Genomic DNA, 72,089 nt, shown 5'->3' with positions numbered 1-72,089 from the left:
CTCCATCTTCAAAGCTAACAACAGTGGAGCAAGACCCTGTCATACTTTGAATTTCTCCTGCCTCTTCTTTCACTGTATCACTCTGACTCTTTTGCCCTCCTTGTCCACGTTTAAGGTCCCATGTGATTACATTGGACCCACCTAGAAAAGCTTCAGTCCATCTACAAAGTCCCTTTTGCTATATAAGGTAACTTATAGGCTCCAGGGATTAGAGTGCAGAAATCTTCAGTGGGCCATTATTCTGCTCCATCTCTGAAAAACCATAAGCTGTTCTCATTGTAATAACCTTAACTTAAAAAAATATATATCTTTTAAGTTATGGTTCCTATGTACAATGGAATGTTACTCAGCCATTAAAACAGTGAAATCCTACCATTCACAATGACATGGATGGACCTAGAGGTTATCATGCTAAGTGAAATAAGTCAGACAGAGAAAGATAAATACCATATGATTTCACTTATATGTGGGATCTAAGGAACAAAAAGAACAAACTAATGAAAAACAGACTCACAAATATAGAGGACAATCTGGTGACAGACAGAGGAGAGGATGGTTGAGGGGCTAGGAGAATGGGGTGAACGGTTAAAGAAGTACAAATTAGTAGTTGATAGATGGTCATGGAGATGAACATGACATAGGGAATGCAGTTAGCATTAATATATTGGCTAGGTAGAGAGCCAGAGGAGAGAAAGAGCAATTAGGGGAATCATTACATAAACTATATAAATGTCTAACCAATGTACTATATACTTGAAACTAATAAAATAAAAATTTTAAAAATTAGTACTAAATGTAATATATGTATCTTTTAATGATAATAATGGAATGAAATCTAACCCTGCCCAGAAATCATTATTCTTTAGTTCTAGAAAAATCATTTTGAAAATAAGACCCTTTGCCACTCCCTGAGTTCTTTAATCTGCTTTCTTTTTCATTACATCCATCACCATGTATGTATCTGTCTGTCTGCCTCCCCTTCTGGAAATGTGCTCAAGGAGCAGGTGCTGGATCTCATTCCTCTTTGTGTTTCCAGTACCCAGCATGCTGCCTGGCATGCAGTAAGTGTTTAATGGACGCAGAAGAAATAGACACTAATTGTTGTATGCTCAAAAAATGGTGATAAGCAGAGTTGGTGGAATTTTTTTTTTCTTGAAGAGGATTCTCTATTAATAATGTCAGTAAAAAGTTTAAAAATCCTTCATGTAACTCATAAGAACAGAAAGTAGAATGTTGATTACCAGGGGCTGGGTATGGGGGAAATAGGGAGATGTTTAAGGGTACAAACTTTCAAACTAGTAGTTAAAAAAAGTTCTGGAGATGTAATGCACAGCATAGAGATTATAGTCAACAATGCTGTATTATAAATTACAAAGTTACTAAGACATTAGATCCTAATTGTTCTCACCACAAACGAGAAATGATAATTATGTGACGTAATAGAGGTGTTAGCTAACGCTAAGATGGTAATCGCATTGCAATATATAAATATATTAAATCAACACATTGTACACCTTAAACTTATACAATGTTATGTAGCAATTATATCTCAATTTAAACTTGCCCATAGTCACACAGCAAGGTAATGGCACAGTTCAACAGACAACTTGAACTCAAGTAGTCTGTTGAGAAAGCCTGTGATGTTCACACCTATACCTCTTGGAGTACTCTGTTACCTTTGAACCATTTCTCAGAGAAGCCGACCTTGTACACACATTTGAAAGATGAATAGGATTAGCCAGGTAGGTGGTGTGGGTGGGAGAAGGTGAGAGTATAATAGGGTGTTCCAGATTCTAGAAGCAGCTGGAGCTAAATATATGGGTAATGTGAAGCCTCTTGGTGGGAATGCAGGTTTTGAGGAGGGGTATGGTGACAAAGCAAGTCCCTGCTTTTTGTGTGGGCAGCACATGAATGGCAATCTAAGTCTGTAAGTGCAGCTGGGAAAGGGGGCCCTACCAATTACAGGATCAACCTGAACCTACTGCGTGCTGCTCCAAGCCCACAGGAACAGCTCTACTGGCTTGTCTGTGATAGATAGCAGCCAAAATCAAGTTGTGAAGCAGTTGGTTGTTTTCTGGGTCAGCTTACAAAATTAGTCCTGTCCCACACACCCTCCCTGATTTCCCCAAAGGTACTCTGTGTGGATTAATCTAACCTTTTCCTGTAATCATGCTTCTGGTACCATCTCTTGGGATAAAAAGTTGTTTAACACCTCTGTTACAAAGTTGTACTTTTTATTTATTTACCCTAAATTTACCCCCTTGTATCCATTCAGGGCTGTCTCTTAGTTTCTTACATTTCTGAGGTCTCTTGATCTTATTTTGGACTGCAGGCAAATCTCTTTGTAGCCTGAGAAAACCTTTTGTTAGTTTGCCTTCAAAAAGAAGACTTTCTTTTGCTTTACCCATTTCAATTGTCCCTCTTGGGCCTATATGCGTCTCCTGCAGCTTCTTTGACATGAGATGGCAAGAATTTAAGTGTTCCAGGTGATGACAATGCATTGTGATTTTGCAGAGTTTAGGATGACAGAGTAGGGAGTTGTCATTTTTATTGTTGTTTTAGGTGAGGAGCAGATGAAACTGACTTTGGGGGACTTGTCTTACGCCTGATGATTTACAGTATGCTTCCTGATGGTGTTTATCATCTTGTTGGTTTTTTCTTCAGTAAGATTCTAGAACTGAGAGCTTGGAAGCTGTCACTCGAAAAAGAACCATTTTTTAAAATTAAGATATTTGTCTCTCAGAATGGTCATCTACCACTTTTCCACTTAGTCATGTGGCATTTTGAACTTTCCCTAGAGTTGTTATTGGGCTAACAATTAATTACCTGAAGGAAAGAAGTAATATCTGCAAATGGAGACATTTCCGTGCCCTCTTTCTTCCATATGAATTATAAAAAATTTGAAATAAAGTTAGTCTCTGGGATCTCTCATTTTTTTATTCACTCATCCACAGAAAGGCTCATTTAACTAAGCCATTTCCATATCTGTCACTAAACATTCCTCATATACCCTGGGGACTTCATTTTTAAAAATAATCTTTGCCTTTGGAAACATTTGGAATTTAAATAGTGCTTCCTAATATCCCTTCCTCTATTTGCCTATGTCTTTACCTTTTTGGAGGTCTCCAACGAATCCTTGCTATTTCTATTACAGGTGGAATTTACATTCACTGAGATTTAGAAATACTTGTAACTGTGGCTAAACTTTTATTTGGTTATTGACGATTGTCCCTCACTTGTAGAGTTGCCTCTCCATGTAACTTTCAAGATGATAATGATAAAAATGACTGCTTCCCAAGCAGTCTGTATTTTCAGAGCTTGTCATATAGCAATGCCCTCAAATTGCTTCAGTCAGTCCACTTTTTAATATTAATTTTGCTGCTTATAATATACAAAACAAATTTCCTAAACCTCAAATGAATGTTTGATCTTGCCAATTATGTTGAAAGTTAAATTATGGGAGTGTTTGAGTTGGAAAGGCATGAGAGGAGCAGTAAAGGAACTTACTACTTGAGAGTAGACAAAAGAACAGAAATGGTAGTTCTGGCTCCATTTCCCCTGCCCACTGCCCCCACCTTCCTAAAGCTGGTAGGACAACAAGTTACTGCACCACCTGGAACACAATGCAAGTCCCTGGATCAGGACCACCAAGAGCCCTGGGCTTGTTTGTCAGGAAACAACCAAGCATAGTTTCCCCAGGCCAGCTTTGAGGGGGGGGTCTGGAAATTTGTATTTGCAGAAGCTTCTTTAATATTCTTTATAAATCAATTTTGACCTGTTAGGATCTAGACTACCTTAGGGTAATTAATCTGCTGAAAGGAACTTTGAGAAAAATTACAGTAAGAATGCCAAAAGAAATTTTGTACTGTGTTGAGTTGATCTACCCACAGACATAACCAAGCTGTTTCACTTTGGGGATTGATTTGCCTGCCTTTTGGATTTATTCAATTTCTTTAAAAAAAATATTACCTCCCAATACATCTTTGATATTTTAGTGATATGGGATGTTTGATTCTGAGCTCAAAATAATTAAAAATTATGGTTAAAGAAAGCTTTCCCCCCTATATGAATCCCTTTTCTAAAACTCAGCATTTGTCTTCTTGTTTGTTCCTAGGATGGTCCAGATTCTGCTGGAGGAAACCGGACAAAGCAGGAGAGTGCATGGCTGTTCAGGCTATGGTACAGCTTTGACCACAAGTATCCTTTTAAGTGGCTTCCCTGAAACATTGATGATAAAATCCTCTTGTTGAGTTGTCAGTGAATGATTTCTGATAAGTAAGGAAAGATGTGTGGTCAGTCCTCTCTTGAGACTCATGCAATGCTCATTCAACCACAGGTAGTTCTGGTGAGCATCTCTCTGGCCAAGAGAAATGTTTGCACATCATTAGGTTAGACAATTCATAGCCTGGTAGACTCATGTGGCCCTTCAGAGCTTTGTTTCCAAGGGGAATATGCCTGTGTAGGTGAATTAGTTAAAATTACACAGTGAACCATGCTGTGGTCAAGAAAGTAAGTGGAGCTCGGCCAATTAATCTGTGGGGGAGGCTAATTCCTAATGGCTGAATCAATCCTGGCCAAGTCTGATCCAGGCCTTAACTGGGACACATGCAGGGCAGACTCTGTTCTAGTAGATCTGTTTGGTCCCAGGTGAAAATTAAAAACCAAAAAGTTAAACTCTCGTGGTTTCTTAAGTTATAATAGTGAACAAATTGGCAGATAGCTAGCTTATATATAGTCTTTGGAGACTTGTAAAATATTTAAAATTTTTTATTGAAGTATAAATACATATAGAAAAGTATACATATCATGAGTGCTCAGTGAATTATTGCAAAATAAACACACTCGTTTAACCCCAAACAGGTCAAGAAACACAAAATTAACCAGGCCACCTCATGCCATAACCCAATTACTACCCCTTTCTCTTCCCCAAATGTAGCTACTCTCCTGACTTCTAGCAACACTTAATAGTTTTTACCTGTTTTTGAACTTTGCGTAAATGAGATTAGAGACAGACAGACGGAAAATATCAGTGTCCGATTTATTTAAATTGACATTATTTGTGTGATTCATCCATTGTGTAGCTCTACTTCATATATTCTCATTGCTATACAGTATTTCATTGTATGAATATACCATAATTTATTTATGAATCTATTGTTGATGAACATGTAGATTATAATTTGGAGCTATTATGAAAAATACTCCTATGAACATTCTTGTGCATGTCTTTGGTTCAATTTTACATACATTTTTGTTGAGAATATACCCAGGACTGAAATTTCTGGATCATAGGACATGCATAAGTTCAACTCTAGAAGAAAGTGCCAAAAAAATTTCTACAAAATAGTGGTACCACTTTACACAAGCACCTCTAGTATATCAGAGTTCCAGTTGCTCCATGTCCTCACCATTGTATTGTCAGTCTTGTTAATTTTAATCATTGTAGTGGGTTTGTAGTGGTTTTAATTTGCAATTATCTGATGATTAATAAGGTTGACCACCTTTTCATATATTTACTGGCCACTTGGTATGTTCCTTTATGAAGCATCTGTTCAAGTCTCTTGCTCATTTTTCTATTGGTTTGCCTGTCTGTTTCTTACTGATTCATAAGAGTTCCTTATATATTCTGGATATATATATAATGCATATTACTAGGCTTAGTATTTTGTAATTATATGTGATAAAAATATCTTCTCTACTTGTGACTTGCCTTTTCACTTTTAAATAGAATCTTTTGATAAACAAAAGATCTTCATCAAATTTATTTATTGATGTTTTCTGTTCTGGTTAGTGCTTTATGTGTCCTATTTTAGAAATCTTTGTCTGCCTCAAAGTCATGAAGCCAATTTCCTATGTTATCTTTTGGAAACTTTATTGGTTTTCTTCTGTGCATCTGTTTTTTTTTAATTGAGTAACAGATAATGGCAATGAAAAAGTATAGAAATAATTTGAGATACTCTAGATGAGGTTATCATCCTTCAGAGATGATTTAACTTTCATTGAATTAGTGACTAGGCTAGGGGCATTAGTAATTCCAGATCACTTTAGTCCAATCAGGAATAAAGGTAATTTGAAGCTGGGCTTCAGTTCTTGTGAAGGTTAGTCTGTTTTCCACTTGACCTTTTTTCTAGGGTTCTAACCTAGAGCCTAGGGTGTTTATATAGTATTCCTCAGAAGGCCCTGAGCATGGGTTTTTGTCAGATACACTCTATCTTTTTGAGTCTGTCAGATGCTCTCTTCAGCTTCTGAAGTGCTTCTGGGGAAAAGGTGTACACCAAATGCTAGGCTCACTTCTTGGGTTTCCTTCTCCAGATTCTCGCTCTCTTCACTGCCATGGTAGGTTTCCGATGCCATTAAAGCAGAAGATTTTGTTGTGTTTCATCTTGTTTTATTTTGCCCAGCCATTTTAGTTGTTTTCAGTGGAAAGGATGGTTTAAATTACTGTTTGTACTATTGTTTGTTACTAAGTGAAATAGAGCCCCCAGGGATATTTTAAAGCCATACAAATTTGGCTACATTGTAATTCAGAATGCATGATACTCACTGGGCTTAGAAAGGATGTAGAGAAAATTGGAGAGAGTTCACAGGAGAGTGACAAAATACTAAAGGGATGAGACATTGATTCTTCTTAGCATTTAATGCTCCACTTTCAACAATGAGCAGATCATCTAGATCAATAAGAAAACATTAGACTTGAATTACATTTTAGACCTAATGATTCTAACAAACATATACGGAACATTCCATCCAACAGCAGCAAAATATACATGCTTCTCAAGTACACCTGGAACATTCTCCAGGACAGATCTATATGTTAGACCACAAAACAATTCTTAATAAATTCAAGAAGATTGAAATCATATCAAATATCTTTTCCAAACACAATATTATGAAACTAGAAATCAGTAACAGGAAAATTGGACAGTTCACAAGTATGTGTACATTACACAACACACTCTTGAATAACCAATGGGCTAATGAAGAAATCGGAAGGGAAATCAAAAAAATATCTTGAGATAAATTAAAATGGAAATACAACATACCAAAACTTATGTGATGCAGCAAAAGCAGTTCTAAGAGAGAAGTTTATAGTGATAAATACCTACGTTAAAAAAGAAAGACCTCAAATAAACAACCTAACTTTACATCTCAAGAAACTAGACAAAGAACAAATTAAGCCCAAAGTTAGCAGAAGGAAGGAAATAGCAAAGGTCAGAGCAGAAATAAAATAAAGACTAGAAAAACAATAGAAAAGACCAATATAAGAGTTGGTTTTTTAAAAAGATAAACAAAATTGACAAACCTTTAGTTAGACTAAGGAAAAAAGTGAGAAGACTCAAATAAATAAAATATTGAAGTGAAAGAAGAAACATTACAGCTGATACTACAGAAATACAAGGGGTCATAAGAGACTGCTGTGAATAATTATACACCAAAAACTGGACAACCTAGAAAAAAATGGATAAATTCCTAGAAACATATAACTTACCAAGACTGAATCATGAAGAAATAGAAAATCTGAGCAGACCAATAACAAGTAAGGAGATTGATCCAGGAATCAAAAACTTCTCAACAAAGAAAAGCCCAGAACAAGATGGTTTCACTGGTGAATTGCACCAAACATCTAATTAATAATTAATATCTTTTCAAACTCTTCCCCAAAAAATAAAGAGGAGGGAATACCCCCAAACTCATTTTATGAGGACAATTACCCTGATATCAAAGCACAACAAGGACACTACCAAGAAAATTACAGGCCAATATCCCCAACGAACATAAATGTAAAAATTCTCAACAAAATACTAACAAACTGAATTCAACAGCACATTAAAAGTATCATACACAATGATTAAGTGTGATTTATCCCTGGGATGTAAGGATGGTCTAACATAAACAAATCAATAAATGTGATACACTACATTTAAAAAAATGAAAAATAAAAATCATGTGATCATCTCAATAGATGCAGAAAAACTACTTGACAAAATCCAACATCCTTTCATGATAAAAACTCTCAACAAATTAGATATAGATAGAATGTACGTCAACGTCATAAAGACCATATACAACAAGCCCACAGATAACATCATACTCAATAGCAAAAAAGCCAGAAGCTTTTTCTCTAAGATCTGGGTCAAAGCAAGGATGTACACTCTTACCACTTTTGTTCAACACAGCACTGGAAGTCCTAGCCAGAGCAGTTGGGCAAGAAAAAGTAACAAAAGGCATCCAAATCAGATAGGAAGAAGTAAAATAGTAAAATTGTCTTTGCAGATGACATGACCTTATATATAGAAAACCCTAAAGACTCTACCAAAAATTTTTTTTAAATAAATTCACTAAAGTTGCAGGATATAAAATTAACATACAAAATCCAGTTGCATTTCTATATACCAACAACAAACTAGCCAAAAAAATTTAAGAAAACAATCCCATTATAATAGCATTAAGAACAGTAAAATACTTAGGAATAAACTTAAGAAGGTGAAGATCTGTACACTGAAAACTAAAAAAAAAAAAACATTGATGAAAGAAATCGAAGAAGATACAAGTAAATGGAAAGGTATCTGTGTTCATGGACTAGAAGAATTAATATTGTTAAAATGTCTGTACTGCTGAAGATGGTGTACAGATTCAGGGCAATCTCTATCATAATTCCAATGATATTTTTCACAGAAAAAGAAAAAAAATCCTAAAATTCGTATGGGACTTAAGCGATCTTGAACAAAAAGGACAAAGCTGGAGGCATCACATTTCCTGATTTCAGATTATATTGCAAAGGTGTAGTCATCAAAATAGTATGGTATTGGCATAAAAACAGACATACACTCCACTGGAACAGAATAGGGACCCTAGAAATAAACCCTTGCACATAGAGTCAACTAATCTCCGACCAAGGTGCCAAGAAAACACAATGGGGAAAGGACAGTCTCTTTAATAAATGGTGTTGAGAAAACTCAATATCCACATAAAAAAATGAAACTGGACCCCGTCTTACGCCACTCACAAAAATTAGCTCTAAATGGATTAAAGATTTAAATGTAAGACCTGAAACCATAAAACTCCTAGAAGAATACAGAAGAAAGCTCCTTGACAATGGAAAGCTCTTGACAATGATTTTTTGAATTTGATAGCAAAAGCACAGGCAACAAAAGTAAAAATAATATAAGTGGGAATACGTCAAAATAAAAATTTCTGCACAGCAAAGGACATCTTCAACAAAATGAAAAGGCAACCTATAGAATGGGAAAAATATTTGCAAACCATATATCTGATAAGGAATTAATATCAAAAATGTATAACTCCTACAACTCATTAGCAGAAAAACAACCCAATTAAAATATGGGAAAAATACCTGAACAGACAGTTTTTCAAACAAGACACACATGGCCAACAGGTACATGGAAAGATACGCAACATCACTAATCACCAGGGAAATGCAAATGGAAACCACAATGAGATACCACCTAACACCTATTAGTATGGTTATTATCAAAGTCAAAAGATAACAAGTGTTAGGAGGATGTAGAGAAAAAGGAACCCTTATATAATGTTGGTGGGATTGCAAATTGGTAGAGCCATTATGGAAGACAATATGGAGGTTCCTCAAAAAATTAAAAATAGAACTACCATACAATCTGGCAATCCCACCTCTGGGTATATATCCAAAGGAAATAATATCACTATCTCAGAAAGATATCTGCACTCCCATGTTCATAGCAGCATTACTCACAGTAGTGAAGATATGGAAACAACTTAAGTATCAGTCAATGCATGAATGGATAAAGAAAATGAGTGTGTGTGTGCGTGCGTGTGTGTGTATGTGTGTGTGTATAATGGAATATTAGTCAGCCTTAAAAATGAAGGAAATTCTGCTATTCGGGGCAACACGGATGAACCTGGAGGACATTACGCTAAATGGAAAAGCCAGATACAGAATGACAAATACTGCATAATCTCACTTATATGTGGAATCTATGAAAGTCAAACTCATGGTAACAGAGAGTAGAATGGTGGTTGTGCCAGGGGCTGGGGTGTGGGGGAAATGGAGAGATGTTGATTAAAGGACAGACTTTCAGTTATAAGATGACTAAGTTCTGGAAATCTAATGTACAATATGGTAATTATAGTTAATTATACTCTATTGTATACAGGACATTTTCTAATAGAGTAAATCTCAAGTGTTCTCAACACACATACATAATGCTAACCATGTGAGGTGATGGAGTTGTTAATTAGCTTGATTATGGTAATTATTTTACAATTCATACATGTATCTAAACATTTCATTGTATACCTTAAATATATACAATTTTTATTTGTCAATTATACTTCAGTAAAGCTGGGGGGAGAAATTGATTCATTGAAGAGTAACAGGAGTGATCTCTAAAGTCTCATCTGAATGTAAATTTTAGTGACTTTGAGATTTTCACTTTTTTAGTTTGGAGCAGAAAAACTAAGAAGAATGTAACCAGGTATAACATGTCTGAAGAATTAGATGAGGAAGGTGCCCATGATTCTATAGCTCTATAGATGATCGAACAAGAAAAAGTGGGCTTTCGCTACATCAGAGGAGTTCAGCTGGACATGAATAACACCGACAGGCTGGCAAGAGGGAGTGTGGTACCTCCTTCCCTGAACTAGCCTGGAAATAGGATAGATGGACTTCCAATTTAAGATGAGAGGCTCAGCATACACATATACCTCTCTTCTCCCCCACCCCCACCCCCCCGGCTCATTGAAATCATATAGGAGATATTTTTGACTACTTGAAAGACCAAAGGTAGAGGGAATTATAACAAATTATAGTTCAAGACAAAAGTGAGTCTTCATCCAGTTTATCCAGTTGATTTATTAAAGAATGTTGTTAGAACAGCTAAAACAGGTACTTCCTGTATCAACAGATCAGCTGGTAGCTGTTAATTTTCTCTTCAGGCCATAGCTCTCTAAAGAAAGTAGAGATGCTGACTGGGGAGGGCTTAGTAGAGAAACACATCTTGAGGCCACCAAAAATTTTCACCCTAGAGTAAACCACCTCTCCACTTTGGCATGGTAGAAATCCCCACCTGCCTGGTGAACTGAGAAACTGAGTAAAGACATGAGGGTGTGGGTGCCAAAGTAATTAAACAATTCCAAATATTTTTAAATTTTTCTAATAAGATTATTAGAGTTGAGACGCTTTTCAAGTCATGATTTAAGAACAGGTTATTAGAAAAAAAGGAGCAATCAAACAAGAAGAAACTCTTGGAAATTAAAAATAAAGTTTCTGAAATTAACCAAAACCCATAATACATGATTTAATTACATGGTAAAGCCCAAATTGTTGATCTGGAAGATAAAGTTGAGAGAAAAAAATCTCTAAGAATTTGAGCAAAAGTTAGAGATGTGTAAGAGAAGAGTTTCAAGATATGTAGGTTAGACCCAGATGATCCATAATTATTTAGTAAGATCCAAAAGGAGAAGATAGAGACAATGGAGGAAAAGTAGTACGAAAGAAATAATAGAAGAAAAAAATCTCTTAACTAAGGAAATCTCAACTTGTCTACAGAGGGTAAGGGTCTATCTAGTGTGACCAGGATGAATGGATATATTATAATATTCCATAATTATAGGAGGAAAAATAGGACTCTTCAAGGCTTACAAAGAGAAAAACTGGAAGCCTGCAAACGACAAGAATCAGACATGGCATCAACAAAATTGAATATTAAAATACCATATGCATTTTCAGAGGTGTAGGTTGAAAAAAGAAAATCTGAGCCTAGAATTCTACACCCAAACTGTTAATCAAAAATGAGCAAAAATATAAAAAAAAAGGAGGGTGGCTTTCGGGCATGCAAGAATTCAGAAAGTGCAGGCTAGAACAAGGGGAAAAAGCAGCATAAGGATTAAACAAAACAAAATCCAACTAAGTGGCTAATGTTGAAGAAACAGTGATTTTTTATAACTCAGAAGAAGTGAACAAGATCAAAAAGAGATTAAAAATAGACCCTTTATTTAGCAAGACACTCAATGTTCTGAATAACGAAGTTTAAATGACATTGTATTACATTTCCTTTAATAGTGTTCTAACCACTCTACTTGGTTACAGTAAATAATATTCATATAATAAGATTATTACAAATGCTGCTTATTGGTTTTTAACATTTAGACTCAAACAATAGATGAAGCATAGAATATTTACTTATAGTTATAAAACAGAATGCAAATTTTATATATCTGCTGTATAAAATTAATTATAATAAAAATTAGATAAGCAAAATTGAAAAGAAGAGGGAAGAGTATAAATTAATTAAATTTGCCATCCTTCATAGGAGGAAGTTAAAAATCCTCCTCTGACTAAAGTTTATAAATCAAGAAATAGGAGAAATATGTATTCTATAGAGTTGTAATGGTAATTACCAGAACTACTGAGTGGGAGACAGACTTGATGTTTCATTTTTGCCCTTCCAACACTCTGAATATTTAAAAATCTATATATGAATGCTTTTCCTCTTTTAAAGAAGTTGTTAGGAACCCTTCTGTATTTGGGGTAGAATACCGTCATGCATTTTCAGAGTTGTAGGTTGAAAAAAGAAAATCTGAGCCTAGAATTCTACACCCAAATTGTTAATCAAAAATGAGCAAAAAGAAAAAAAAGGAGGGTGGCTTTCTGGCATGCAAGAATTCAGAAAGAAAGATCTTGTCTTTGAACTGCCTGAGGCAGCAAACTGAAAGGTAGCCTCTGGGTTCCCATGTGACTCTTGTATTAGTCATTCTACAAATCCAGTTGTCAGCTTCTGAGTTAAAAACACATATAACTGATAGACCTGTAGGGGCTGTTCCCAGGAACAGTGTTAGAGGACAGCAGTCAATGAGGGCTCATTCTGTTTGTAAAGACTTCCAGCAGAGCCCACACATCCTACTTTGTTGAGTAATTCCCATCTAGAAGTATGCCCCAGTGTCTCCCTTTCATCCCCTCCTTCCTATAGAGAAGCTTTTCCTTTCTTGTGATTCTCTAAATGAAGACAGGAAGTGATGGTGTTTGGAGTAGTCATCTTCTTGGGTACAGATGTCTGTGACATATTCTCACCTTCCTTCAAAGTCTCTTGGCCGTTCCTGCATTTGAGGTAGCCATGGGAGTCCACCTTTTCCATATTGCTTAGGCTATGGATATCAGAAATGGTCCTGGCTCTATTTTAATGTGACATGTGCTTCATGGTGCTTCCAACACAGGGCTATACATTTGGCAGCACAAATAACCACATACTGACAAACCCTGAGCTCTCCACATAACAGTTGACCTTTATGTTAGAGTAGTGGTCTCAACCGATGGTGAGTTTGCTTCTAAGGACATTTGGCAATATCTAGAGACATTTTTTTTGGTCACACCTGGGGGAGGATTGGGGGTGCTACTGGCATTTAGTGGGTAGAGGCCAGGGATACTGCTTCAATATAGAGGAGTCCCCTACAACAAAGAATGATCTGGCCCAAAATGTTAATAATGTCAAGGTTGGGAAACTTTGTGTTGGAGAGTCTGGGAGAGAGGCAGCAGGTAGTGAAGAATAGTCCTGTGTGAAAAGTTGGGAGATTTAAGTCTGAGTGAATTTAGTGAAATCATTTCACCTCATCAAGTCTCAGTTTCCTTTTTTTGTAGCAGCCCCAGGTTACCCCTGAGGTCCTGTCCAATTCGACCATTTTCTATAATGTGATCTCTGAACAAGAGTAGTTTAACAAGAACCCTTACAAAGAACCCAGGGTGAAGGGGACCCAGGGGCTGCAACGTCTCCACTCTAGGTAAACTATTTCCTGTTTCCAAGACATGAGCTGATTGTGTGTCAAGAGCTGGAATGCCGATTGAAACCAAAATTCTCATTCAACGTAACAAAGGAGAAGGGTGTTCTAATTAATTATTCTTTGTAACTGAAAATTGAGAATCGCCAACCTGAGAGTTAACAGTTAACACTTAAGGCTGATGGGGGCCTAGTTTAATATTTGATTTAGACTGTTGCAGACTACAAATACAGGCATAACTTGGAGATATTGTGGGTTCGGTTCAAGACTACCACAGCAAAACAAGTTATTTCAATAAAGTGACTTGTAATCTTTTTGTTGGTGGAGGGCCTGGCCTTCAGTTTGTAAAAAATGCAACATCTGTGAAGTACACTAAGCGAAGCACAGCAAAATTAGATATGCCTGTGTTTTCTGTATTTTACTGGTAAATGGGGTAAGAGACCTTTTGTGGGTAGAATGTCAGGTGATTTACTCGTTGGAATTTCTAAACACAATTTGTCAGGTGTGTATTTTCTTTGCAGATATTTTTCCTTAACTCTCTTTTTAAAGTTACTTGAAGCCCATCCTCACACACAGTGGCCCCCCATTAACCACCACTCTCCCAGCCTGGTGTGGCTTGCTCGCTCACTGTCTGACCAGTCCCCAGGTGTATGACGTAAGTAAAGCATATCAGGGCTACGTTCCTGTTCAGCCTCCAAATTAACAGATTTCACTTCTCCAATAAAATCATTACAAATGGCCAACTTACATATGCTTAATACATTTTGCACAGCAACAGAGAAACCTTTTATTAGAGTTATAGGGTTCCCAAACATCAGCAGCTATGGTGTAGTAGAAAGAACAATGGATTTGGAATCAGTACAACTAGATCGATAGATTAAAAAGTTAGTTTTATAATTTCCCATCCTGCTAATAGTTTATTTAATAAAAACTGTCACTTTTCTGAATGTTGAATAGTTTGCTCAGTTTGGACCTCTGTCTAAAGTGACAGATTGAGCCATTTGGATATTTTTTTTTTTTTATAATTAGAGACAAAGGGCACTGACCTGGCATTGCCACTTGTCCCACTATTGAAGCTCCGACTGATTGCACCCTTCAGTCTTATGTTTCATTGGGTTTATGTGTTTCTTTGCCTTCTAGCTCTAGTCTTTTAAACAGTTTCTAAAAGTTTTCATCTTAATTAGATTTTATAAGTGTCACTTTTCATGTTTATGTAGTAGTAAAAGAACTAACCCACTATTAAAACTATAAAAACCTTATCTAATCTGAAGCTTACCAACTATTCTCTTGCTCAGTGATTAAGGGCATCTGGACTAGTTGAATTCAGCATAAACTCAATAAACTTCCAGGCACTTAAGTTGAAAGTCCCTCACCAGTTCGAGAGTCTACTCAAGGTTTGCTTCCTGGGGTAATGTTTGGGCTATGGACTTCCCACAGCCGTACAAGATGGGGTGACTTGGGCTACAAGCAAAAATCACTCTCCATACTGCTGCTGCTGCTTTGGGACTGGGGTCCTGACCAGGGTCTCAGTCAGCTCCAGATATAGTGAGGTCTGCTGCTGAGAGAGTGGGAGCAAAGAGTCTTTGAAACTTAACTGAGGAACCCAAAGGTGAGAGTGTAAGGGCTCCCTGTGGAGTTAAGTTTTGGGTGAGAGTCTCAGGCTGGTTCACTCTCATGGCTGTTTGACACACTGTTGTGTGGTCCTCACTTATCAGGTATAGGGCATCTGAACTTCACTAAGTTTATCTGGGAAATATCTAAGATGTTCATTTTTTACCATTTCCATGAACTCCAAACCACTTAGGTTTAATAACAACTTAGAAAACAGTATTCTTCCACTTATGAAAATAACCCTGGTTATTTAAAATGCACATGTTCCCACAACACACTTCTTTGCAGGGTTATTTTGCTGCATTTTCATAGCCTGCAATGAACAGCTAGTTATATAATTATACAAACATTTAGCTTAACCAAACTTTTGTTGATCTTGTCATCTACAGTTTGAGGGAGTGGATTGCTTTCATCATTTGTATATAACATTCATTAAGCTATGACTTAGAAATCCCTCTCCACTGGATTTTACTATATCCTTGTTTCTGAATGACTTTTCCTTGGGTACTATTTGTTTGGGCTCATGAATTTCATAATGAAATGGGTCAACAGCCAGTCTTGTTTTCTCCTGTCAGTGAATTTTGGTCCCGCTTCCCACTATGAGGGAGCAGAGTGGGCCACACCGGGGCTCCCGTTTAGGGTTCCTCTGTGCTACTGTGTGTGCGTGTTGGGGTGGGGGGATTGGTTACATTTGCACAATTACCCTCATATGCAATTGTTTCAGATTCCTCTCTGTCCCTCCCAGGCTTCAAACCTTGGAAGAGTGAAATACGTGCCAGGAGAGTCTCCCCCTGAAATTTGGGAACTAAGAGCCCTGGGAGAGGTATTTTGACAGAGATGAACAAAATCATTACTTAGCACATGTATAAATGAGAGAAATGGAACGTGCTAAAACAGGGAACATGATGTCATTTGTTGTTAAGAAAACTATTCACAGGGCAGATAATGTTTCAGGACTTTCTCAACACTGATGTAGAGGAGGAAATTGGGGAGTTTGGAGTGAGTTTTAGAATTACACTCTGCCTGACTAAAAGATTCTTGTTTAATTGTACATTTGTACCCTGCCTCATTCCAGTGAGGATTTGAGGCAGCAAGCAAGCAGAGTTGCATATTTGCCTGTCAAAAAAGCCAGAGCATTAGTTAAACGGAGTCACATTATGGAGTTTGGAGAAGTCGATATCACTGACAAATAATGCAGAAAACAAGCATGTGCTTGTTACCGGTAAGGGCACAGAGATGGGCTGGGACAGGAGAAGCAATGCAAGCAGAACCTAGGAGTCCTCCCTAGGTCGGTGCATTTAACAGGCATTCATTTAGCACCTACTGTGATTTAAGTATCCAAGGAAGGGTGCCAAGAAGAGAAGAAGGAAGTCACTGCCCTCCAGTGGTTCCTCATCTAGATGAGGAGTCCAGGCATGGATGCAGGAGAATCTGCCTGTGGTTTTGAGCAGTGTGACTGAGAGGGAACCATGAGGCTGTAAGAGAGGCATGTTTGGGTCCTGCACTGAGGAGTCCCTGTCGTGTAGAGGACAGGATGCAGGACTTCAGATATGCTTTGAAGAGTATATGGGAAATAGGAGAGAAAGCAGTTTTAAAACTGTTTGCTGTTCAAGAAGTTCACACTGTTTGGCAGCCCTACAGTGGTGGAGCAGGGGAGCATACCACCCCTTGTTTTGCTTGTCGAACCCACTGGAGAGTGAAAAGTTCTGACCTCATGCTGCTTCCTGACACTCTCCCTGCTGTCTTTTAGTTTCAAGTAGCTGCCACTTAGCTGGTGCTTGCCTTGTTCAGCTTTGTCTGTTGCTTAGCTTGAGATGGCATGCCAGTTTTCTTCCCAACAGAGTGACTTTTCACATCCTTCGTATGGGTAAAACCAGTCTGGAGGCAGCATAAGTCCATACATGCTTCTAGATGGACAACTTCCGGCAAATTTCACAGAGAACTCCTAGCTCAGATTTTCTGCTCTGTGACATGAGTGTTTGCACCCATCATAGGAGAGGAATGAGGACCAAATGAAAGCTTATGTGATCTTGCTGGCAGGCATGTAACAGATGCTAAAGAAAATGTAACCTCCTTCTCTATCACTTGCTTCATCTACCTGAGGGCTTCGCATCAGGGTTTTTCTGTGTGGCCAGGAAGGAAATCCTAATAATGGGTTGTCTTCTTTCTGTTGCTGACTAGGACAATCAGTAGTTCAAATGTAAACTACGTGGGTTTAGGATGGTTTGTGTAGGTCAGGAAGCGCACCCAGAAGACCTTCCCAGAGAAGAGAGGACTTGAAACCTATTTGCAGGTTTACCCCGTGACCTTACCCCTTCCTTTGTGAGTTGGGAAGCTGAAAATCCAGGTTGATCTCCCTTTCTTCCCTTTTGTCACTAACCTCAAGATGTCAGGCATTTAAAATCAGAGCTGCTTTCTGCTGTTCCAAGTCCTAGCTCAGACAACAGTGCCATACATTGACTTGTACTCTACAGTTCACATCCAGTTAGTACGCTAGAGGCTCAATGTAGGCAAGTTTCATTATCCCCAGTTTCAGATGAGGAGTTGAGGTTGGGGTTGGCTGGAAGTCCAGAAGATTCTAGTCTCCCATTTGTTGTTGTTTGTTGCATTTTTCAGAACCAAGAGCCACTGAGAGAGGAAGACTCTGATTTCATCCTGACTGAGGGTGACCTCACCTTGACCTATGGAGACAGCACAGTGACTGCCAATGGCTCCTCAGGCTCCCACACAGCCTCCACAAGCCTCGAGGGTGGTCGGAAAACAAAGAGCAGCTCTGAGGAAGTACTGGAACAAGATCTAGGAGTGGGAGACCAGAAGATTTCAAGCCGAGGCACTCGCCTAGTGTTCCCCCTGGAAGATAATGCATGACTTCCTCCCAAAACCCTGAAGCAATGGGGTAGGCCCACCAGTGGGGTGAGGCTGGCTGCATGCTCCAGTTGTTTGAAGTGGGACGGTGACTGAATGGAACTAACACTTCTATTTTATTGAGATCTGAAGATATCTTAACATTTAAAATCTAACCTGAGATGCAGATGGTGGGGCTCAAGTGTCTCTAAATCAAGACAAATGCAGACCTATTCCCACTTTTTCACATAGTAGTATGCTGTTTAGATTTAAACAAACAAACAAAAAATAGCATGCTTAGGTGGTCTCTTAATTCATTCATCTGCAGTATCTGAACAAGGTGTGACAGGTGCCGGGGATCCCTCCCAGTAGAGGCTTCATGTCCATACACAGCAGTGCAACTCTTTCCGGCTGTAGTAATATCAAGTGAGGGAGAACAGGCTAGAAGAAAGATCATAAAGTAAGGCAAGTGAAATTGGACCTCCAAGGATTAGGAGAAGCTGGTGTGTTAAATGGGATGGAAAATATGAAAAAATCAATTTGAGTGGAGGCTCCAGCAATGAGGGTTGTGTGGCATCACTTCATCTCAGGATTCCTGACTACTTTTGCTACCTGTGTTTTCTCTAGACTGAAGATTGGAAAATATATCCATGAACATTTTAACATGGGGAAAGAATTTTAATTTCTTCTCTGGCAATCTCCATAAAGAAGTTACTGAAACGTTTAAAACCAAAGGCAAAATAGTGTTATACTGTTGTTTTTTAATTAATGTGAAGGCAGGAGAAACTGTTTGAAAACTGGTGATGATATCACTGCAAAATTCAGTGAGTTCTTAAGGGCTGCCATATGAACTAACTGCCTTGGAAGTGATGAACAGGACTGAGATATCTACTGTGGGTTTAGAAATAACACCAAAATTTGTGGGGTACTTTGATCTAGGGAAGAGAAGGCAGCAAGAAGCCTAAGAGGTAATAGGCTAGTATTCAGAGGGAAGCAATCTCACAGCAATAATAATGATAATAACTGCAAAGAAAACACAAGATAGTGTTTAAAGACTGAATAGAATTCCAAACTTCAGGCTAAGAAATACACGAGATTTTGGTGGCCACCTGAGGAATCAGAGGCAAATCAGTAGAAAGTAAAGCATTATTCAGTCCAGTGGAAGGTTCTGTTTAATATAAGATTAAGAATCCAGATATTTTGACACTGCCATATAGAGAAGGGTCATTTTCTTGGTATCTAAGGAGGCTTGCACCAATGCAATGCATGAGTGTAGTCTGAAAGATAGGTCTTTAGTTTGGGTTCTTTGTGGATGAGCTATTCTACCTGACTACACCTTAGTAGGCAAAATACTGAGTTATGTGGAATGAACTCTTGGAAACCAAGTTTGAGATTCCTCCCGTGTCTCTATGCTTCAGTGCTAGTATATTTGAAAACACAATTTCTAAACAATGCTTTCATTAAATTATGGCAGACAAAATAGTGGCCTGCTCTAGTACACCCAGAATGAAATCAGCCATTTTAACTCACAATTTTAATGGTTAATTTTTAAATAAGACATTTTCTTTTTCAATTAATAATTTGTGTAAACCAGGAAAAATGTATTATTAGGTTGAGCCATATGAACTTGCTGGTATTTGACCATTTAAAAGAAACAAATGACAATTTTATGTGGTTCAATGTAATAGAATTGAATGATTTTTTTCCCCTCTCTATCTATATTTAAGTTCTTTTTTTTTTTTTTTTATGGTCATCCATGGGCTTCGTAAGTTTGGGGGAAACAAGCTAAAAAACTTACCTAACTCCATGAGATTTGGGGTACCAAAGCTACTGAAGAACTTAAGAAAACCTATAATTCACACCTAGAGAAACAGTTTTATTAAAAAGCCCCTGGACAGGAGGTCAGACTGCAGTAGAGAGCAGCAGCTAGGCTTGGCAGAAGGCCAAGACCAAAATTTAGCTAGGGTTGTAGTTATTTGGCTGGATGTTTTTTTATTCAGTGGATCAAAGTAAGTCACTGACCTATGGTAATAATTTTTGATTGCAAGATGTGGAGAATAATGCTGACTTTATCAGAGGTCCTGGAGTATGAAGCCATTCACTGAAATGTTTCCACTCTAGAAGCATTATGCCTATGCTGAGTAGTGAAGTAGGGTGCCACGAAGCCCAACAATCATCAAACTCAAGGCTGACTATCTGTTGCCAATCTGGCATAAACCACGTTGAAACTGCCAAGCGATGGTACATCTAACTAAACAAAGTTCCTTTGAGAGGGTAATCCAAGCCATTTTATAAACATATTTGTTTTGGGTTGGGGATGGGGAATGACAGTTCAGCAGAGTGGGATGTGCTAGAAGAGAGGTTCTCAACCCTGGCTGTATATTAGGATTACCTGGCCCATTTTTAAAAAAATATAAAAACAAGGCCGAACCCTCAGATATCCAGATTGGGTAGATTTGGAGTGGGGCCTGGCTTCCATGCTGTATTTTTGATCCTCAGGGATTCTAATCTGCAGCTAGGGCTGAGAGCATTTAGTCTAGAACTTGCAGTGGACCTTATTTGGAACCTTAAAGAACAGCCTAGCAAATTAAGTTTTTAAAAATTTGTTAGTTATGTGGAATGAACTGAGTATTGATCAATAATGCAGACTGGGTAGCTGTGAGTGAGTTTCGTACTAATAATCTTTGCAGAACTCAAGAATGTACTCCATAAAGTACAACTGCACACAGAAAAGGTCATGTTTGGAAACCTTAGAGCATGAGAAGGATGACTTGAGTGTATGTATGGGGGTGGGATTAAAAACCTGTTATCTTTGCCCCCATTTGTGGAAAAGAGGGTTTTGTCTCAATTGAGCTGCTGACAAATGTGAAGGTTAGTGAGAAGCTCTCTTTTCTATTTAATCTGGGATTAAATTAATAGTCTCCTTTGCAGTCAATTGAACTTTCCCTTCACACTTCTCTTGTCCCCATGCCTGAATCCACACTGGACTCCTCAGAATAAGAATGGGCCATTTACTGCCAGAGCAGAGGCCACATGTTAAGTGGAAGGTTGTGATTACTTTGCTTTCCCACAGTGATGTTGTTGGTAGCTGGTAATTAAGGAGATGCAAACTTCTGTGTAGCACTGACAAGAAAGAAGATATAAACTCCTGCCCATTCCCTTTTAATATTCTTTTGGGGGACTACAAGGAGACTTCAACTCTCCTAGAGAAGGAAATTTGGAATTTAAATAAGGCTGTATTTCTTCCTAGGAAATAAGTATAGGAACAGCATATATGATTAAATGGACTCTGATCATCCAGGGTACTTACTGGGGTGACCAGACTAATAAACACTGGTGCCTTGCAGCCAAATATCACACTGTGACATCAAATGTTTCATCAAGCAAACAGCAAGGAGCTCTTTAGGCTGTGACCCCTAGACCTGAAAAAAGTTTTCTGTGGTTTGGTTGACAAATGAAATTTTAGAAAACACCAAAAATATTATTTTAGCTATCCATGAATACTTCAGTCTAGGGCGAAGAGGTTCCTTCCAAAAGAGGTCTGTTTCACATTCTCTCCTCCCATCATATGTCTTCCTTTCTCTGTCTGTAGTGGAAATTAATGTAATCATGTGAGATATTTAATGTAAACAAAATGATTTCTAAATGTAGAAACACCACTGGTGCACTTAGAGGAGGTCGGTGGCAGGGCAACTGAGCAACTCATCAGAAGGGAAATCATCTGGTTGGAAACCAACCTTGGTACCCATTGTTGAGTTCTAAGAGGTGCATCTGAAAGCCGATTTTATCATCTGTTGTCAAGTGTAATCTGGAATGAGGCTGCTAGAAAGTCAGCTTGCTCATTCAATAAGCATATGACTTTTTATTCTACTTCAGAAATGGGGAACTTGACAAGTTTTATGCCTGTCTTTGGTGTTGATTCTAATAGATGAATTAGAGTAGGAGCTAGTCTGTCAGATATTTTAAACTAAGATCATTGAGTTCTGATCTCTTCTGTTGTTTTTTAAAGGAGAATCTGGCTTGCCAGTGTCAGTTGCTATGTTCTGACACAAGAAATTGAAGGAATCCAGTGGCCAAGAGTTATAGAAACAACCCATCTGAATGCTGCTTTCATCACTTTGATACCTGAAAAAGACCTTCCCCCTTTCTAAAGCCTAATAAGAAAAACATACATATAGAAAAATACTCTAGAAACCATTGTGAGTGTCTAACTAGAAAAAGCAAGTAGGCTATTTTGATAGTCCTTTCAAAACAAGACTTAGAAATAAACCATTTTTTCCAGTTTCAATTTTCATAAGTAGAGTCTTTTTTTTTAAATTAAATCTCATCACCCAGTGCTAGCAGAAATTGTAAAGAGCAAAACCAAAGTTTTTTATGTCAGTTTTATTTTTGTAAGCAGGATATACTATAACCATGGCCCACATGGAACATGCAGGCAGCCAGTTTTCTGCTATCTGAGCCTTGGAGAAGATGAGAAGGAATGTCCGCCTATTCTGCCTTTTGAAAAGGTCTGAAACAGACACAGAGCGCTTGGGAGAGGTCACCTTCTCATTCTGATGGCTACCTTTTAAAAAGGGTTAACGGAATTGCCAAATGCCATGGTCAGCTCAACCACTGGCCAGCAGAAAATAATCTAGGCTTGTATATGTTGGAGGAGCCCAAATAGAAAGGACTTGTAAACAGCATGAGGAACTCTACATCTGCTGTCTAAAACACTTAAAAAAGTTAAGATCCCAGCGTTACTGGGTGGTTATATAACTGCATGGACACTTGGGGGTTAACTTTTGTTGATTATTCAAGTTATGGGCTTTGGAGAAGCCTAGGAACAATTTTCAGTCGTGTGGGTGTTAAGTCTATGGATTTGGAATTTATCACTGAAATCAGTCATTCAAAGTGTGACTTCATAGTAGAGTCACTTCATCTTAGGTTGTCTTTTAATTTTTTATATAAAATGCATATGGTACTTCTTACTTAGGAAGTTTTACTATGTTCATTAAACTTATTAAAAGGGAAGGCCACCAAGATTCATTTAATAGCTGAACAGCAATTTTTAAAATAGAATAGGATGAATTTAACATGGGATGATGTAACCTTCTAGGGAACTTTTTATAGAGAGCTTACATACTGTAATTGGGGAGAATTTTGTCTTCTATTCAACAGTGGCAAACTGGTGGTTTTATAAAATTAACTATATTATGTTATATAAACATGTTATATAAAATAATGTTAAAATATATATACCTGTGAAAAAGCAAAAGTCTTGGCATTATCAGCAACCCTTATGTACAATAAGGAAAACTGCAGTTAGGCCCCAAAGTGCTACCTTTCCCTAGCATCCTACTTAATGTTTGCCTTTGTGTCTATGTTTAGATTGATATTGTAAAGCTAGCCACATGTTTTCCTGCCCTTGCTGATATTTAACACATTTTTCTCAAAGCTTTTTTTTTTTTTTTTTTTCAAAACTCAAAATAAAAAGATTAACTGGCTGAGCTAATCTTGTTTTGTATTTTAAAAGTATTGTCTATTCGTAGAAGGGTACAGTATGACCCTATTCTTAGTCTCTTTCCCTCACTGAGAGGTTCTTTGTTGGGTGGAAGCTATTCCTCTCCAGCTTCATTTAGACCAGGAGTTAAAAAATTACAACCAGCCACTGGACCAATCTGGCCCAATGCCTGTGTCTGTAAATAAAGTTTTGTTGGCATACAATATGCCCATTCATTTGCATATTGTCTATGACTACTTTCATGCAGAACTGAAGAGTTGTGACAGAAGTGAGCAACTATTTGCTTGTAAGGCCTGAACTATTTACTATCTGGCTCTTTACAGAAAAGGTTTTTGCCAACCCCTGATTTAGGTGCTTGAAAAACTTCAGTTTTAAAATGGGGTCTAAAAATCATGGCAACAGATTTTTGAGATTTTTAAAATGTGCCTTAGGGTTAAAAGAAACACTTTAAACTTGGTCTCTGCTTGTGACTTCTCCTGACCTGCAATAGTCTTTAAAAGGCTTTGAGTGTTGGATAATTGCTAAGATTCTTGAACCCAACATACAGTTTCCTTCATAGTCTTCATATTCCTGTGTATCCCTGAACCATGCCATTGAACTATATCATAAAATTTGCTTCTTAGCAAAACAAAACAAAACACATCATTAGCATGACTCCAGAGTAATTTAATAGTATCATTATAAAAACAGAACAATTTAAAACAAAAATTTGTTTCAGTTCATTTGGGTTCTCCCACCCCAGGGAGAGAGATTACTTTTTAAAAATTGGTTCAGGGGCAGGGACAAGGGAAGCTATTTGAAGAGCTGGATGAGTCAGGTTTAAAAGAATACCACCCAGACCTTTTATTTAATAGTAATTTAATCAAGATACACAGGGCTTCACTTGGCCCTTAGTCACATTGATGTTTTGTCCAAACACCTGCTGATGGGAAATGGCACCAAATCATGTCTCTTCTTTATTGTGAGGATGCTTTATTGAAATGGCTCCAGCAGAGGCAGGTTCAGGCTGGGAACTAAAGCTCTTCCTATTTTATTGCCATAATTATCCACATTGTACTGTCATTTCCTTACTGGAAACTTTGTTTCAATAAATGTGTTGGTCATTATTTAATAAGCTCATGATATTCCTGCTCTGCAGAACTGCACAGCACTTGGTACCAAATCAAGTCCCAGTCTCTGGTAGCGAGATAGATTGCCTCCACAGCATGACTTTTCCAGTGCTGGGGCAACATGCTGAGTGCTCCAGTTCATGGTGACTGACCTAGGAGGGAAGGAACAAAAGATGTTTGAACTACAGAACACAGAAATCCACAGAAATCCTGTTGAACCCAGACAATGTAAAGCCTCTAAAATATAAAGCCTTTAATCATCCTTATCTAAGCTGCATTAGACAATGCTGTAAATCCATACCAAACCAGTATCTATCATTTCTGCTTTATGAAGACAGACCAGGAGAAAATGTGACCCAGGAGGTGTTTGGTGAGAATAAAGACAGGAAAAAGATGGAGGCACCCCTGTCAGTAGGACTGTGCTTTCTCCAGCTGCTGCTGTTGGGTGCCTGTTGAGAATAGAACTTTTTGAGATCTGCTGGATAGAGTGGGAGTAAGAGCTGGGCTTGAAGCTGTACCTTTAGGCACAGACCATGAAACCATCCTTCACAAGTGTACTAGTTCACATGTGTAAAATAAATCTTGCCAACAACTGGCTATTCTGTACAACTAAGACTACATATAAGCAATGAGTCCTGCCTCCTCTGAACTTTTTTATTCTTTCATTAAAACATTGCTTATGTCACTGGGAGCAGCAGAGAGTGAGCTGACTTTGGGGATGTTTGTACCAGTTCTGCTACTAGTTTCTTGTGATCCTTCCTCTGAACCTGGATGTGTACCAAAGTCGACATTGTTTTCTAATATGGTCCATCACCTTAATAGAAATACTGGTACAGAATTTGGGAAAGAAGCACTTTCAACATGATTTAAAAGGTGTGATAAAGATTCATATTTAGCTAATTAAACCAAGGAAAAGCTAAATTCATAAAGGCCTTTCTATAAACCTTTAATATTCTATTGGTACAGGTTATTTACATAAAAAGAGCCACCATGTCAAATTTCAATATAATTTAATAAAAAACAATTTCCAGATGAGCTAACTCTGGTTCCAGATAAAGTAGAATAAAAACATTTCTCCTTATTCCTCCCACCCAGTGTAAATGAAATCCCCAAATACGACACATAAAACAAAGATAAGAATCTGAAAGGTGGGGAAAAAAAGATAGACTGACTAAAGACCTTGGGAAATTAGGAAAAACAGAGTTGTGAGTTCCCTGTGTTTTCCTTTTGCCTCCTCTGTATCCTGGAATGGGTTTTAAAGAAGCCAGCAGGCCAGAAATATCAATGGTCACAAATCAAAAAGGCTCAAGAAAAACCTGTTATCTCTAGCCAAAAGGCAGGGAAGGGCCAGCATAGAAAGACAGAAACCAAGCACCACAGAAATATTCCCCTCTCATATCAGCAGAGGTGTAGTAGGAAGTCAGGGCTTCTGGACTACCCTCTCCACCTGGCAGTAACTAGGTGATGCACCCCTTTTAGTGCAGTGTCAGGGATGGCCTCCTAAAATTAAAGATTTAAATAGAATTCAGAGATTCATAACACATGTTCAAATGTTCAAGATCCAATGGAAAAAATTACCTGTGAAGCCAAGAACCAGGGAAATTTTAACTTGAATGAGAAAAGACAATTGAAATGACACAGATACTGAAGTTACCTGAAAAGGATTTTAAGCCAATATCATAAAAATGCTTCAACTAGCAATTATGAACACATTTGTAACAAACAAAAAAATTATTGGAAAATAAATATAAAAAAGAACCAAGTGGAGATTTTAGAACTGTAAAATACAATGACCAAAATTTAAAAAGCTCACTGTATGGGCTCAACGGCAGGACAGAGATGACAGAGTAAGGAACTAGTGAATCTGAAAATAGAACTATAGAAATTACACAATCTGAGCAACAGAGAGAAAATAGAGTAAAAAAAGATGAACAGAGCCTCAGAGACCTATGGTACTACAATAAATGATCCATTGTTCATGAGTTCCAGAAAGAAGGGGAAAACAGATTGAAGCTGAAAAAGTACCTGAAAAAATATGGCTGAAAATTTCTCAAATTTGGAAAAAGACATAAACCTACAGGTTCAAGAAGCTGCGTGAACCACAAACAAACCACAAAGAAATCTGCACAAACATACAGGGTTCATTAAAACATATTGCTGTGTCACTGTATGGAAGATGTCTCATAAATTCTGATATGATGCATTACTTATGGAAGTGACTTGAATGTCAGTGGATTTTATATCTGAAACCATGGCGGCCAGAAGGAAATGACACAATATTTTTCAAGTGCTGAAAGAAAATGACTGTCATCTTGGTCTTATATATTCCATGATAATATCCTTCAAGAATGAAGGCGATATAAAGACATTCTCAGATGAAGGAAAACTAAGAATTTGTTAACAGAACTGCTGTAAAAGAATTGCTAAAGGAAGTTCTTCCAACAGAAAGGAAAAGATAAAAGAAGGAAACTTGAAGCATCACAAATGAAGAAAGAACAAGAGAAAGGATAAAGTAAGAATAAATTTAATAACTATATATTTCCAGGTGGATACTAGACTAATTGGGAGAAGGGTACTAGACTAATTGGGGAGATCACTTCATAAATTAGATAAATGTCTAACCACAATGCTGTACACCTTAAATTAATAGAAAGTAATATTGAATGTCAACTAATTGGAAAAAAAACTGCAAATAAATCAAAATGAAATTCTAAAAAATGTTCAAATAAACTACAAGAAGGCACAAAAAGGGAAATAGGGGAAAAAAACAGGGACCAAATAGACATCATGTTTTAAAATGGCAAAATTAAACCCTGTAATATCAATAATTATAAAATATAATTAAATATAAATGGTCTCAATATACAAATATACAAAAAGAGATTGCCAGAATAGTTTTAAAAATATGACCCAACTGTATGCTGCCTACAAAAAAATAATTTCAAATATGATATAGGTAGGTTGAAAGTAAAAGGATAAAAAGGATATACCATACAAACATTAATCAAAATAAAGGAAGAATGGTTATATTAATTAGTATCAGATAAAATAGGAAATTACCAGGGACAATGAAGTACTGTACATAATGGTAAAAGATTCAACTCATCAATAAGACAGAAATCCTAAATGTGTATGTATGTGGCAAACAACAGAACTTGAAATTTCTTAAAGCAAAAACTGAAAGAACAGAAAGGAGAAATAGACATATCCACGTTTATAGTTCGAAACTTAAATACCTCTTTCAACAATTGATAGAATACTAGACAGAAAATCAACTGATATAGAACTAAACAATATCATCAACCAAACGAGATTGAATTGATATGTATAGAACACTCCATCTAAATAACAGTAGAAACACATTCTTTCAATGCATACATGGAACATTCACGACATAGATCATATCCCGGTTCACTGAACAAACCTGAACAAATTTAGAAGAATTGTGACATAGATCATATCCCGGTTCATTGAACAAACCTGAACAAATTTAGAAGAATTGTGACATAGATCATATCCCGGTTCATTGAACAAACCTGAACAAATTTAGAAGAATTGAAATAATAATAGAGTATGTTCTCTAAACATGATAGAATCAAACTACATGTCTATAACAGAAAGACAGGAGGAAATTCTCCAGAATCCTGGAAATTAAACAACACATTTCTAAATAATCCATGGGAAATTAAAAAAAAAACAATATATTGAATTAAAATGCAACATATCAAAATTTGTGAGACAGTCAAAACAGTCTGAGAGGGAAATTTATAGTATATTAGATGCTTAAGTTAGAAAAAAGAAAAGGTCTCAAATCAATAATCTAAGCATCCGCCTCAAGAAACTGAAAGATCAAAATAAACACAAGTCAAGCAAAAGGACATAAGAAGAGCATAAATCAGTAAAATCGAAACAGGAAGGCAATAAAATCAATGAAACAAGAAGCTGGTTCTTTGAAAAGATTAAAATTTTGATAAACCTCTATCAAGACTAATTATAAAAAAGGGAATATACAAATTACTAATACCAGAAATGAAGTAGGAGCTCACTGCAGACCCCACAGACATTAAAAGGATAAAAAATAATAATGAAAATACAATTCTATTTAAATAAATATGACAGCTTAGATCAAATAGACCAATTCCTCAAAAAGCACAAACTACCACAATTCAACCAATGTAAAATAGATAATTTGAAAAGTCATATAACTACTAAAAATTGAATTAATCAGTGACTTCCAAAAATCTCTAGGCCCAGATACTTTCAATGGAGAATTCTACCAAACATTTAAAGTAGAATTAACACCAATTCTACACAATCTCGTCTATAAAATTGTGAGGCTATTATTACCCTGATACCAAGACCAAACAAAGTACAGAAAAAGAAAACTACTGACCAATATTTCTCATGAACTTAGGTACAAAAATCTTCAACAAAATATTAGCAAATTAAATTCAACAATATATGAAAAGATTTTTTTAATTTTTATTTTTCAATTAGAGTTGACATTCAATATTATTTTATATTAGTTGCAGGTGTACAGCATAGTGGTTAGACATTTACATAATTTATGAAGTGATCCCCCCAATTAGTCTAGTACCCACGTGGCACTATAGTTATTACAATATTATTGACTATATTCCCTATGCTGTACTTTACATCCCTGTGACTATTTTGTAACTACCAATTTGTCCTTAATCCCTTCACCTTTTCACCCACTCCCCAACCCCCTCCCATCTGGCAATTACCAGTTTGTTTTCTGTATCTATGAGTCTCTTTTCATTTTGTTTGTTCATTTATTTCATTCCTTAGATTCCACATGTAAGTGAAATCATATGGTATTTGTCTTTCTCTGACTTACTTCACTTAGCTTAATACTCTCTAGATCCATCATGTTGTTGCAAATGGTAAGATTTTTTTATGGTTGAGTAGTATTCCATTGTATATATGTACCACTTCTTTATCCAATTGTCTATTAATGGGCACTTCGGTTGCTTCTGTATCTTGGCTATTGTGAATAGCTCTGCAGTGAACATAAGGGTGCATATATCTTTTTGAATTAATGTTTTGGTTTTCTTTGGATAAATACTCAGAAGTGGAATTGCTGGGACATAAGGCTGTTCTATTTTTAATCTTTTGAGGAATCTCCAAACTGTTTTCCATAGTGCCTGTAGCAATTTGCAATCCCACCAACAGTGTCCGAGGGTTCCCTTTTTTCCACATCTTGGCCAACACTTGTTTTTTAATTTATTGATGATGGCTGTTCTGGCAAGTGTGAGATGATATCTCACTGTGGTTTTAATTTGCATTTCTCTGATGATTAGTGATATTGAGCATCTTTTCATATGTCTATTAGCCATTTGCATGTCATCTTTGGAGAAATGCCTATTCAGGTCCTTTGCCCATTTTTTTAATTGGATATTTTTTTATTGTTGTTGTTGAGTTGTATGAGTTCTTTATAAATTTTGGAAATGAACTTTTATTAGATGTATCATTAGCAAATATTTTCTCCCATTCAGTAGGTTGTCTTTTCATCTTGTTGATAGTTTCCTTTGCTATGCAAAAACTTTTTAGTTTAGTTTGAGTCCCATTTGTTTACTTTTTCTTTTGTTTCTTTTGACTGAGGCGACATATCAGAAAAAAATATTACTAAGCACAATGTCAGAGTTTGCTGCCTATGTTTACTTCTAGGAGTTTCATGGTTTCGGGTCTTACATTTAAGTCTTCAGTCTATTTTGAGTTTATTCTTGTATATGGTATGAGGAGGTGGTCTAGTTTCACTTTTTTAGCATGTGTCTGTCAAGTTTTCCCAATACCATTTATTTAATAAGCTGTCTTTACCTCATTGTATATTCTTGCCTCCTTTGTCATAGATTAATTAACCATATAGGCATGGATTTATTTCTGGGCTCTCTATTCTGTTCTATTAATCTATATGTCTGTTTTTATGCCAGTAACATATAGTTTTAATTACCATAGCCTTGTAGTATAGTTTGATATCAGGTATTGTGATACCTCTTTATTCTTTTTTCTCAAGATTGCTGTGGGTCTTTTATGGTTCCATACAAATTTTAGGATTATTTGTTCTAGTTCTGTGAAAAATACCATTGGTGTTTTGATGGGAATTGCACTGAATCTATAGATTGCTTTGGGCAGTATGGGCATTTTAATGAAGTTAATTCTTCCTATCCATGAGCACAGTATTATGCTTCCATTTATTTGTATCTTCTTAAATTTCTTTCTTTAATGTCTTATAATTTTCTGAGTATAAGTCTTTTACTTCCTTAGTTAAATTTATTCCTAGATATTTTATTTTTTGTACAATTATAAATGAGATTTTTAAAATTTCTGATAGTTCATTATTGGTGTATAGAACCAATTCTGGCAAGTATGAGATGATATTTCTCAATATTAATTTTGTGTTCTGCTCCTTTTCTGAATTCATTTATCAGTTCTAACAGTGTTTTGGTGGAATCTTTATAGTTCTCTATATATAGTATCACGTCATCTGCAAATAATGACAGTTTTACTTCTTTCTTTCTAATATGGATGCCTTTTATTTCTTTTTCTTGTCTGATTGCTTTGGCTAGGACTTCTAATATAATGTCGAATAGAAGTAGTGACAGTGGGCATCCTTGTCTTGTTCCTGTTCTTAAAGAAAAAGTTTTTAGCCTTTCCCCATTGAATATGTCAGCTGTAGTTTTGTCATATATGGCCTTTATTATGTTGAGGTATGTTCCCTCTATTACCACTTTGCTGAGAGTTTTTATCATAAATCAATACTGGATTTTGTCAAATGCTTTTTCTGCATCTATTGTTATGATTATCTTTCAATTTGTTAATGAGATGTATCACATTAATTGATTTGCAGATATTAAACCAACCTTGCATCCTAGTAATAAATCCAACTTGATCATGGAGTATGATCTTTTTGAGTTACCGCTAAATTCTGTTAGCTAATATTTTGTTGAGGATTTTTACATTTATGTTCATCAGGGATATTGGCCTATAATTTTCTTTTTATGTAATGTCTGTCTGGTTTTGGAATTAGGGTAACAGTGGCCTTGTAGAATGAGTTGGGGTATATGAAAAGATTTAGGTATCATGACTGAGTAGGGTTTATTTTAGGATGTAAGGCTGGTTCAGTATTCAAAAATCAATCCATATAATCTACCATATTAACAGGCTAAGGAAAAAAAAACTATCAAATCAATTGATGCCAAAAAGGCATTTGAAAAAATTTAACACTCATTTGTGATAAAAACTCTCAGCAAACTAGGAATAGAGGGAAACTTCCTCAATTAGATTTTATTATTTTTATTTTTTAACACCCACAGCACCTGGTATTCCTAGGTGGTCTCCCATCCAAGTACTAACCAGGCCTGACACTGCTTAGCATCTGAGATCAGACGAGATTGGGCACGTTCAGGGTGGCATGGCCATAGACTCAATTAGATTTAAAAAATATACATAAACCTACATCTAGCCTCATACTTTATGATGAAAAATTGAATGCTTTCCCTCTAGGATTGGGAAGAAGATGAAGACGTCAGCATTCACTATTCTTATTCACCATAGTACTAGAAGTCATAGCCAATGAAATAAGACAAGAAAAGAAAAGGAAATAAAAGTCATATTGATTGGAAAAGAAGATGTTTGTAGATGATATGGTTTGTACATAGAAAATCCCAAGGAATGTACCAAAAACTCTTAGAAGTAATAAGTGAATTCAGAAAGTTTGTAAGATACAAGATCAATATTTAAAAATCAATTTTATTTACATATACTAGCAATGGACATCTTGAAACCAAATTTTAAAGCTTGATATTTACAATCATTCATAATAAATACTTAGGTATAAATCTAATAAAACATGTAAAATACTTGTATACTAAAAACTACAAAACACCAATAAAAAGAAATCAAACAAGATGTAAATCAATAGAGAGACATAAATATGTTCACGGATTAGAAGACTCAACATAGTAAAGATGTCAATTTTCCCCAAATTGATATATAGGTTTAACGAACCTTCTATCAAAGTCCATCAATGACTTTTATAGACAAGCTTATTCTAAAATTTACATGAAATGACAAAGAAACTAGAATAGCTAAAATCTTTTTAGAAAAGAATAAAGTAGGAATAATCACTATTCAATATTAAGTTATATCTAACTACATTAATCAAAACAGTGTGGTATTGGTGGAGCAACAGATTCAGAGATCAATGAGAAGATTAAACCTAGAAATAGACATACATGTATGTCTTGCTAACCGATTTTTCTACAAAAGTGCAAAAGCAATTCGTTAGAGGAAGGATAGTCTTTTCAAAAAATAGTGCTGGAGCAGTTAGACATTTACAGGCAAAAAATACTTGACCCAATCCTCGCACTTTATACAAAAATTAACTCAAAATGAAGCATAGAATTAAATGTAGATATAGGTAAGTTTATCCTAGAATTTATAAGAAAAGGCAAAAGAAAAAATACAAAACTTTTACAAGAAAACATGGGGGTTTGATGGAGTATAGTATGTGACTATAAAGGGAGATCACAAGAGAGTTTCTTTGTGCTGATGGAAGTTCTGTGTCTTAATTGTGGTGGTGTTTACACATACCTATATGTGATAAAATTACACAAATCTACACATATAAATATACTCAAAATGAGTGCATGTAAATGTTGAGAACTGAATAAAGTTTGTACCTATGTCAATTTCCTGGTGTTGATATTGATCTATATATAAGATGTTAATGTTGAGGGAAGATGGGTGAAGGGTACACCAGACCTCTCTGTACTGTTTTTGCAACTTTCCATGTATCTATAATTATTTAAAAATAAAACATTTTCCTCTGTCACTGTTTCTTTGTGCAATGCGTTCAGCTTTCCATTTGGGTTGTTTTAAAGACCTGGAAACAACTTGGCAGTTAGTCAGGGTGGTTTTCTGTCAGTGATAAACTAAGTGCTAAATGTTGCCTGGTCATATGCGATGTCCAACAAATGTTTATGTAGATACTACCAGTCCAACCTCTGAACCCATAATAAAAAAATTAAATCCTTTTATTAAAAATCTTCTTTAAATTTTTAAAAAATCTACCTGAAAAGCTGCTTTTCACTCAAATTAATTTTTTTTATTTGATCAAATCGCTGGCAACACAAGGTGGGAGTAGAGGAGAGACAGAAGCTTTGAAAGATCTGTTACTACCTCTGGGGTATTTGAAGAGCTGTTCTGAATGAAGTCCTGCTAATCCTGACTGGGCAGCCCACAGTGTACAGGTGGCAACCTCATAAGGCCCTTTCTTTCTTCACACTAGAAATGGATCCCCATCCTTTTGTTTCCATCTCTAGTTTCTGAATGTCACTGAACCAGGACAGGGATGCTCATATACCTTCCATTTCTGACTTATACCTCCATAGAGCCTGTAGTGGCCAAGTAGACTCTAAAAAGTACTATCAGCAAATTTCCTACCATTTTCAATATTTTTTTGCTGTGTTTAAAACATAAACATGTTCATGAATTCTTATGTGATGGTCCCCAAAATTCTTAAGCCCCCAGTTTCTTAGACATAGGTTTAAGAATTAAATTCACTCCAGACCCCACTCTTCTTAATACTATGGAGTCCTATTCAGTTGGAGCTAGGAAGTATTTAACTTTAGGTGTGTATTTAAAAACCAAGTACTCAGTTTACCAGCCAGCTATAGTGACCAAGTAGCTAGTTTTGCCATTTTTTCCAGCTGCTAGATGTTTGAGAATGAAGAATTAAATTTTAAGCTACTAAACTTGGTTAAAACTATTTCCGCTTACTCAGAGTTAGGGGAGAATGAAAATGTTTGCCACTACTTGAACTGCCTAAAATGAGTGTAGACCTTTCTGGTCATTCCTGAGTCAAAAGTGTTTAAAGACCTGTCCTGTATGAAAATAGAAAATCGATAATTAAAAATCTGTCTTAATGCAATTAATTTCCAGAATTATGGAGATTTCTGTATATCAATGTTGTGTGAAGCATGTATAAAAGGGTTTTTTAAATATTTGGCATTGAAGTGTGAAGTCATTCCTTAATACTCAATTCACAAATTAGTTTGCTCTTTAAAAAAAAAAATTATTTACTTAATTATTCAAAGTTATATTCCAATGAGTTAGGTGTATTTATTTCCTCTGCTACAGTTTCCCTGAGTATTTAAATGACCAGCCGAGCCCTAAATGCAGCTGGTTGACCTACTAATGGCCTTGCTGCCATCAAAGAGAAACTTCTTTCCGGGTTACAGAGCCTGCACTGCGATTGCATGCAGTTGGCTGGGCTGAGCCTCACAGCCTACAGCGGAATAACTCAGGAAGACACACTCTTAGCATTTTAATCATACTTTTTCAGCTAAGACGGGGGAGGAGGAAGAATCAACTTCCTGCTGGCTTTAAAGTTTGAGAACAGAAGATTCAACCAAATGAACTTGCAGCTCTGCCTTCCTGTCCCTTTTCATGTTGGGTACCAATCAATCCCTGGGCCTCAAGAGTGGATCTGGGAACTTGCATGGGCACCTCACTTCCCTCCTTGAATGGCACCTGGAGATTTTTACCTGTCCTTCTTCAAGTTTTTCTTGTTTTTGCCTCTGGAAGTATGCGCTTGTCCCTGCCCACTTGCTTGTGCCAGGTGCAGCACCCTGAGTTTACCACTAAAAACGACTTCACAGATGCTACAAGTTGGTGCTGGGACTTAGCACTTGGGCTGAGGGATCTGAGATTTCCGGGTATTCAGCAGGTTCCGTTATCACTGGTGAATTACTTTCCAGTCCATTGTAACAGCCTTCCTCCTGGACCCATTCCAGAACAAATGGGCTGAGAATGGCATTGGCCTCTTTTTCAATGGCAACACGTTCTTGTAAGATCTGCCAGCATCTGACCCTGGAACTACCCTCTGTGGATGATGTTACCATCTAAGCTTATCTGTTAACCTGGGTTAAGCTTTCTTAACCTTCCTGTTTTCACTTCCAATCAGTGAAATTCAGTGCCAAGGAAAACAAAAATGACTGACAATGTTGACATAGTCATTTAGTTATTGATTTTTTTAAAGGGAGCTGCTTAAGGATAATGTTAAAACGGTACTCAAAATACCAGAAATATCAAAATGCAAGCACTGGACTCTAAAGCAAAATGTAATAGGAAACATTTAGTTTGCTAATATAACCATATCTCCCCCCCCCCCATAGCCTCAGAATGTACTTTAAACATCATAAATATGATAAATCATTTTCGGACTTTTAATCTGAAAAATTAGGTGGCAGTGGTAGGGGGTGGTAGAGGGCGCCAGAATACTTGCACTGGTCAATAATAGTTTCAGTTGTATTTAATACTTGAAACAACTCTTGCTCTAAGTGAAAACAAGGATTGAGTAAATACACGCACACAAACACAAACAAATAAAACTCTTGTCTGGGGACTGCAGGGAGAGATTAGGAGAAAGGTCACTTGCCTGGACCTGGAAGACCATGTAGAGAGTTGAACTTCCCCCACTATCCTCCACCCTGCCCACAGTGGGAGGAAAATACCCACTTTTCTACTCCAGAAAAACCTCAGTCCATGCCAGTCACTAGTCAAGCCTCAGAGTCAGCCAGTGCAAAAATTAAATGGTCATTACATTTCCCCAGTAGAATAAAATAATAATGTTTCCCAGAGTCAGCCAGTGCAAAAATTAAATGGCCATTATATTTCCCCAGTGGAATAAAATAATAATGTTTCCCATTTTATCATACCCATCCCCAACTAAAAATTTCCAAAGTTTTTGAGCTCACTTGAGAACAAAATGAATGCACTCCAAACCAGTATTAATAAAACTTGGAAACAGCTGAGTTTGCCTAGCTGACTTTTGTTATTTGTTTTTTCATTGAACTGTTCCGAGATATAATTTTAATTGGCATACGTAATTGCTTTTGTGAGTAAGGTCATTCCAAAGTCAAATAAAGGAACTGAGTCAGTATTTTATAATATATATTTGACTACCCACCTGAAGATGTTTGTCATCTACCAAGTAGGGGTAACTGGGGTTAGTAAAGGCATGGGGCTGGGAAATGATAAGAGCTTGCACCTGCCATTCAGGCAGCCCTGTGGCCTCCATTGGGGTTATTAGCCAAAAGAGTAGCTGAAGGTGGGGTGGGAGACACTGGAGCTGCCCTCATAAAGCTTTAGGATTCACAGGTTAGGATGGTTGGTCAGTGTTCAGAGTCTGTGTATCAGGCCAAGTCTAGCCTATTACTTCAGGTAGCTCTCCCTACAGAATGAGGTACTGTGTCTGTTCCACTTTTTCTTAGCCCTGTCCACAAGCTGGTGTGGATAAAATGGCCCCATGGCTGAGAGAATAGGTTTATGTTGGCACAGGACACTTGAGCATGTAAACTAGACCTCCCTTGGGGCCTGTAGGATTGCCAATGATTGGCATACTTGGGAGCAGGACATAGATTTTTTCCTGAAGTCAAAACTATTTCTCTTTCCCTTTGACTGTTGAGGAATAAAAATAGAATTAATTTAAAAGGCATTCAATCATGCTGGGAGTTTTGTTGTTCTTTGGATGTATGTGTTTATTTTCAGCTGATCATGTCTTTTTTGCAAAACAGTCACCTTCATGATCACTAGCTTGGAGGTGGGAGTGGAGTACACAAAAAGGCAACAATGTATAACTTTTTTGTTCCTTGCAGAACCTGAAAAATGTATTGTTTTACTTTATTATATCCATGTTGGTGATATCCTTTATTAGAGCAAGAGAAAGCATCTGCTTTTATTGCTTCTAAAACTTGTGTATTTAACAGATTCCAGCTCTAGGCTGTTTGAAAGGAAGTCCTATTTTTTAAAAAAATTATCTTGATCTTAATATTTTTGGCCTGCTGTTCCCACACTCTAGCCGAAGCAGTAATATATCCTTTTTGATAAAGTCTGGTCTCAGTCATGGAGAAAGTGAGTTTGAAGCTCTGGGACATTTTTTCTCTAATGTTCACCTTACCTGTATATATGTAAGGACTGTTTCAGTTAGCCTCCCGATTCACACCGGGGGCTGCTCTTTACTTTCTTCGGTTCATCATCTTTACAAAAGAACTCACAGTTTCACACCCCTTACCCACTCCCCATACAAAACAAATGTCTCTGTAATGTTCTATTTCTAACTTCCAGTTAGCTGTTTTCTCTGTTTACAGTCTGCTGGTTACCATGCCCAAATGATTTTAATCACACAGTATTAATCTCTCCAAACCATCCATCTAGGCATTTGGATTTCAGGCCAGATCTGAGACTTCTTGATGCCTCACAACTCTCCTTTTAGCACTATGCCTAAAAGTAACACTTAACAGAAAGGGCCTCCATTTCATGAGTAAAAACATATCTACCTTAGTGGTTATTTTTAGTATGTGACTCTTCAGGGGAAGAGATTCTGCTCACTCCAAACATGGTCAGCACTAAAGTCAAATGTAGTGGTTGTCTTTCACAGCCTCTTAATCCCCTAATTTAAAAATGTTCACTATCAGCTCATGCTCCAATTTCTTCTCAGCATCCAGTATGACGATTTTTGATTTTTGAATGTGAACAAGGCCAGCTGCAGAAATGTCAGACCGAGCCACTGGTTTGGTGCCTGTGGGCCAAGGCGGGCAGGGAGCAAAACTGACAGGCTCCCATTCTCACGAAGACATCACTGAGCTCTGCAACTTTTCTCTCATCGAAACTGCTTCCTGTTCAGCTCCCAAACAGTTCACTTCCCTGTGTTCTTGAACTTGGGCCAGCACTGTTTATTAGTCCCTACCATTCTTCTTTTATAGTATACCTAAGTAGAAACATTTCTTTCAATAGAGCAAGTTCCTTCAGTTCCACTACGAAGCAGGAGAGTGTTGGGCTGGGAGCCTGCACAGAAAGGTTCATTTATTGGTCACCTTGTTCAACTGGAACATCAGAGACAAAAAAGCAAGGCCCGTTTAGTTTTTTTAGTTTCATTCTTTTCTGTGCTGCTCATGCTGAGAACAAGCTGAGAAAAGGCATACTGAGGAATTTTAAGCCAGCTGTTTATAAATGTTTTTTTTTAAGCATCATTCCCAACTATTTATATTACATTTGTATTCATGGGAAGAACATCTCTGGCCAGACTAAAAAAAACCTGTTTGAAAACCCTCTGAATCTGCCTTAACAACTGCAAATGGGCATTTCCACTTTCCTCCAGACTACAAAGAGGGTTCTCAGAAACATAGATAAAAATGTACGAATAGTTAAACCTTATTTAAAATAAGCCTATTCTCTAGTGATATTGTCCTGAAATAGCTGAAGTTCAAGTCAATAGGTATAATCCACTGTAACAGTACCAGAAGAAGGCCATCTTAGCAAGAAGTTTGCTAAAACCTGATGTCATGTGTAAGTGAGATTTTAAAAAGAGATGATCATTTTTATTTTAAAATGTAGCCAGTATTTAAAATAATCACAGAAATGACACTTTCAAAATACATGTGGACTGCAGAAGGGCTGAGTAGTTGATATCATCTTGGCATCCTGGTTCCCACAACCTGAGGTATGAATTAAAATTTTAAAAATTTACCTACAAAAGGCTATATATTTCTGTTTGAATTTGCACAAAAGATTTCTAGACATATATCACAAGAAATGTAGTGGTTGCTTCTAGGAAGTGAGACCGGCAGGTATTTCATATCTTTCTATACTGTTGAACTATTTTTATTTTTTTACCATGTGCTTATATTATGTATAAAATCGTTTAAAACACTAGTTCCAAAATAGACAGTAACTTGATTTTAATCCTCTGGCTATGTTATCCTTGACAATTACCCAACCTCTCTGAGCTCATTTCACCATCTATAAAATGGAGATACTATCTACCTCATAATGCAGACATGGAGATTAACTCAGACAACGTACATTAAGCAAGTAATACAGTGCACAAAACAAGTATTCAATGTATGTCACCTCCCCTTAACACCAAGAAACCCTGGAAATCCTCTTAATTCAACCTCCTCTTCTTATTAGTAAGAATACTAAAGCCAAAAAGGCTTAGGACCTTGCCCAAGGTCAATCAAGTAGTAACCAGGAGAGCCAGGTTCTGATGCCTGGCTTCTTGTGCCCTAATATAAAAAATGATTTCATATGAGCCAAGGAATGACCCTATTACTACCTTATGGACACATCTCACTATGCGGTACCAGCCTCCTCCTCTGCTTTGCTCATCAGACTTAACAAATGCTAATTTTTCCTAAACACAAAGTCTATCATAAACTGAGGGGGCCCTATCTGAGAAGGAAGCCCCAAAGGAGAGCTCTAAGAATGTCTTGATCAAAGGCAGCACTAACCTCACAAGAGAGCAGTGGATGTGTTTTTAAAAATTGTTCACATCTTACTGCAGCCCTGTGACTCAGATACCTATTTGTGTGCACGTGTATGTGTGTGTGCACATGAGTGGGCACATGTGCACATGCACGTGCACACACACACACGTGCGCGTGCGCACACACACACACACACACACACACACTCTAACTTTCAGCCCTCTGGCATGAATACAGCACCCACACTGACTTATAGTTGAGAATTTAAACAAATTTTGTTGAATGAGAAAATCTATGTAAGAATATTGTTTAACAAATGCCCATTCTTTAGCAATCTGTGTTTAAGCAAGATGTTCTCCTTTCAGTGATATTTATACATAAGCCATATGGGGCATAGTATCCCAACTAAAATGGAATGACTTTCAAAATGCTTTGTTAAAAATTTGGCGGTGGCTGATCATTTCTTTTTCTTTTTGGATGATTTCCTTAGAAACAAAGCTTTCTGACTGTTAGGGCTTAGATTACAGTATACTTGCCTCCTTTCCTAATTTCATTCAAAGAGTTGGTCCATCAAGAACAAAGGGCAAAGTGTCTTAAATGCCTACAGGAATGAAATCGTGGGTCCTACTAAAGGGAGAGGTCAAAGGAAGAGATGCTGAAAATGATAAAACAGCACATCAGTCTGTTTGGAACAGTGATGGATAGTGTACAATGATGGATTATTAGATAAGGAGTACAGACAACAAAGCCTTTGAAGGAGTGTGAGAGGGTGATAAATGGAGCCGTGAACAATCTAAGACATTTCCCCCTTTCCATATTAATACCCTACATCTACTTGGAATTTCATAGCTCCAAGTTCTTTCACACAAATTACTGTGGCAGACAGTTCACCACTCATTAACAGCCCTCTATCCCATCTTGATCTTGTCCCAGTGGCCATGGCTCAGCCCAGGGGATGAACATGACTGGTCCAAATCAGTGGTTCTCAACTTTGGCTGTACAGTACAGTCACCTGGGGGAGCTTTTATAACATCCCAATTCTTGGACCCAACCTCAGACCAATTACATCAGAATTTCTGAAGGTGGAGCTCAGGTCCTGATATTAAAAACAGGTGAATATAATGTGGTTTAAGCCAATCAGGATGATCACAGTCCTTTTCACCAATTTTGGGGCTAGGGCAGGCCATGTGACCCAGTCAGTTCTAGCCAGTGAGACGAAAAAGGAAGTTGGCTTGGAGTAGGGAGTTCTGGGAAAGGTTTTATAACGAGATTAAAGGAAAGAGAGACAAATAAGGGAAAATTCCTCTACTCCTTACTTGTTAACCAGATTCCTTCCCTTCTACATTTTACAGTCCTGAGCAGTTGTGTGAGGAAGTGATGCTTGTGGCGGTGGCTACCATCTTGTGACAGTGGGAAGATAAGCTGGGGAATGAACTCCAAGATGTAAAAGATGGAAAAGGCCTGGATCCTTGGTGACTTGGTTCAGGGTGCCAAAGTCCCTACCCAGCCCTTAAAGAAGTGTACTAACTCCCTCCCTACCAAATCTTGGTTGTCAGGTATGAACCATCCAGAAGTTACTTGGATCAATTCATGTGCAGCCTCTTTTCACTGCTGATCTGAAGGCATACTCAGATGTCTTGTGTGAAGGACAGCCATGGAAAGGATGGCTGTAGGATCATTGGTTTTCTTGTGTAGGTGCTCTTGGCAGCTTTGAGATATTTTAGTGATTTCTTCAGTGGTTGGAACATATTAGTAATAGAACTAAGTGTGTCTCCCACCCCAGACTAACCTCTAAGCCTGGCCAGGGAGCCATAGGTGCTGCTAGGAGATGCTAAGGGGGTCCAGGTAAGAGTGTGTCATAATGGAGAGATTCTGACCTCTGGGGTTGAACACCAATGCTGCTCCACCTTCACCAGCCAGGTGTGACTTCAGGCAAATTACTTGACTTCTATGGGTCTCAGATACCTCATTTATAAAATCGATACTATGTCAAAATAATGATATATGTAGAATGTCTAACTCAATGTATGGCACATGAGCATCCATTTCCTTCACTTCCCCTCCTAGAGTGTGACTGACTTTTAGTAACTCATCAGTGGATCAATCATGCTATCTTTCTAGGAACCAGGAATACAAGCATTTTAGTAAATCCACTGGTTGGTGGTGACATGGTAAGAGCCCAATAATTCCAGCAGAAATGTGAGAGGAAGGGCTTAGTCACCAAAGTATGGAAAAGCCTAAAGCTGGCTTCCAGATGTCCCTGCATCCCTGCAAAGGAAGCTCCATTGGCCTTCCAAACAGCAGCACCAGTGTCTTTCCCTACAGTCACCCTCACAGACCAACTTCCTAGAAGGCGAAGGCTTGTCTGCTAACCCTCCTCTCTATTCTCCCTACTTCACTCCAGTCAACACTCAATAAATGTTAATAAAAATGGAAAAAAGTAAGTTTCTGGGAGATTGTCAGTTCTTAAAGCCATGAAATGCTGTAGCATTTGCCCTAGAGAGGTATTCTCTCAAGCCTGAGAAGGAGGGTTAGGGACTATTATGTTACTTAACATCTGTAAATACAGGATTAACAGATGAAAGGATGTTTTTGTTAAGATGTGACAAGTCATCCTGTGCTTTACCTTCCTTTACTATGGAAATCAGGAAGGAACATAGACTTCCTAGCAATTACAGAAACTGACCAAGAAAACCACTTGATCACTGTGAGAAAAATCAGCTAGCTTCCGAAATCTCTCTGAAACCTTGGCTCCATTAACAAAAACAAAATCCGTGTTCATTAACATCTTCAACTTTGTCCTCAGAGCTTCATCCCAGGGGAATAGTGAATTATACTATAAAATAATGAATGGAAACTTAAGGCACTTCCGCCTACCCAGCACTGCTTTTCCTCCTCCTTTGGACTGCACAGTGTAGTAAGCTGCACCCTTCCAACTCACACATAGTCTGGGGAAGTGTATTCCCAGGCCAATAACTAGACTCTTTAAGGTCAGCATTATGCAGAACAAACTCTTCCCTCAGGCCAAAGTACAGGCCATACACTGACCCAGACACTGAACACATTTCGAGATCATTTAAGCCCCATTTTAGCATCTCGGGATATATGTTTATAGAGAAAGATCAAAACAAAATTAGGGGAGGGATGTCTTTTCACAAAGCTCCTTCTGTGGTTACAGCCAAAGCTGCTACTGCCAATTTAAGGTTCCATCTCTCAAATAGATTGGGCGAAGTCCGGGAAGCCCAGCCCTGAGGTCTTGTCAGCACTAGAGGAAGCTGACCAGGCAGCTTTTGAGACTTGATGTAAAAGGGATATGGTCAAACATCCTGCAAACGCCAGTCACTGGGGGAAGGAGGAAAAGCCACGCCACATGAGCCAGGGGAAAGCTAAGTTTGTTCTAGCCACTGTACCAGAGTCTGAGAGACACACATGTGCAAAAAGTGTTGCAAGAGAAGCCTGGTTATGCCTGTATGCTTGGGAACTCAGAAGGAAATCCCTGGAGTCTAAGCATCAGAGACTGAAGCAGAGAAGAAATATGAAACAGATTAGGGAGAGGTAGAATAAGAGTCAATAACATCCACAAAACTCTGCTTTTGGCTTTTCCTGTGCCTGCAAACACTGTTGCAAAAATTTTCCCCACAGGACAGATTGGCATCAAGATAAAGTCATGGTCCCCGAAATCCTACACTTTTCATGTCAATTCCAAGTCTCAAGTTCCAGTATGACTTTCAAACCTCTCCTCTCCGCAGACCTATTACCCCTCTTTCCTCTCCCGCTTCCTCAGTTTCAAGAGATGACCTTACCTGTTACTTCACAGAGGGCACTGGGAGTGTGGAGACCTGGGCTCCGCTTCAGCTATACTTAACCTCTCTCATCTCAGGATCCAGACCTGAGGAGGCAGGTGGCTAAACTGGAGATCCCGATGGCTCTCCTAAATTCTACCTGCAGCGATTTCCCACGGCTTGGATCTGTTCTGACAGGGCGAGATCTGGGACTGCATCACCCCCTCCCCCTGCAGGCTAGTCCAAGCTCCCGAGGACCCTTCCCTGCCCCACCCTGTCCCACCCTGCCAGGGACCACCTTACCGGCATCCGACCCCAGGACGCGGGTTGGGGGCTACGTGGCGCCAACGGCCTCTGTCTCCAGCAGCGTCTCCACATCCACCGCCGGCTCGGCGTTGTCTTCCTCTCTGCTGCGCGGGTAGGCCAGCAGACGCATGGCAGGAGCGCAGGCGGCCTCCACCTGGCGCACTTGCTCTCGGCTCAGGCGCTCACGCCAGGCGTGCACAGCCTCGCGGGCGTCGCGCGCGGACAGGTGGAAGGGCCGGTCCGCCCCGTAGGCCGTGCCTCTAGTCATGTTGAGCGCGAAGGTGTCGAGCGCAGCCAGCGCGCGCAGCCCGGCGAAGCGCAGTAGGCGGCGCAGCTGGGCGCGCGGCTGCCGCACCAGGTCCTCATAGCGCAGCCTCAGGTAGCGGCGCCGCAGCCAGGCGGGCGCCCCGCGAGCGAAGAGCAGGTCGCGCAGCCAGGCTTCGCAGATCACCTCCAGCGCACCGGTCAGGAAGAAGTCTGTGCGTGGCGCTGCGGGCAGCGCGCGGGACGGGCTCCCAGGGCGAGCGCCAATCCCATGCGCTAGCAGCACGCGGTGGAAGCGGTCGCCCCTCTGACGCGTGCGCAACACCTGGATGCTCTCGCGTAGAAGCCCCTGCCTGGACTTGAGGCGCGAGTTGTGTACCGCTCGCGGGTCGCGGAAAAGCTGCACCACCTTCAGGTTGAGGCCCGGGTCACGCAGCAGGGGCACCAGCACGCCCAGATCGAGGAGGCGCACGTCCTTGATGACCACCACGGGGTACTTGCGGCACTCAGCCTCCAGAGCGCGCAGAGCCACGGGTGGGCAGCTGCGCTCGCAGGTGGTGTCTTCGACGAGGCCGACCTCGGCCCGGGCACGGGTCGCGCCGGGGCACAGGGGCGGCGAGCAGATGACCTTGTTGGTCCGCCAGCGGAAGAGGGCAGCTGTGGTGAGATTGGCCGCGCTCGGGGAGCGCGCGGCGGGATCCCCCGGCGGCGCATACAGCTGCAACACCGAGAAGTCGCAGCGGAAAAGCGAGCGCAGCATGTCACGCAGCGCGCCCTGCAGGCTCTCAGCATCGCCGGGATACAACGCCTGCCACAGATGCCACATGGGCTCGTACAAATAGAAAACGTCCGGGTGCTGGTTAAAGAGTTCGCCTAGGAACGATGAGCCGGTGCGCCAGGTGGCATGCACATAAATGTGTTGCTTCTCACCAGACACCGCTTCCCCGACGGCGCTGCTGAGGTTGCCCGGAGACCCTTCAGCGGCGGGCCGCTCTTCCACAACCTGCTCTCGCTCTCCGGCCGCCGCCGCCTCCAGACTCCACACTCCCAGGCTGCGCTGCAGGCCCAGGCAGTGCCCGGAGCCCTTGTCCCCATCACGGCCACCATGCAGTATGGAGGGGACGAGCAGCAGCATCAGCGTGTACAGCACCAACAGCAGGGCGAACTTGCAGTACTTCCGGCGCCGCCGCCGCCGACCCTTCATCGTTCACCGAACTCCCTAGAGCGGGTGCGGCGCCGGTCCTGTCCCTTTAGAAATCTCGTTCCTAGTCCGCCTCTAGCCTCTTTGGGCCGCTTTGCTCCGGGAGAAGAGGAGACACAAGGGCTGTGCATCCACAAGGGGAAACTTGGGAGGCTGTGGTGCTAGTGGCGGCGCCCCTGCGGTCTCTCAGCTCAGCCACTGGAGAGTCGCCTATTGGCTGCCTTGGCAGTCGCCCGCCCCGCCTTCAATCCCGCAGTTTCTCCCCGCCTCCCTGCCCGCCAGGGTTAGCCCACTGCTTTGCCAGATATGGGCGGAGTTGCAGAAGGGTGGGAACGCCATCTGGGGCACACTCAGCCAGACCCCACCTTTCCCCAACCCCTGTAATGAAGTCAAGTCTTCATGAATTAACTTCAGGCAAGGGAGAGGCTCATATGTGCGGAATGTACACAGTGACGGGATGTGGACTCCACCCAGAGAACTCCGTTGCCTCTTCTGTTTCATGCCTGGCCAAATCTATCGTAGGCAGACTCGCCTCCACACTATTTAGAGCCGGGGTGGGGGGGGCGCGGGGAGAAGAGGGAAGGCGGGGAGGCTGGTCACTATCTACATCCAGGGCCACCATCAGCCCCAGGATAAGTGTTACTGAGTTCTGGATGGAGAACTTCTCCACTAAGATAAAGATATATGATTGTACATTGCATAGTGTTCCGGGGGAATCGGAGGCACTACTGCATTCACGCGGCGCATTTAATTAAGTCGTAGCCTTTGTGAAATTTTAAGTGTTGTGTTCCTTAGGATTTTGCCTCCTGAGGGGCATGCATATTTTACAGACATCCTAAGAATGTATTTACTCATTTGTAAAATGCGATAATTTTTAGCCTCTGTACCTCCTGTTGTGAATTTAGGAGTCATTTTTTATTACGGCATAACCTAGCCTATTCTAACACACGTGAGCAACAACAGCAACAACAACAACAACAACAAACAAACAAAAACCATTTAACAGAAGCAGAGTGGGAAGATGGTGGTGTTTTTCCAGAACTCAGTGTTTAAAAGGACCCCAAAAGAGGGACATGTACTCAAGGATGGATGAAAAAGTGATAAGAAGTCCTAAAGGCAGATTAATCTCTGAGTTCCTAAAATCCAAAAGAGAAATAAAAAGGATATTTTTTGCTTTGTTTCAGCAGGATAATGAACACCCCCTTAGGGAAGGTATTGTAAAGTTAACGGAAGATAGAAAGCAAATCTCATTCCCACCAGGTGAAGGTGTTCAAATTGGAAAAGTCAGAACATCTCCAAAGATCTCCTCTGGTCTTTTTCATCACAGAAGGTACCCCACCTCTGAAATCACTAGTTCAAGCACCCACTTTCTGTCTACAATTCCCTTTCCTTTCAGCCACTTGTTCAACTCCTCTCTACCTTCCAACCTCATTGATCACTACCCACATTTTCTTCTCAAGTTTTCATATTTAGCGAAAAGACTCCTGACCATTATTTTAATAACACTTCTGCCAATAACCTAAACTCCCTGAACCTCTGTCTTTTCATTACTTATTTAGCCAAATCTCCCAAACCCTACTTTGGATTTCTCTGTGCCTGCAATCGCTGTTGCAAAAAGTTTCCCCATAAGACAGATTGGCATCAAAACGAAGTCATAATCATCAACCTCAAATGATCCCCCAAATTCTATACTTTTCATGTCAATTTCCAGTGTAAAGTTCAATTATTACTTTTTGAAACCTTCTCGGAAGAGAAGTCTATTCTCCTAAGGCCTCTGATACCCCTCGTTGCCCTCCCCATTCTCAACAGATGACCTTACCTCCTACTTCATAGGGAAAATGAAATTGTGGTAGATAATCTCTCACTTTTCCAGTACTAGCCCCATAGATCGACTTAGGTCTGTATCCATCTTCTTTTTGGCAAGGATATCATTTTCCAATATTAATCTACAATTTTTCCCTCCCTATGTTTTTACTTGCTCCTCCTTTCCTCTTTTAATCAAGTAAGTGGCTCTGCGCTCACCTGAGTGGAGGGATGTTGCTGGGGAGAATACAAAAGGTCGCTGGTGTTTCTTTCCAAAAGTCTAAACTACTTTTGTGGAGTGTGGTAGGTTTTAAAAATAACCGCAAAGTTTTCCCCTCCTCTCTCCTTGCATTTTGACAATGCTTACCCACACTGACTCTGGGATGGCCTTGTGAATTGCATTGGCCAATGGAACAGTAGCAAACATGACAGAGGCTTGAAAGCAGAGGCTTGAAAAATAAACTGAGGCTCGAAAAAAAGCTTCTGCTGTGGGGATTGCCCTCTTACTGCTCCCAGGAACCTTGGGGCTAGCCAGAGAATAAGCTTTCCCAGCCGAGGCCCCGAGATCAACCACCCTGCCAACTACCAAACAGTGAGAAAGAATATCCTAGACTAGTGCTTCTCAAACTTTGATGTATACATAAACCTCCTGGGGTTCATGTCAAAATGCAGAAACTGACTCGTTAGGCCTAGGTGGGGCCAGAGAGTCTACGTTTCTATTAAGCTCTTAGATGCCGCTGGTCTGAGGACCACACTTTGAATAGAAAGATGCTATACCCTCCCGGCCCAATAGAGATGACCCAGAAAGAAGAATCACCTAGCTGACCCACGAAATTGTGAGAAATAACAGATTTGGGTTGTAAGATACTAAGTTTTGAGGATTTGTTATGCAGCCAAAACTAGCTGATATAGAGAAAGCGTGAGGGCTTAGATGAAATATCTTGGAGAAGCAGAAGAAAGAACAACACTGCCCTCACTTAGGCTAGGGGTAAGTGAAGAGAAAGAGAAAATTCTATGGGCCTCACAGCAAAGAACACCTGAAATCGTTTTTCCTGGCTATGCATCAAGAAAGAACAGGACTCAAGGAGGAGTGGCTGAGTTCATCCTGAAAGATGATCAGAACAGAGACACTGTCCCAAACCTTCCTGGGCCACAGGCACAGCTTGGAGACAGCAGAAGGGTCACAGAAACAGTGATGGTGACATTTCAGGGGCAACTATGTGGACTAAAACCCAATGATCCAAAGACCCCATATAAATGGCACAGCTCTGGGAGTAGAAACACTCCCATAGACTCTCTGCCCCACCTAGGCCTAATGAGTCAGTTTCTGCATTTTGACATGATCCTCAGGAGGTTTATGTTTGAGAAGCACTGGTCTAGGATATCCTTTCTCACTGTTTGGTGGTTTGTAGGAATCTCCAAGGTAAATTATCTTTTACCCCAGCAGAAAGAGAGCTCAATGAGACATAAAGTTGTTTTCTATAAAGTGATTTCTCCTACACCAAAGTTAGTGAACATGTTACCCATTTTTTCTTTCTAGTACAATAGAGTAGGTCCATTTCTCCCCATTAATCCCCACTTCTTCCTCCTGTTAATTCAACCACACCCTCTTAACCAGATTATTCTCACCATGTGAGAATTAAATATAATTATAAGTCTCTCTGTCTTTGAAAAAATCCCATTGATTCACATCCTCCTCTGGCATAGCTGCTGCTGACACATACAACACTTTCACAGGAATCAGAAAGTGTGCCCCCCAGACAGATATATTGCAAAAAGGAAACTGACCACATTGAAAAAAGTACCCTTTCATTCAGGCCACAGTTTATAGCTTGAGTGCAGACCTGCCTGGATTCCAGCCTGCACTTGCATCTTTTTACCAGGCACCCTTGCCACACCCTTGTCCCACTGCCACTGGTTTCCCTGCCCCCTCCTCACAGCCTAACTTCTTGGTGGAGTTGTCTATACTTGTTCTCTCTCTGCTTACATCTCCTACTCATTCCTCAACACGCTTTGGTCTGGATTCTGGTTCCCTATAGCTAGAAAAGCAACTCTTTCTAAGCTTATCATTGGCTTCCATGTTACTGAATCCAGGGGACATTTTCAGGTCTCACCTTATTTGACCTTTCAATAGCATTTAACACTGTTGACAGCACCCACCTTCAAATTCTTTTTTAAATTTCTATGATGTCACACTTGCCTGGTTCTCCTCCCACTTCAGAGCTGTACCTTCAGAGGACAGTGTTGGGGAGACTGGGCTCTGTAAAACAGTGATCCTAATAGTACCCACCTTGCAGGGTTATTGTAAGAAATAAATTTTATAAGATATATAGGTAGGTAGGTAGGTAGATAGGTAGGTAGGTATGTAGGTAGGTAGATAGATACATAAGGTAGAACAATGCATGACATGGAGTCAGCTTCAAGTATTGTAAGTTACTGTCATTGTTGCTGTGCGAAGTTCATCTTCCTTTACCTGGACATTCAATGTTAGAATTCATTCAGGCTCAGCCGTAGGCCCTTTTTCTCCTCACTCTGTGGTTTTTTCAATAACCTCAGATCAGCATTTTTGGCCTAGACCTTTCCTTGGAGCTCCAGACCTAAAAGTCCAGTTGCCTACTTGACGTTCCCTCTTGGTTGCCTCAAGGTCATCTCAATTTTATCATATGATTGAGGAAAACCTCTAATCTTTATGCAATTAAAAATTTAGAAGTTGGTTTTGGCACTTCTCCCTTCTTCAGCTCCTCCTTCCTCAATCTAATTTGTCATAAAGTCAGGTTGGTTTTACTTCCTCAAAGCCCTTTGAACCCATCAATTCTCTTCATTGCCACTACTACCACCCTAGCCCTAGTGCCTATTCTCTGTCCCCTGAAGCATTGTAAAAACTGCTTAGCCAGTCTGTTTCCACTATGCCCTCCTCTGATTTTGAATCAGTGATTTATTTCCATCATTCTTCTGCTTAGAATTCATCATGGCTCCCAACTGATCTTTGGATAAAGACTCAAATTCTTAAGGCTTATAAATTGTGTTGTTAAGAGTTGTTAAGAGAAAACTGGCCCCAAAAGGCATCACTTATGCTAAAGCCCCTGATACCAAAGCTAGATTTAAGACCTAATATAATTGCTGTTTCAACCTCTCCTAGAAACATAATCTTAATCAACCAGTCTGTAAATTTCTAATCAACACCAGTGAGGTAGGTGGGCCCTCTCCTTTCTCCATAGAAAGAAGAGGCAAAATGCCGTTTGTTTCCCCCATGTTATCTACAAAGAGAAATAGTTTTACTTCTGTTTTTCAAACTCTCATGCCTCTAGTTAATTTCTCTTGTCTGATTCTTTTGTCTAATACCTTCAATTTAATGCTAAATAGTCATAGAGATAATGGGTATACTTGTCTTGTTTTTAATCTTAGCAGAAAGTCCTCCAATATTTCCCATTGAGTAAGATGTAAGAATTAAGGGGTATACACACACTCACATACCCATCTGTGAATGTTTTGCACAATTTTCTTATGAAATCATCTGGGTCAATTGCTTTTTTTTCTGTGTGTGGGATAGTTCTTTTATAACTTTAAAGAAATTGATTACTTTAACCTTTGTCTCTTTAATGGAGTCAATTTTAGCAAATGTATTTTCCTAGAAAATTATCCATTACATCTATGTTTTATAAATTTATTTGCATAGAGGTCTACAAAAGGTCACAGGATGCAAAAAATTTTCTTCTGTTTGAATGGTTATTTACTTCATGTCGTTTCTAATTTTGTACATGTCTGCCACCTTTTTTCCTGGAAACAATACATGAATTTTTACTAAGATCAGGAACAAAGTAAGGATATACATTATCTCCACAACTGTTTAACATTAAACTAGAGATATTACAATAGTGGTTTGTCTATTTTATTATTTTTTTCAAGAAAATAGGTTTTGACTTACTAATTAAATGTAAAAAATGTACTATTTTTCTATTTTTAAAATCTTGACATTAAAGTGCAAGCCTTGGATTAAACATGGTGGAGTGAGAGACATTCCCAGATCTCTCCCCTTGATACAACAATAAGCTGAACATCTAAAACTCAGCAAAAAACACCCAAACTGCTCATCAGCATGTCTGAGCGTGGGATCTGCACATAAGAGCTACCACAGGTCAGAAGCCCAGGTGTCAGGCGGGGGACTGAGAGCAACAAAGAAGCTGCCTCTCACAGCTGCCAGAGCTCCCTATAGGAGGAGAGGGAGGAGAGAGGCAGTGGCGAGTTCCCTGAATAGTCTTGCCTGGGAGTACTGTGAGCTCCACGTGGTCAGTGGCAGTGCCCAGTCATCAGGGCAGAAGGTAGAGAAACAGAGATGGCAGAATTGTGGCGATGGCAGAGAAACAACAGTTGATTTTTATCAGCCGGGGTGGCAAAACCAAGGCAGAGCCGCAGCCCCTATCTCCTAACCCAGAGGACCCCTCCTCTCATACCCTCCGAGATGGAACCTGTGGAGACCCAGGGGAATCTGAGCAAATGCTACTGAAACTATTGCTAACACGGACAGGAACTGAGACTGAGGGTAGTGAGCATGATTAAACATCTATAAGGAAAAAAAAGACATTATAAAGACTTTATATAAAGCAGAGATCTAGGAGGATTAGATGTGACTTACTGGAAATCAAAAGAAAAACACCTTATTTGCAACAGGCTAGGGATCATTATATAATAAATATTCTTTCTGGAAAAAAAGCAAAACAGAACACACTCTCATTAATGCCTAGGTGGAGAAATAGTCCATTAAACATCATGAACAACCAAGGTGACAAGGCATTTCAGAAAGAAAGGGGAAAATCTCCAGAAAATAAGCTTACAGACATAGAAATATGTGACTTAAATGACAGAGAATTCAGGATGGGACTTCGGAAAAAACCCAATGAGATCTGAAATGAATCATATCCACAATTTCAGGAATTGAAAAAACAACTAGATGAGCAGAATGAGATCTTTACCAAGGAGATTGAAACCCTCAAAAAGAACAAAATTGAACTTCTGGAGATGAAGAACACACTGAAAGAGATGAAAAATGAAATAGCAAGCTTGGGAAATAGAGTTGACCAAATAGAGGAAAGGATCAGTGATATTGAAGACTGAAATCTAGAAATAAATCAGAAGGAAGAAGAGAGAAACTGAAGAATGAAAAATAATGAAAGAGAAATAAAAAAACTAGTTGATACCATAAGGAGAGGAAACATGAGAATAATGGGTATTCTTGAAGGGGAGGAAAAGGAACAGAGATTAGAAAGCATTTTCACTCAAATAGTTGACAAGAATTTCCCAAATTTAAAGAATGAGCTGGAGCTTGGAATTCAAGAAGTCAATAGAACACTCAATTATTTCAACCCAAAAAGGCCTTCACCAAAACATATTGTATTAAAATTATCAAAAATCAATGACAAAGAAAGAATTCTCAGGGCAGCCAGGGAAAAGAAGACAGTAACCTATAAAAAAAAAACCCATTAGATTATCGTCATACTTCTCAGCACAAACCTTACAAGCCAGAAAGGAGTGTAATCAAATATTCAAACTATTAAATGAAAGGAACTACCAGCCAAGAATAATGTATCCAGTTAAGCTCTCTTTTAGATATGAAGGAGAAATAAATAACTTTCCAGACATACAAAAATTGAGGAAATTCTCCACTACGAGGCCTGCACTACAGGAAATACTGAAAGGGGTCAGCTCGCTTAAAACAAAATGAAAAAAAAACCATAATTAGGAGTAAGGTGACTAGCAGGCTGATAAAAGCAGAGGAGTGCAACCCTTATTAGGAACAGGGCATTATAAGCTTAAAATAATAAGAAGCTATAGCAAGATAGTAATGAACGTTCAGCATACATAGGGACAAATTGAGACAACAATGACTGAAAAGGGGAAGATTCAAAGATCCAAATTCGCAAAGGGAAATGGAAATAAGGCGTGCACAGAAGGGATGACTTTATATATATATATAACTATCTTTTACATATTTGTAATGGTAACCACTCACCAAAGATTCAGAACCAAAGTATATAACATAAAAAAAGAAGGACCAGAGGGAAAACCCACAAAAGCCAACCAAAATAAAGAAAACAGAAACATAGGGACAAGGAAGCAATGGAAACACCAAGATACCAGAAAGCAAAAGATAAAATAGCTATAAGAAGACCTCATATTTCAATAAACACCCTAAATGTAAATGGACTGAACTCACCAATAAAAAGGCACAGACTTGCAGATTGGATCAAAAAACAAAACCCAACTATATGCTGCCTCCAGGAGACACATCTTGGTTCCAAAAACAAATATAAACTCAAAGTGAAAGGGTGGAAAGTGATATTGCAAGCAAATGCCATTCAGAGAAAAGTGGGAGTAGCGGAACTAATATCAGATGAAATAGACTTCTAAATAAAAAAAAGTAAAGAAAGATACTGAGGGACACTTCATAATGAAGAAGGGAATCATGCACCAAGAAGACATAACACTTATTAATATCTATGCTCCCAATCAGGGAGCCCCGAAATATGTAAAGCAATTACTAACAGAACTGAAGGGAGAAACAGACCAAAACACTGTTGTAGTGGGAGACCTAAATACCCCACCGTCAGACATGGACAGATCATCCAAACAGAAAATCAATAAGGAAATAACACCTTTAAATGACACATTAGACCAACTGAACATAATTGACATTTACAGAGCCTTCCATCCCAAAACAGCTGCTTATAGATTCTTTTCTAGTACACAGAGAACATTCTCAAGAATTGACCACATACTGGGACACGCAGATAGCGTTAACAAATATAAGAGGGTTGACATCCTACCAACCATATTCTCTGATCATAATGCTTTGAACTAGAAATCAACTCTAAAAAGAAAGTGGAAAGAAACACAAATACATGGAGATTAAACAACATACTACTGAAGAATAACTGGGTCAGGGAAGAAATAAAAAGAGACATCAAGAAATACATAGAAACGAATGACATTGATAGTACAACATATCAAAACCTTTGAAACATGACAAAAGCAGTCATAAGAGGAAAATTCATATCATTACAGGCCTACTTCTAAAACCAAGAATGAGCCCAAATAAACAACCTAACGCTTCTTCTTAAAAAAATAATAGGAAGAACAAATGAAGCCTAAAGTCAGCAGAAGGAAAGAAATAATCAAAATTAGAGAAGAAATAAATGAAATTGAAAATTAAAAAACATAGAAAAAATAAATGCAACAAAGAGCTCGTTCTTTGAGGAGGTTAATAAAATTGACAAAGCCCTGGCTAGACTCACTAAAGAAAAAAGAGAAAGGACACAAATAAACAAAATTAAGGATGAAAGAGGAGAAATTACGACAGACCTTGTAGAAATACAAAGGATCATACATGAATACTATAAAAAAGTATATAATACCAAATTCAATAACTTAGAAGAAATGGAACAGTACTAAGAAAAATTCAATCTTCCTAGACTGAATTAAGAAGAACTGGAAAATCTAAATAGACCAATCAGCAGTATGGAAATTGAAACAATCATCAAAAATCTACTAAAAAGTAAAAGTCCAGGACCAGATGGCTTCGTCAGTGAATTCTACCACACATTCAAAGAAGATTTAATGCCTATTCTCCTCAAACTCTTCCAAAAATATCGAAGAGGAGGCAATACTTCCCAACTCATTTTATGAGGCCTATATCACACTGATACCAAAATCTGGTAAAGATAACACAAAATAAGAAAACTACAGCCTGATATCTCTCATGAACGCAGATGCTAAAATCCTAAATAAGATACTAGCGAACTGAATAGAGCAATATATTCAAAAGATTATACACCATGATCAAGTGGGCTTCATCTCTGGGGCACAGGGATGGTTCAACATAAAAAAAAATGGATTAATGTGATACACCACATAAACAAATTAAAAAATAAGAAACATATGACCATATCAATAGATGCAGAAAAAGGCTTCGACAAGATATAGCATCCATTTATGATCAAAACACTTCACAAAATTGGTATTGAAGGAAAATGCGTTAACATAATAAAGGCTATATATGACAAACCCTCAGCCAACATTATCCTTAATAGTGAAAAACTAAGCACCTTCCCTCTAAGATCAGGAACAAGGCAAGGCTGTCCACTATTGCCACCCTTATTCATTATAACATTGGAGGTCCTAGCAAGTGCAATCAGACAACAGAACAATATAAAAGGCATCCAAATAGGAAATGAAGAAGTCAGACTTTCACTATTTGTGAATGACATGATTTTCTATATAGAAAACCCTAAAGACTCCACAAAACACTACTAGAAACAATAAGCAAATACAGTAAATTTTCCAGATACAAAATCAATGTTCAAAAATCCATAGTGTTCCTATACTCTAACAATGAAGTGTCAGAAAAAGAAGTGGAAGAAATAATTCTTTTCACAATTGCAACAAAAAAGAATAAAATACCTCAGAATAAATTTAATTAAACATGTGAAGGACCTATTTAATGTAAACTATAATACCCTGTTAAAACAAATCAAAGAAGATACAAAGAAATGGAAAGATATTCCGTGATCTTGGATTGGAAGAATCAACATAGTTAAAATGACGTTATTACCTAAAGCATACAGATTTAATGCAATCCCTATCAAAATTCCATCCACATTTTTTAAAGAAATAGAACAAAAAATCATCAGATTTGTATGGAAGCACAAAAGACCCCGAATTCCCAAAGCTACCCTGAAAAAAAGGAACGAGGCTGGAGGTATCACTCTGCCCGACTTCAAGCTATACTACAAAGCGACAGTAATCAAAACAGCATGGTATTGGCAGCAAAACAGACACACGGATCAGTGGAACAGAATCGAGAGTCCAGAAGTAAACCCATATTTATATGGGCAAATAATTTTCGACAAAAAAAGCCAAAAACATACAGTGGAGAAAGGAAAGCCGCTTCAAGAAATGGTGCTGGGAAAGCTGGAAGGCCATCTGCAAAAGAATGAAACTAGACTGTCGTCTATCACTGCACACCAAAATTAACTCAGAATGGACTAAGGACCTGAATATAAGACCTAAAAGAATAAAATGCATAGAAGAAAACATAGGAATGAAACTCAAAGACGTTGGACTTAAAGAGGATTTTATGAATTTGTCCTCAAAGGCAACAAAAGTAAAAAGTAAAATAAATGAATGAGACTATATCAAACTCAAAACCTTCTGCTCAGAAAAAGAAACTGTCAACAAGGTAAAGAGATAACCATCCAAATGGGAAATATATTTGCGAGCAGCGCCTCCGATAAAGGCTTAATATCCAAAATACACAAAGAACTCATACAACTCAGTAACAACAACAACAACAAAAACCCAAATGATCCAATCAAAAAATGGGCAGAGGACCTGAACAGACACTTCTCCCTAGAGGACATACAAATGGGCAACAGATATTTGAAAAGATACTCAACATCACTAGCTATTAGGAAAATACAAATCAAAATCACAATGAAATACCATCTCACACCTGTTCGAATTGCTATAATCAAGAGGACAAGTAATAAGAAATGTTGGAGTGGATGCAGAGAAAAAGGACCCCTCATGCGCTGCTGGTGGGACTGCAAATTGGTACAGCCACTATGGAAAACAGTATGGAGGATCCTCAAAAAACTAAGAATTGATCTACTATATGATCTAGCAATCCCTCTACTGGGTATTTACCCCAAAGACTTCAAAACTCATACCCAAAAAGATATTTGCACACCGATGTTCATAGCATTATTCACAGTGGCCAGAACATGGAAACAACTGAAGTATCCTATGATAGATGATTAGCTACAGAAGCTGTGGTACATATATGCAATGGAATATTACTCAGCCATAAGAAGAGATGAAATACTGCCATTTGTGACAACATGGTTAGACTTCGAGATAATCATCCTAAGTGAAATAAGCCAGACAGAAAAGTTGAAAATCACATGATGTTTATATGTGGGATATTAACCTAGGAGCAACAAATGAACAGGACAAACAAACAGAGACTCATGGACATGTATTATAGACTAGTGGTTACCAGAGGGTAGGGGGTGGGGGAGGAGGGGGCATGTAGCCAGTTAAAGAGGTTCAAATATAGGAGGGGGTAGGCAGAGGGTGAATTGGGTAAAGGGGATCAGTTATATGGTAGCTGAAGGAAATTGAACTTTGAGTCGTAAACACACAATAGAATATACAGATGTCAAATTTTAATGTACACCTGAAAATTATATAATTGTATTAACCAATGTTACCCCAATAACCTTAATTAAAAAATTCACTCACTATCAATTATAGACCTAAATATAAGATGTAAAACTTTTAGAAGAAAACATAGAAGAAAATTTTTGCACCCTGGGTATAGGCAAATAACTCTTAGATATGATACCAACAACACTATCTCTAAAAGAAAAAAAATGATAAGTTGGAGTTCATGAAAAGTAAATAACTTTGTTGAGTAAAAGATGCTGTTAAGAGGATCAAAATACAAGCTATATACTGGGAGAAAATATTTATAAATAACATATCTGACAAAGGACTTGTATCTAGAATATACAAAGAACTCTCAAAACTCAGCACTAAGGAAACAAAGAATCCAATATGAAAATGGGCAAAAAATTTGAACAGACATTGCACAAAAGAAGATATACTACTCCACTGCCTTTAAGAAAGATTACTCAATATTGATAGTAAAATGCAAATTAAAACCACAATGAGATATTACCATGGCCGAACATCTATTACTATGGCTTAAAAAACTGACAATACCAACTGCTGGCAAGGTTGTAGCACAAGTGGAACACTAATTCATTGCTAGCGAGAATGTAAAAATGATTCAGCCACTTTAGAAAAACAGTATGCCTATTTCTTATAAAGTTAATAATGTAATTCCCACATGCCTACATATTTACCCAAAAGATATGAAATTGATGTTCAAACAAAATCCTATATGTAAATGTTTTAGCAGCTTTTTTTATAATTGCTAAAAATTGGAAACAACCTAAATGTCATTCAACTGGTGAATGGAGAAACAAATTGTGGTGATCTATACAATTAAGTACTACTCCACAATAAAAAGGAACACACTTTGGTACATAAAACATGGATGAATCTCAAATGGGTTATTTTGGATGAAAGAAATCAAGCTCAAAAGTCTACATTATGTATGTTTCACTTATATGACATTCTGGAATGTGCATAAGTATATTGACAGAGAACAGATTAGTTGTTGTCAGGGATTAAGAATAGAATATAGGAACCAACTATGAAAAGACAGAATGGGAGAGTAATTATAACTATTTTGTATCTTGACTCTGTTGGTAGTTACATGACTTGATGTATTTGTCAAAGCTCATAGAGCTGTATGGAAAAAGCATGAATTTTACTGTAGGTTAATTAAAAAAATAAAATTAAAAAAAAATCAAGATGTTCCTGGCCATGCTTTTTTCCAATGACCAAGCTGTCCTGAGCTCTTGAGCATAAATGGATGAAAAGGTGGACATAAGGTTTTCTAGCAACCTATGTCTAAGCTCTGTGAGTTCACCTCTGTTACAGGTTGAGTTCTCTGTTGAAACAGACTCTGAAATGGAGATTAGCATGCAGAAAATTTATTAGAGAAGGCCCTTTGAATCATCACCCATTGAAGAGAAGGGAATGATGCAGGATTGGACAGAGGGAGGTCTCTTGGTGACCTTTGAAGATGGAATGGCTATTCTGAGTTGTTCCAAGTTGAGGGAACAGGCTCCACATTATTCCTGACTTATAGAAGGATATGACTTTGGCAGCTCTCTTCAGCCAATGCAATCTCTGAATAGGTTGACAGCTGAAGGCTTTCTGTGGGTACCACTCCCAGCAGCTGGGGAACATTTCCTTTATTCCCGAAGGAGAATTCAACAGCATCCACTACACTCTCTGACATCTTCAAAGGAGGAAGTATTTTAATCCTCTATACTGTCTCCTGAAGGGTGGAAATGGTGATTTCCTGTTGAAATCCAATTACGACTCACTTTGTACAGGTCCCTTTGTATTTTCTAATAACATAAACCAGCAAATATTTTCTGGGCAAAGATTTTCTTCTCAGAGGAAATTTTCCAATTTTACACATTTTCTTTCTTTGTTTTAATATGTATAATTTTGGGGAGAAAGAAAATAAAAATTTTAATGGAACTTAGCTAAGTTTATTAATTTTATTTTTTTCTTCATCAGAATGGAAAAATTAATTAATTACTTGGTATAGGTCAGGGTATCTTTCATAATATCCACTTCTCTACATCCTTAAAAGGTTGACTTTCTAGCATGGCAAGGACTAGACAGGCTTCCAAGCTCTGGCCAAAGTGAGGCAGGGATTATTCTAGAAAGATTGTTAGGATATCATTGTATATCACTCCATCTCCCACAAATATAGAGGTTGAATTGTGAGAGGAGGGTTACTTATAATTATAATCTTTCCTCTTCTAACATAACTCCATTCACAATGGTTTCCTTGCTACCTCTCAAGTTGCTCCTTAATGTCCTTCATAGTCTCCACTTAACCTAAACTACTGGGAATCCCAAAGCTCCATCCTTGGATTCCTCTTCTCATTTTACTCAACCACCTGAGACAATTACAGTGACCTTCCCCAGCAACTTTACATTGTTCACTCCAGATTTCTCTCCAGTTAGTCTCATAATTTCACTGCTGTCCTAGCACCTCCACTTGGATGCTCCTTAGGCACCTCAAATTTATTTCATCCCACATCAAATTCTATACAACCATCTAAAACTCTGACATTCCTCATGAACTTCCTGTTTTGCATAATGCTATCATTACACACCAAGATGCCAGAATTAGAAACCTCATGGTTATTTTCGTGCATGCCTCCCCTTTTCTCAGGCACCACATCCAGCCATTCACCTTAGTCCACAAAGTCTACCATGTGAATGTCTCTTAAGTATGCTTCCATCATTAATCCTATTCCCTGCAAAATGTCACCATTCATCAATCCACACTGTTTTTCCTCCCTAGCTTTGTGTGACCCATCATCTCTTAATAGGTCTCTCTGCGTCCATCTTTCACTGTGTGCACACATTTATAAGACGGCTCTCTGAGGCCCACCATATCAGTTCCACACAGCTTAGCACACCTCATAAGGGTTTTCATAGTGTCTTCCTTACTCCTTAGCATGTCTTCTAAGTGTTTCACAGTCTGGCCCCAACCTATCTCTACAGTCTCACTTCTCACTACTTCTTTCTTCTTCCTCTTCCATCCTCCATTCCAGCTCAGTTGGTACACTGTGTGTTTTATGCTGTGTGTTCTAGCCAGACTGTTCTGGATTTGGCAGAAATGCTGAAGAGTCTGATGCTTTTAAATCTGAGCTCAAGTTATTCCCTCTGCCTGAAATGCTCTTTGCCCACATCTTAGTCTCTGATATCCCACTCAGATTTTAAGCTCATATATAGAGTTCCTTCAACAGAATTAATGATTCAATTTCTGGGTTCCCATGAAATCTTGTGCATACTTGCATTAAAATATCTCTTACATACTGTTTGTTTAAGTTTGTTTCCCTTAGCAGATGGACTCTGAGCTCTGCAAGAAAACTTGAAATATATATGTTTAATTGATGTTGGTTTGAACTAGTGAATTAAATACTCCTGGTATAGTTAGCACATTAAGCTGAGACTACTGATTACATACACCTAAGAATTAATTTTAATTAGATGTTGTGCTCTAGACTAGAAACTGGGGAAACAAACATTAATGTGTTGAGCTTAAAGGAAGGGAGAAGTAATTCTAAAGAACTAATTTGGGAAACAGGAATGAGGGGCCTGCATGGAAGAAATAAAGAGAAATCAGAGGCGAACATTATTTAAAGACAAATTTGCCTGATTTAGCATTTTGTCCTTGCTGTTCTATATTTATATATAGGCAGGCTGATGTGACCTAATGCCAAATGAGAATATATCTGGTAAAAACACTATGCAACTTGGCATTGAAGAAGTTGAAAAGTTTCACTGTCTATATTAGTCATGATTTTTATTTTTCTTAGTCTTCTTTTATAGATGTAACTTCTTGATGAATGCATTTTGTAAATGAATTCAAGATGTAGATAAAGAAAAAATGAAAAAGAGATGATTCTATTTTAGTCACTTAGCTCACCTGTCCATATGGACAATTTATCCATATTCTATAAAATGTCACCATCTGCTGGAGGAAGAAAATATGTACAATTCAACTTTGTTATATAAAGTGATACTTTTTTCTAGTCAACATGACTAACTACTTAGAACTACTGAACATTTCTTTCAGCATGATGATTATACTAGTTCAGCCAGTGAAGAATTACCAGGTCATATAGGCAAATATTATTATTCATCATTCTGCTTTGTTTGAGGATATGCTTTCTTCAATTGGAAATTCAGATAAAGTATTCTTTAAAATGGTTTAACAAGCAGCTATTTCTAAGGACCACTTGACCCTAGTTTTCAGCTGTTTGCAGTTAACATTTGATATGGAAGTATTAGGTATTAAAATCAGCTACTGTACAGGTGGGACTTCCAAAATGGCTTAGTGAGAAACTCAACAAATCCATTTCTCAAAAAGCAATGATAAAACTATCAAATTGCAAAAAACAATTACTTCAAGACTTTGGAAATTTACTAGAAGGAGAGGAAAGAAAGGGGAAGAAAAAACATTTCAGAAATAATGCTTAAAACAATCTCAAATTTAATGAAAAACAATCTAGATACACAATAAGTTCAATGAATTCCCTATAGAATAAATACAAAGATCTCTATACATAAACATATCATATTCAAACCATTGAAAGCCCGTGAAAATCCTAAAAGCCACAAGAGAAAAATGACTCATCAGGTACAAGGGAAGGAACCACATTACACACAAGGGAATCACAATGACTTCTCACAAGCAACAATGGAGGCCAGAGGTCAGTGATATGATATATTCAAAATGCCAGAATAAAAAAAAATGTCAACACAATTCTATATTTAACAAAACAATCTTTCAAGAATAAAGGTAATGGCTAAATGATGTGAATAGACATTTCTCCAATGAAGATACGGGAATGTCCAAGGAGCACATGAAAAGATGCTCAACATCATTATCCCTCAGGGAAATAAAAAAAATCACAATGAGATACCAATTCATACCCACTAAGATGGCTATTATTAAAGTCAGATAGTAACAAGTGTTAACAAGGATATGGAGAAATCGGAAGTTACATACACTGTTGGTGGGAATGTAAAATAGTGCAGCCTCTTTGGAAAACATTCTGTCAATTTCTCAAAAAGTTAAATATAGAATTAACATTTGACTCAGCAATTCTACTTTCAAGTATATAGCCAAGAGAAATAAAGATATATGTACCCACAAAAACTTGTACATGAATATTCATAGAAACACTATGCATAATAACCCAGTGGAAACAACCCAAATGTCTATCACTGATGAATGAATAGACAAAATCTTGCATATACATATAATGGAATATTATTCAGCCATAAAAGAAATGAATTGCTGATACATGCTACAACATAAATGAACTTCGAAAACATTATGTTAAGTGAAAGAAGCCAGTCACAAAAGACCACATATCATATAATTCAATTTTTATGAAATGTCCAGAATTGGCAAATTTATAGAGTCAGAAAGCAGATTAGTGGTTGCCTAGGTGTGGGAAGGGGAGTGGAGTATTGGGAGAATGACAGCTAAAGAGTACAAGATTTCTTTTTGTGTTTATAACATTCTAAAATTAATTGTCAGTGATAGTTTTACAACTCTGTGAATATACTAGAAGTCATTGAATTATACACTTTAAGTGGGCAAACTATGGTAAATAAATTATATCTCAATAAAAGTTGTTTTCAAAAAGAAGTAAAATTAAAGGTTACAATGATAAAAACGCTCATGGAAAAATTACACAACAGCAAGACCAGATATGTAATGTCACCACAGAGGTAGAAACTAAAAGAACTTTTTAAAAATGCTAGAGAGAGTAATATCATTGAAAACAGTGGAGTAAGTAGTTCCAAGGATCCATCTCTCCAGAGAAGCAATGATTAAGCTGTCAAAAATGGTCTAAATCAACTCTTTTGGAACCCTGGAACCTAATCAAAAACTTACAACTGCCAGAGGCATGATTAATGAGAAAAGAGACTGTTAAATTTTGGAAGAGATCTTGTGGCATTTTTGTTTACTCAGCTACCATCCCCCATTCCCCACCTTGGCAGTGGTTGTGGGGATGGTGGTCCTATTTCTATGGACTGCTGGTACAAGAAGGGGTAATATAAAATCATGTTCTTAAAGAATTGTGGTTGTGTATTTTGACCTATCCAGTGGCTTGCTGAGATCTCCCTGGGAGGTTGTCCTCCAACCTTTATAATAATATATAAATCCTATACAAACTGTTTAAGAAAATAAGGAGGAAATAATTCCCAATGAATTTTTAAGACCATCATTACTCTGACATTAGACCACGAAGTTAAACAGGGAAAGAAAAATACAGACTAATAACCCTCATGAATATTGATGTAAAAATCCTTAACAAAATATTAGCAAATGGAATCCAATAACATATGAAAATAAATGCAAAGTTAACATTCAGAATTCAATTTAACTAAATATGTTAACAGAATAAAAGAAAATCTCAATGATAATCTCAATGGTTACAGGAAAATAATATGACAAAATTAAGATATATAATCATGATAAAAAGAAAACCTCTCGGTGAACTAAGAATAGGAAGGAACTTCCTCGGTCTGTTAAAGGCATCTACAAAAGGCTACAGCCAACATCATATTTAATTGGAAAAGCCAAAACACTTTTCCTCAAGCTCATTAAATTTTTCCTTGGCTATATTAAGTCTGCTGATCAGCCTGGCATTGCTAGGAATAAGATTGACGGGCAGCCAATAGGGCTGCTGTTTAATATTACAATCAGATAAAGCAAGATTCAAAGAGCAGGGGTCTGAGGGCAATTGCTTCATTAAAAAGTGAGGATCCTTTGCTCAATTCCCAGACATGAGCCAAATTTCAGATCTCAAACCAATTGTCTGGAGAGGTGCCCATGTCCCTCAGAGGATGGACTCTATAAACGTTGTAGCAAACATATATTATAATTTTACCTTAGTCCCTCTTCCAAAAAAACCTATGGCCACTTATTTGGGTGCCTATACACTGGGGATAGGGGAATACTCACTTTTAGGACTATTGGATACAGATTTATGAGTTGACATTAACTTCCTTTAAGACACTCAAGGTACCATCATGGCCTTCTTGTTGGAGGGTGGAGTGCTTACTGGGTCCAGGTAATAAATGGAGCCCTGGCTTAAATCTGACTCACAGTGGACCACTACATCTGCAGACCTACCGGTAGTTATTTTCTCAGTCTCCAAGTGTATAATTGGAATTAATATGCTTAGCAGTTGAACTAATCTCCACATTGGGCCCTTGGCCTGTATGGTTAGAGCTTTCATACTGGGAAAAACCAAATGGAAACCACTGCCTCCTCCCTCCCCCACCAACCAAGATGTTAAAGTGAAAACAATGTCGCACCCTAGGGGATGATGGAGTTAGTGCCACCATTAAAGACATTAAGGATGCAGGGGATAAGGAGTGGTTGTCTTTATCATATTTCTGTTTAATTCATCATTGTGGCTCCTACTAGTTGGATCCTGGAGAATAAGCTTAAACTACCACAAGCTCACCCACACAAATTTTGACTTCACATAAGAGAAATACAGCACCCTGTGGGCCTTTTGGGGATCTGAACATAACATATTCCACACCTAGAAATAATTTTCTGGTCCATATACTGGGTGATACAGAAGGCTGCCAGCTTTAAATGGGGCCTAGGGCAAGAAAGGCTCTGAAGCAAGCCTAAGCTAAGCTATAGAGGGAGCAGCCTTGCTCCTTGGACCATATGATCTAGCCGACCTATGGTGTCCAAGGTGTCACTGGTGAGAAAAGATGCAGTATAAGAATCAGGTTCCTGAGATTTGGGAGTAAGTCCATGGAATCTGAAACAGAGAGTTATACTACTTTTGAAAAACCATTCCTGGTGAGTTACATGACCCTGTCAAGCACCACAAACCTCATTTTGACATGCTGCTCCAGTCCATTTACTGAATAATCGACAAAACTGCCAATGTTCAGTATAGCTCAGAGCAACAATACACTTCAAAATAGGTCTGATCTACCATACCCACTGTCCCTTGGGCCATATGACCTAACATATCATATGGTGCTTGAAGTGTCTGTGGAAGACAGAAATCATGTATGGTGCCTTTGGAAGGTCTCTGTATATGAGTCACAGTACATTCCATGAGGATTTTGGAGCATAGTGATACCATCTTCTGCAGATAACTATTCTTTGAAGAAAGTTTCTAGTTTGCTATTGATTGTAATTTGGCATCCTCCTTTTGCCCTTTCCATGTCTTCCCTTTCAAAGTTAGTAACTATCCTGAATTCTAACACCAGAGAAAAGAAGAATTCCATAGATTAGATAGTATATTTGTGACCCTGGGGAAAAAAAGAGAAAAAAAGGGCAATTAGAAACTCCAGGAAAATAGCAAAAAATTATTGGAAATAATTTGCATTCTTATGATTTCCTCGTTTTTTAAATTTCTTGTTCATATTATTCAGTTATTTTAAAGACTATGACTTTTAACTCCTATGTCTGAATTACCTGTGGGTCTGCTTCTACAGACCACTTTTTCCTTAGTTTTGATTCTGGGTATACCTGGCAATTTTTTATTAAGTACCACTGTGCATGAGAAATTGTAAAAGGTCTAGATGACCTTTAGTTTCTGATAGGAAATTAAAGTAAGGGCAAATTACCTTAGCTAGCGAGCTAACTCAAGGTGGGATATCAATCTTTGAAAGATTTGCTACCCCCTAATTCCTTCAGAGGTGCCAACTGAATGTCTGTGGTGTTTACCAGGGTTCATCATCACTGGTAGTATCTAAACTCCAAGTTTGATCTCCTTGGCACATAATCCTGCTGAAAGCTCTGCTTAGTACTTCAGGCACTTGGCTGCTGTGCATCTCCGAATGTGTACCATGCTCCTTGCAGGAAAAAGTAGCTCAGTCTATTTGGCTTATTTCTCTTCACTTCTCTTGTCTCCATAACCATGCCACTCAAGTCCCACTGTCTTAGCTCAGGGTACCCTCAGGTCCTAGAAGCCAGCTGCAGTTCCTTGCCATGTGGGCTTCCTCAACATGGCTGCTTTACATCATCAGGCTAGCAAGAAAAATTTCTCTCCAGAATGCTAAGATGAACTTATAGAACATAACATAGTCATAGACATCCCATCACCTTTGCCATAATCTGTTGGCTAGAAGCAATTCTCAGTTCTGCCTACACACAAGGGGAGAGGACTACATAGGGCACAAATCTTTGGGGTCACCTATGATGTCCCTGATACAACTGCTGACAACAGGACAAGAAGAAGAGGAGAATATGAGAATTCACAAATATCACAATGAAAAGAGCTTTCTATTTGGTGTCATAAGTCAGTTTTGTCTCTTGTGGTATTTTTGATCATTCACTACATCTCTCCACACCTGTAAAATTTGTTAGCTGATAACTTATATCACAGGATTTGGTGGTTATAAAGAACTATGGAGATGCTTTCATTTTTATCAAAAAATCACATAAATTAAAATTATAGGAAACTTATTCTCAAAATGCAAAATACATACTCAAAACCATAGACTCAGACAACCACATGGAAAATGAACAGGTAATATGTATGCATATGTGAAAAAGAGGTCATTTTAAGAGAATGATGTTATATATTAAAGACAAAAGTAAATGGGAAGATGGATAGGAAAATAGAATCAAGTACACACAAGATTACTTTAAACAATTTTTTATTGGTTGTTTCTGGAGACCACATTAAAAATCATCAATAATCCCAACACCTAAATGATAATTTGCTTAATAATTTGATGTATTTCCTTCCTAACTTTTTGTTCTGTGTCTACTTACACACATACATCACCCAAAATAGATATAAATATAAAACAAATATATATGTTTACATATAATTTTACTCATCACAAAACTGCTATATTTCTACTACCCAGAATCACTAATATAAATGGTGAATATCCATCATTTATTTTTTTACAATGTAAATTGTGTGGTACATTGTTTTATAATCTGTCTTTTCACTTAACAGATTACCATGAACATTTCTCCAAATCCTAATACATGAAAAAAAAGAATTCTTAATTGGTGCATATTATTCCATCTTTTTGATATATCATTTTAAATCAATTGCCTATTATTGGATATTCCATTTTCTTGCTATTTTAAATAATATCGCTCTTATGGGAAATACAATGAAAATTAAGAACCTTTTATTGCCTCATAAAATGAGGCATAAAATATGACCATGAAATGATTATTCCTTCTTAAAAGACAAAGTATTAAGTTATAAGCACTGTTCCTAAGCAAGGTGTGTCAAAACTTACTATATGTCTCTTTTGTAAGATGTCTGTATTTCTGCACTGAAGATGTTGATATGTATAAGATCCCCTGTTTGATTTCCTTTCAGGGATCATGCTGACACATCCTTTCTCACTCTAAGGAAGCAATTTTTCTATTTGCTTATGAAATAAACTGGGAGTTTGCCCTAGCTAGGATTAATATTTTATGCTTTATTATATGTTCTTTAAAAAATGTTATACTCTATTCCACAGTGAATATCTTAATGTTATAATTGAGTGCTCATTTGCAACCTTTGTACCTTTTCCACAAAATGTTTGGTATAAAATATGGAACATATTTCTCTCATAATTTCTAACATAATTTTCTAAACTCATTAAATTGTTAGTTTTTCTTCAGCATAAATACCGATAGGCAATGCCATTTACATTCTCTCTAAAGGCTTTCCCACATCAATATACTCACAGTTTTGCAACTTTTGAATTCTTTGATATACAATTTTCCACTCATGGGTAAAGAGTCTAGGTGAAAAATTGATCACATTATATGCTTCTGCAATTATACTTTTGTGCCTTTTAAGTTAAATGAACACTAAATAATATATGAAGAGTTTCTGACATTTTAGACATTTATAAGGTTACTTCCCAGGGTGAATTGATATATAATGAGGTATAATTACTAGTGAAATTAACCCACTCTAAGAGGTTTTATCTCCTGAATGGCTTCTCTGATGCTTAATGAGAGTTGACTTCCCACTGTAGGCTTTGCCACATTCTCTGCATTCATATGGTTTCTCTTCTGTATGAGTTCTATGATGCACAATGAGAGTTGATTTCACACTGAAGGCTTTCCCACATTTGCTACATTCATAGGGTTTTTCTCCTGTATGAATTCTCTGATGTTTAATAAGTTTTGACTTCCTACTGAATGCTTTCCTACAGTCACTGCATTCGTAGGGTCTCTCTCCTGTATGAATTCTCTGATGTTTAATAAGTGGTGACTTCTCATTGAAGGCTTTCTCACATTCATCACATTTATAGGGTTTTTCTCTGGTGTGCGTTCTTTGTTGTACAATAAGTGTTGACTTCTCATCAAAGGCTTTCCCACATCTTCTACATTCATAAGGTTTCTCTCCTGTATGAATTCTATGATGGACAGAGAGGTGTGATTTTCCACTAAAAGTCTTTCCACATATTCTACATTCATAGGGTTTCTCTCCTGTGTGAATTCTTTGATGAACAGAGAGGTGTGACTTTCTTTCCCCTGAAACTTTTTCCACATTCACTGCACTCGTGAGATTTCTCTTTTGTATGCATTTTCTGATATTTTATGGGGGTGGGCTTCTCATCAAAGGCTTTCTCATATTTACTGCACTCAGGTTTCTCACTTGTATGAGTCCTTTGATGCATAAGGCTGGACTTACCACATTTGATACCTTCATAAAATGTTTGTCTAATGTGTGTTTTATGTCTAATAAGGTGATATGAACTCTTAAAAGCTTTTGCACATTCACCACATACAAATGGTTTCTCTCCTGTATGAGTTCGCTGATGTTTAATCAGAGTTGACTTCTGGATAAAGGTTTTCCCACAGTCACTCATAGTGCATTCATAGGGCTTCTCCCCTGTATGAGTTCTCTGGTGTGCAATGAGAGTTGACTTCTGGTTGAAGGCTTTTGCACATTCACAGCATTCATAAGGTTTCTCTCCAGTGTGAGTTCTCTGATGTACAACAAGGTTTGCTTTCTGGATAAACATTTTCCCACATTCAGGACATTTATAGAGTTTCTCCACAGTTTGAATTCTCTGACTTTTATTAAGGGCTTGCTTAGGGTGGAGGCTTTTTCCATGCTGATTCAGTTCAAAGAATTTCTCTCCAGGTTGAGCTTTATCAAGATTAGAATGGAAGTGCAATTTCCAATATGCCTGACATTCATCATCTTTCCTTCTTACACGGCTTCTATTTTGACTAAGAAAATTTAAACGATGTTTTGAACACCTTTCCCATGGATAATATTTAAGGAGTCTTTGTCTTATAGAAACAAAGTCTGTGCAGGGATAAATGATTTTTCTGAATGTTTTGAATTCTTGGCCACATTCATCATTCATTGTTTCCTTTTCCATAAATGCAGCTTGCCACAGAGGTTTATCTGGGCTTTCCTTGTGGTTATCTATCTGGTCATCAACTTGCAAAACTTCTAGGGAGAAATGCAATGAATCATTAAATTTGTAAATGTTTCTACTATAATGTTCTGGGACAAAATTAATTCATAAACATCCTGCAGTATACTCCTATCAATGATCTTGAGCTGATGTGGATGGAGCCTCCTTATGCTCTATAACCACCACTACCAGCTCCCCTAACTGAAAATACAGTGAAATGTTGGCCCATATTTAACAAAAATAATTCAATATACAGTCAAGCTCAAAATCAAAAAAGGAAATTTATTAGGTGTCAAAAGTGAAGTGCAAATTTAAAGTGATGGGATGAACAGAAACTGAAGCTTGAGTTTTTGCAGGGGAATCTAGACCACAGGCCATAAATGTTCAAGAATGTAATTTGTGCTTAAAGCTGGAATCATGAGGGGCTTCCATGCTTGTGTAACAGGAACTAGAAAGACTCCCCACTGGTCAAGGAAATTGGAAATAAGGATATTATATACAAAAAGTAAAAATAAAAAATCCTAGTTCTGTAACCCAATCCGAATGATTATCAGTGTAGTACAGAGAAAACAAGATGAAAAATTAACCTAAAAATTGGTCCTGTTGTTAGTAAGTTCCTAGTATTGGCAAAATTTCCAAAAGGTATGTTCTTATTTTTTTATAGCTTGGGGCTCAAAGAATGTCTATAGAAAACCAATTATCACAGAAGAGTTCACAGTAAGAAGTTTAAAACCTCACAAAGAAATGAATCATAAGAGAGAATCAGCAGATACATTTAAAGATACTCCCACATTCCTAGAAGTGTATCTAGTAGAATTATATGGACTTTAAAACGAAAACATTTCAAGTATTCCAAGAAATCAGGTAAGACCTGGACTATGGGTGAAAAACAAGAAATTTTGAAAAAGGAAACAAACATAGGTGATATAGAAAACTAGAGGTTGAACAGTAGATAGAGGTTGTATTAGTCACAGATAAAAATAGATTTAATGAATTATATGACAGATCTTGGGAAATCAACCAAAATGTAGCATAAAGAGTTAACAAAATGGAAATATGGTAAGAAAAATAGAAAAATAAGTTCTAACAAAGGTTTAACATAAAATCCAATTGGAACAATAGACAAAAACAGAGCGGCAATATGCCAAGAAACAGGTTGACAGAGAAGCCCTGAGACTGCTATAATTAGAAAGTCCTGCTTGCAAGGGTGGCCCTTGGCTGACATCTGGGAATGTGGAGTTCAGGAATGCCCCTATCATTCTCTAACTGATAAGGCTGCTTGTACAAACAATATGATTTATGCTGAACATTTCCTTTCCTGCTGGGAGTCTGGCATTTTGGTATGTGCTAGGCAGAGTTTGTGTATCTAACTAGCTTCCGATTAAAATCAAGGGTGCTGAGTCTCTAATGGCCTTCCCTGGGCATAAATATCATAAACATGTTGCTAAATTTTCACTGCTGGAAGAAGTGTGCCTTGTGTGACCTTTCACGAGAAGGACAGAATATAAGGAATCCCATATATGGATTCTTCCAGACTCTACTAGTGTCTTTTCCTCTTATAATCTAGTTGTATATCCTCACTACATCACTGTAATAAATTTTAGCTGTAAATACAACAATATGCCAATTCCCACGAGTTCTTCACAAGAATCTCTGAATGTAGTAGTGGTCTTGGGGACCTCCAATCTAGGCAAAATTTGAAGAGACAATGACTGACAGTTTTCTAGAATGGAAGAAAGGCATGCATCCTATCCCTGAATGTCCAGAGTCCTGAGTGTAGTAAATAAAGGCAAATCTACACTTAAACAAAGTTCACTGAAAACACAAGACTTTATTTATTTATTAAAACCACAAGATTTTAAAGTCGGAAAATAAGTATTGAAAGCTATCATGGAGAAATTTTTAAATGCACCTATAAGGAAACAGATCAACATCAGACTTCATCAGCAAAATAAAAAAGCCATAAGATTAAAGAATATGTTCAAA

The 72,089-nt window shown here is 38.0% G+C and overlaps 3 protein-coding genes and 1 pseudogene across 7 annotated transcripts in view; 1 reads left to right on the top strand and 3 right to left on the bottom strand.

Annotated features, from left to right (window-relative positions):
- Positions 1-20,156, top strand: part of SLC9A7 (solute carrier family 9 member A7) — a 150,033-nt gene extending 129,877 nt beyond the window's left edge. For 3 of the 5 annotated variants that reach the window (XM_011380042.2, XM_011380041.2, XM_023523251.1), the window contains 4 exons: positions 4,115-4,197; positions 14,320-14,425; positions 16,127-16,204; positions 17,998-20,156. In XM_011380042.2, coding sequence (XP_011378344.1) covers positions 4,115-4,197; positions 14,320-14,425; positions 16,127-16,204; positions 17,998-18,249 — 519 coding nt within the window. In that variant the 3' untranslated portion in view covers positions 18,250-20,156. The remainder of the gene's footprint in view (positions 1-4,114; positions 4,198-14,319; positions 14,426-16,126; positions 16,205-17,997) is intronic. The other 2 variants (XM_011380045.2, XM_011380044.1) reach the window with 2 other exon arrangements.
- Positions 20,157-24,370: 4,214 nt separating this feature from the next.
- Positions 24,371-45,869, bottom strand: CHST7 (carbohydrate sulfotransferase 7). Its single transcript, XM_011380040.2, has 2 exons — positions 44,213-45,869; positions 24,371-24,989 (listed from the first exon to the last, which is right to left on the bottom strand). Exon 1 carries the CDS (start codon positions 45,681-45,683, stop codon positions 44,244-44,246), a length of 1,440 nt encoding a protein of 479 aa, XP_011378342.1. The 5' UTR covers positions 45,684-45,869; the 3' UTR covers positions 24,371-24,989; positions 44,213-44,243.
- On the bottom strand, positions 32,163-32,281 carry LOC111731601 (annotated as a pseudogene).
- A 24,007-nt stretch (positions 45,870-69,876) lies between the features above and the next one.
- The window catches only part of KRBOX4 (KRAB box domain containing 4), a 14,668-nt gene continuing 12,455 nt past the window's right edge, over positions 69,877-72,089 (bottom strand). Inside the window, 2 exon segments of the mRNA XM_011380095.2 lie at positions 69,877-69,938; positions 69,941-70,138. Of these exon segments, the coding sequence (XP_011378397.2) occupies positions 69,877-69,938; positions 69,941-70,138 (260 nt within the window).

Source organism: Pteropus vampyrus, unplaced genomic scaffold (genome assembly GCF_000151845.1).
Source record: "Pteropus vampyrus isolate Shadow unplaced genomic scaffold, Pvam_2.0 Scaffold387, whole genome shotgun sequence".
In the NCBI taxonomy this organism is placed as follows: Eukaryota; Metazoa; Chordata; class Mammalia; order Chiroptera; family Pteropodidae; genus Pteropus; species Pteropus vampyrus.
This window is presented reverse-complemented; position numbering and strand designations above follow the sequence as displayed.

Excerpts from the sequence above, each read along its gene's own strand:
- CHST7 (XM_011380040.2), bottom strand. The coding sequence starts at position 45,683 with ATGAAGGGTCGGCGGCGGCGGCGCCGGAAGTACTGCAAGTTCGCCCTG.